Source organism: Quercus lobata, chromosome 10, assembly GCF_001633185.2.
Source record: "Quercus lobata isolate SW786 chromosome 10, ValleyOak3.0 Primary Assembly, whole genome shotgun sequence".
NCBI lineage: Eukaryota > Viridiplantae > Streptophyta > Magnoliopsida > Fagales > Fagaceae > Quercus > Quercus lobata.
In genome coordinates, this window is record NC_044913.1 from 11,645,498 (window position 1) to 11,717,586 (window position 72,089).

Genomic DNA, 72,089 nt, shown 5'->3' on the forward strand with positions numbered 1-72,089 from the left:
GTTTTATATGATTGATTAAAAGTAAGATTAATTTTCATGGGTCTGATCAATAGTGGAGAGGGTACCATACCCTTTTTTTTTTAATCCACAAGTAGTAATATAGAACCTTTTTTTGGTAAATTAAATGAGTTTAAATTTTGATACCATACCACTAGTTTTGCTAGTGAATTTTGGGAGATTAGAGATGAATAGATGATCTATCTCTTATGTGGAAATTGGGCTATCAAAATCTCATTCTTGAGACTGATCTTAAAGAGATATATAGCTTCCTTACATAAAACTCTCTCCCTCTCACTCTCAAAATATCATGTCTTTTTTTCATTAAAAAAAAAAAAAAAAATCTCTCATTGGTCACTATAAATCATTTGTTTTGTTTTGTTTTTTTTATTATTTTTTTTTTTATTAAACTTGCTTATCATCTTTGTATCTTGTATATCTATAGAAAGTCCAAAAAAATCTAAAATGTCTATTTTTAACAGTAGCTTAAAATAAATATATTTTTCAGTTTTTATGGAGACAATACAAAAAAGCAGAAACTGACTAGATGATTTTTATTTTTCACCAAAAAAGACTAGATGATTTTTATTGGAGACCTAACTTTTTTTTTGCTGAAATTTATTTGAGACCTAACTAAGAAAATTTTCTGAGTACCATTCATTGAATTGGTGAGTCACACTAACATGTCACATGATCAAAACTTTCAAACTTAAAAGCTCTCAATCCAAAACCACATCACATACATATCTCCAGAAAAAATATCTTCAGAGTCCCCAAATGTTGTAATTCCCATATTGTCCTTGTAATACTTATCCTCTAGTATTAATTAATTAATTAATTACTGCTCAGAATTTAAAATAAATATAAAAAATATAACAGAAGCCCTAATTCCCATATTATCCTTACAAGACTTATCCTTTAGTATTAATTAATTAATTTAATAATACTCAAAATTTAAATAAAAAATAAAACATAAAATAAAAAAATCTACCCACCCCAGAAGCTGTAATTCCCATATTATCCTTACAAGACTTATCCTCTACTATTTATTAATTAATTAATTAATACTGAGAAATTAAAAAATAAATTTAAAAAAATATATATCTAAAGGGTGTGACAGTAATTTCACTCATTCAAAAAACAAAAATCAGGAAACTACGTCCGCCTGTGGACTCTAGAAATAGTGAAATAGAGTCTAGAGTAGAGGAGTCAATGTTTGACCCAACCCGCGAACACGACACGAACCCAACACGGGTTTTTTCGGGTTAGGGTTGGGCCTTAATGGGTTTGGGTCATAAACGAGTCAACCCGAAAGCGACACGATAAGAAACGTGTCATAAGCGGGTCAACCCGTGTAACCCACAATAGACACGTTTGACACGCCAATTTATTTGTGTCAACCCGAAATGACCCACTTAACACAACTCGTTTAACTTGTATAACAAATAAATATTTATTTTATTTTAGATTTGTCAAATACCTTTTATATCCAACATATATTTTAAATTTAATAAGCAAAGTGAGTAATTACAAAAATTTACAAGAGATATAATTAGAAATTGAAACTTTCAGATCCTAGAACTACTAATACTTTTTTTTTTTTTTTTTTTGGCATAGAACTTGCACAAATAAAATTGGATGAGCTTGTGGAAGATGTTATGAATTTTGACATCAACAAAGAATCTATGGATGATAATCGTGGTCATAGTCAGGATTAGTCTACTGTTTGCTCAAATTCTTTCAATATTGATACTTAGTATCTGTCGAGTTCCAAGGATATTATATTTTTGTTGAACTATGTTATTTATATTTTTGTTAAACTTTGTTATTTTGAATTTGGGTTGAAATGTATGCACTTCTTTTGGAGTGTAAAGAACTTATTTCTAGATAATTGTTATATTTTTGTTGAATTATACTATTTTGAATGTGGGTTGAAGACTTAAGGTGTATGCACTGCTTTTTGGGATGTAAAAAAAAAAAAAAAAAAAAATTAGATGGATGTTATATTTAATATTATGCAGGTTGAAATGGGTTTTATTACATTCGTGTCAACCCAACACAACTCGTTTATTAAATGTGTCAAATGGGTTGGGTTAGGTCAACCTGCCTTATTAACAGGTCGGGTTAGGGTTGAAGGATCATGACACGATTATTAAATGGGTCGGGTTAGGGTTGAGTCATTTAGTCGAATACCCCTACCTCGACACGACACGAACCCGACACGCTAACCCGAATTGACACCCCTGGTCTAGAGTCCTCTCCAAGAATTGAATTCCAAAAACAGATGGCCCTCTCTCTCTCTCTCTCTCTCTCTCTCTCTCTTCAACTTTTGAAAACAAACAAGACAAAAACAATTAGCGCCGCCCTTCACCGCCCATAAATTAACCCACACCGGTTCCAATATTTTGTCTCTCTCTCTCTCTCTCCATAACCGTCCATAGCTTTTGATATCTCTCTCTCTCTCTCTCTCTCTCACTCACCAACTAAACACAAAATAAAAAACCCATTTCATTTCTGTTTCTCATTCAAAAATACCAAACTCACACAACACACACATATTTGAAAGCACAACAGCACGTACATACATACATACTTCTTCGCCAAGTCTCCTATTCCTACAATCCATACTATCTTCCTCAATCTACAAAAAGCCCATCATCCCATTTCATACTTCATTGAATATAGTAACACCCAATTCTCCAATTTTCGATTTGCTTTAATATCAGCCAAACCTTACTTTACATTGTGTTTAATTGGTACAGATTCTTAGTCATTTGGGTTCTTCTTTTTCCTTTGTTTCCAATATATAAGTACATCAATATCTTCATCTTTTTTTTTTTTTTTTTTTGGTTCCAAATTAAAGCATACAATTCTTGGGATTCTCTTTTTCTTAAATCATCTACTGTTTCTTTTTCAACTCTAAGTCCGTACACTCCGTACAAATATACACGTTCCTGCATGGAAAAAAGAGCAACCTCAAATCTTTAACCTCTTTTCTCTTTAAAATTTAGTCTAGTTTGCAAAAATCACTCTTAGCCTTTGATTTTTTTTTCCTTAACAAAGTTACAGTTTCTTTCTTTGTTTTTCTGATATGGAATATAGCAACGTTGTTAATCAAAGTTTGTTACCGTCAACCGAAGAAATTTCAAACACACGTGATTCATCTCCACATGGGTTTTCGGAGATTTCATCCTCGTACACTTCAGCCTCGTCGGAAAAACTAAATTCCGACGACATGGGTGTCGAGGATTCACTCTCCGAGACCCTCTCCGATGAAGAAGAACCGTCGGTTTCCGACAGCGAGAGCGCCGTGTCCTGCGCCAGTTACGAGCAGTTTCGTCTGTTCGACGAAGGTTTGGGATTGGTAAAGCTTGACGAAGGCGAAAAGGTTTACGACATCATCAAGAGAAAATTCATGATGAGTTTTGAGAGGCTTGGAGTGCAAGCAAGCGTGGTGAGCATTCACAAGCATGTTTACTTGGGCGTGAAGGAACAAGCGAGGTTGAATTCGTTTCAGATTTACGCTAAGGCGGTTGAGAACAAATGTGGTGGCAATGCCAGCATCAAATATAGTTGGTTTGGTGGTTCTAAAGAAGACATAACGAAGATTGTTTCGTATGGATTTGGTCTTCATGAAATGTCTCAAAACAATGGATTATATGGCTCTGGTGTTTATCTTACTCCGGATTCTTCTCCTTTAGAAAGGTAACTTACTCTCTAATATAGTTTTATTTTTTTTATTATTTTTTATTTTTTTACACACGCACACAATAGGTAGATAATTTAGTATGTACGTTATATTTTTGTGTTTTTTAATGATAAATTTTTTGTTGATAAATAAATTATATAGTATATTTGTTATTAGATTGTTGTGGTTTTGTTGATGAATTTGTGATTTTGTTGTATATAGTGCGTGCAATTCGCCGGTTGATAAGGATGGTCTAAGACATCTTTTGTTGACTCGAGTTATAATGGGGAAATCAGAGGTTGTACCGATTGGTTCTGAGCAGTGTCAGCCTAGTTCTGAAGAATTTGATTCGGGAATGGACAATCTTCAGACCCCTACAAAGTATATTGTTTGGAGCACCCACATGAACACCCATACCTTGCCTGAGTACATTGTCAGTTTCAGAGCTCCCCCTAGCTTAGCAGGTGAGCAATTTGACTTAATTTTTTGCTGTGGGTTTGTTTCTAATTTGATTCTGTTACTGTCATTGATGCTGGGTTTTTTTTTTTTTTTTTTTTTTTTTTTTTTTTTTTTTTTTTTTTTTTTTTTTTTTTTTTAACTAATTTGTGTGTATGTGTAATTTGTGTAGTATTTGTAAGAACTAAAAGGCAGCCATGTGAACCAACTTCACCTTGGATGCCATTTCCAGTTCTAATTTCAGAACTCTCAAAGTTCTTACCTCCACAATCTGTTTCCTTGATCCGCAAGCATCATGAAGCTCATAAAGTAAGTACTTCGGCACTACATTTATCATGGGTCACAAACACAAACTAGCTTTTTGTTTTAGCATTGTCCCTTGGTTTCATATGTTCTCATCAATTTGTTGGATCGGCAGGAGAGGAAGCTTTCAAGAAATGAACTGATACAACGATTAAGACATCTAGCAGGAGATAGGCTGTTGATTGCAATTATCAAGTCATTCAGAACCAAGGTACTATTTCTGTGATCAAATAGTTGTGCTCATGTTATTATTTAAGTGTAAAATCTGGGATTTTCTCTGGTAGTAATGTCGAGAAAATTGATTAAGTAGTAGTTTTTTTTTTTTTTTTTTGAAATTTTCCAATGAACAATGTTGTTTTAAACCCTCTTTTGAGTATTGACCTCTTAATAGAGTTTACGGATTACGTAAAATTGTTGTTTTTGTTATACAAGTATAAAGTCTTACAAGATTCCAAAGAAAAGAATGGTTGCCTTTTGATTTACGGATTTTATTAGAATCAAGGAATTTGAACAATAATTATGGGTATAAACTGTTTGATATATATTTAAACACGATATCATGATATGATTCTTGGAGATGTTGCTCATATAATGGATTTGAAATGACATCTTACACGTGCTCATAATAAAATTCAGATTCTTCCATATATAAATTCTATTAATAGCAAAATCTATTTCTTAAACAAAGTATTGAAATCCAAAATATTCTCTTCAAAATACATTTATTCCATCAATTGTGCATTCTGATGTATGTCTTTCTAGAATATATGAACTTTATAGCCGCAGGGAATTCACTTATGTATTATATATGTTGATGGTAGAAGATGGCTCTCTAGAACGAACCAGTTGTGAATTGGAATATAAAGTCTTTCTAGAAGAATCTACTTAATGCTGCTGGAATCACTTTGTGTAACAAATGTTGATCTTTGCTGACTCTCTAGGCTGTGACATGTAGAATCTTTACTTTGGTGAAAAGAGTGTTCTAATAGCATTGTATTGTAGAGAATTCGCTGGAATAAAGAGGAGGTGGCGTCTGGATATTAAAATTTGATTCTGATTGGACCACACAGAAGGTGGCGAGGATAAGGATAATCTTTTTCTCCACTTGATTCTTGCATCATCTGTGCTTTATTGTTCCAATATGCCCTTCTTCTAGATGAAGTTATGTAGCTTATGCTTACCTCTTTCTGTAGCAAGAAATGACCTCTCGTGTTACTTCATTAGTAGATGCCCTTCCTGTCATAGTTATTGTTTAGTTATTGTTTATGACTCATCAAAATTCACTTTGTCCTGAAGAGTGCTATCAGTCTCCAATTAAATAGTTAATATAACATAGAGATGCCACAATTTCCCAAAAGATTTAAGCCTATAGTTATGAGCCTAACTACGTTATATTAATAATTCATTCTTTTCATTAATATTCAATATAGAACTTCACTTTTTAACCACTCACACATGAATATCATAACACTTCGATCTAAAACCCCCCCCCCCCCCCCCCCCAAAAAAAAAGGGTTATTTTTCTGACTAGTATATACTATATATATATATATTTTTTTTTTTTTTCTCATTTTTTGACTGCTCTATTTGGTTTACATTCAATTATTTGCCTTTACATGTCCACAAAATTTGTATTAGAAAAAACTCTATTAACGGAATTTGAATTGGATGTTTTGTTTTCCCAGCAACTTAAGGCTCGCACAGGCCTTAAATAGGTAGTTGGCTTGAAGTGAATCGTGGATGGGAGTAATAAATATCATAATCAGAGCACACAGACAGTGCAGAAGAATCAATTTTGCGTGGAGGAAAATAGGGCAGTTGTGAGTTGCTGTCAAGAATCAGAATGATTGAGAATGCAAATTATGTTGACATGTTCAGTTTATGGAAATGGATGGTGAGGAACCTAGCTAGCAGAGATGCCAGAGGGGATAAGTAGAATTTTCTCATTGTTTTTGGTGTATATTGATAGTATAATCTTAGCTATTAGTTTTTACCTAATGGACTCCTTTTTTCTGTTGTAATCACATGGTTGCTTTATCAATGGAAATGATATTGTGAGCTGTTTTTGACCTCAACGAGTTTTTCTGGCTGGACTAATTGGGAAATTAAACATCTTTACAGCTCAAAATCTTCTTCTTTTGTTTTGTTTTTTTGTTTTTTTAATATTTTTTATAAAGGGGTTAGGTTCTGTGAGCATTTGTGCTTATCATTGCCAATTGCTAGTGTCATAAGTAGATCATTAATTCTAAGCTGCAATGGGTTTGTTCTTTTGGCCCACACTACACGGGGGGACAGAGGTTCAAATATCTTTGGCAGCAATCCTGAAATTTCAGTCTTGTTTTTGATAATACAATAGTTATAACATTGGGGGAGGGGATTACTATCATGGGAGAGGGAGGATTCAAACCTTAGTTCTCCTTAGGAAGGAGAGCAAGCTATGCCATTGAGTGAAGCTCAGTCAATGGCGTGGCGCAAGCCTGCAATTTCAGTCACTACCTTTTCTAAGCAAACCTTCCATCCTATTATGCTCTGCCCCTTCTATAAGCAAAAGTGTGCTGATTCAATTGTGTACACTGCACACATCAACCTCTTTCTTGCACAACTGGTGAATCTAGAACCAAGAAATTAAACGGTTCAACAAGAAATTCAAGTTGGCCTTGAAATTCAAAAGATACCACTGACTGAGACTACCCAACAACTTGACTTTGAGATCAAAGAAACACCTTGCCTTTGGCTTAGAAAATTGAACTTAGTAGCGTTGCTAATGGCATAATTGACTACTAATTTATACAAAACTAATATATGCTTCTCAAAAAAGTTTCTTAAATTTGACATTCAACAAGGGTCTTCATGATGAAGAATTAGAATATAGAGCACTGATTGTGTCCTTTGGGTGAAGCTGACGAGCGAATACAGCTTTCATCTGTCAAATGATGCTTTTTTTTTTTTTCCTGATAAGAATCTGTGAAATGATGCTTATTTGTTTCATAAGGTCAAATTGTGTATGTTCAAAGACTATGCAGGTAACCATCATTGGTATGTTAAAATTCTTTGAAAAACCATCCTGGAAATAGTGAATAGTGATTTATTCCTATGAATGGAATAGTGAATAAATCCCAAAACCTGAGGTTGGGAAATCTAAAGAATTGTGTTTGTAGTAAGGTAGTTGTTCTAGATCCAATGGAGTTGCAGAACAAAATTTTCAGTCTTCAGAGGGTAGTGGCTCAAGCAAAAACCTTAAATAAGAACTTTGTTCTTGGTAAAATGGTCTAACCCAAATGGATCAGGTTGAATTTGAGGAAGCAGTGAACCAATTAAAAATAAATAAATAAAATATTTCATCAAGATGAACTATTGTCAGACTAGAACTTTCAGGTTTGTGACCTTTTAAGTTGAGGTTACATGTGTGTTTGGATTGACTTATTTGTTGAAAGTGGATAAAAATAAAAATTTACTAGAAAAAATTTGACTTTAAAAAGGTTAGCATTCTTAAAAGTGTAAGCTAAGAGAAAGTGTAACCTTTTTGAATCTAAAGAGAAAGTGTAACCTCAATTTTCTTAGAATGGCTCATTGGATGCACATGATTATGCGAAGAATTTAATTGTGACATTTTATACCAAGGGGTTGAAAAGTATCTCTAATTTCTATTTGGACTAGGTTACCTATTTGGCTCTTTTTGGTATGTTAAGAAAGTTGACATAATTACTTCTTTTAGGTTTTCTTTATGAGGAATGAAAGTTTATTCATTTTTAAAGAAGTAATTAATCTTTCATGTTCACTAAGTAATAATATTTATAGACATATAAATAGACACTACAATAAAGAGTTCCGTGACCTTGATTCAAGGGTCTTGGTTTTTTTATTTTATTTTATTTATTTTTTTTTAGAGGAGAACCCTTGAAGGAGGAAGAATAATTTGAAAATTCTTTCGGGGCTGAAAAAAATTACCCAATGAAAGCTATGTAAAGTGATTGTTGTAATCCTTAATAAATATAGTGGATTTGATCTCTCTCTCTCTCTATTTAGATAGATTGTTTGATAAACCACGTAAAGTCTTGTGTTCTTTAAGTGTATGCTTGTTAATTTATTTTTCATTTACTGTTATTTGTTCAAATCCTTTACTTCTATTTGTTCAAATGCATTGAATAATTTTTTTTTTTTATAGAAAATTTCAACCTATGACGTCCGTTCCTGATGATAACCCTTTTATCGTCAAACTAAAATACTAATCGGTTTCTAATGCAAGCGAGAAATCCATTGAATACCATTGCAGGCTTTGCAGCACAAGTAGCATCAAAGCATGAGCGGATGAGAATGCTTTTACTTTTAATGGCTCACATGGTTACATTTATTTATGTTAATTCACGTCCGTCGGACCTTTGCAGGCATAGTCAACACTCAACAGTTCTGTGTATAGACAAATAAGCAACGCAATGAGGCATAGCATTACTGCATGTGTATGTGCGTGTGGAATGAACATTTTAGACCCTAAGTATATGTGAAAAATGTTGATCTCTCAGTTAAGCATATGCCCATTAAAAATAAAGCATATGTTCCCAAGAATTAGCTAAAAGAGAATAAAATGTTTCGAGAAGCAAAGGGAGGATGAATGGAAGACTTGGACTCTGCGTGGATAAAAACCGAGGAATATTTCTTGTAGGTGGATATATATGGATTTTGTGGATAATAATACTTTTCTTGTTTCTAGAGCCTTGAAGATGAAAAACCCAACACGACCCAATATGACCAGCACTTGGATAGGTTTGGGCCTCAATTAATACCTTGTGGAATCCAGAATTGGTGTAGTACATACTGTATACTTTAAAATTCAACAAAACTTTGAAGTTTTGCTTTATAATTAAAGTTGTTCTAGATCCAATGGAGCTGCAGAACAAAATTTTCAGTCTTCAGAGGGCAGTGGCTCAAGCAAACCTTAAATAAGAACTTTGTTCTCCGGAAAATGGTCTGTGACCCAAATGGATCATGTTGAATTTGATGAAGCAGTGAACCAATTAAAAATAAAAATAAAAAATATTTCATCAAGATGAACTATTGTCAGACTAGAACTTTCAGGTTTGTGAGCTTTTAAGTTGAGGTTACATGTGTGTTTGGATTGACTTATTTGTTAAAAATGGATAAAAATACAATTTTACTAGAAAAAAATATGAGGCTTGAAAAAGGTTAGCGTTCTTAAAAGTGTAAGTTAAGAGAAAGTGTAACCTCAACAATTTTAGAATTGCTCATTGGATGCACATGATTATGCTAAGAATTTAATTTTGACATTTTATACCAAGGTGTTGAGAATTATCTTAAATTTCTATTTGGACTAGGTTATCTATTTGGCTATTTTTGGTGTGATAAGAAAGTTGATATAATTACTTCTTTTGAGTTTTCTTTACGAGGAAGAAAAGTTTATTCATTGTTAAAGAAGTAATTAATATTTCTTGTCCACCAAGTAATAGCATTTATAGACATATATATATATATATATATATATATATATATATATATATATATAGACACTACAATAAAGAGTTTGGTGACCTTGACCCAAGGGTCTAGTGGTTTTTTTTTTTTTTTTTTTAAATTTATTTTACAAAAAATTTTTGATAGAGGAGAACTCTTGAAGAAGGAAAAATAATTTTGTAATTCTTTTTGGGCTAAAAAAAATCCTATGAAAGTTATGTAAAGTGATTGTTGTAATCTATAATAAATACAGTGAATTTGATCTCTCTCTCTATGTAGGTAATTTTTTTTTTTTTTTTTTTTTGATTTCTTGATAGAGGAGAACTCTTGAAGAAGGAAAAATAATTTTGTAATTCTTTTGGGGCAGAAAAAATATCCTATGAAAGTTATGTAAAGTGATTGTTGTAATCCATAATAAATACAGTGAATTTGATCTCTCTCTATGCAGGTAAATTATTTGATAAATCACATTAAGTCTTGTATTCTTTATACATGTGCTTGTTAGTTTATTTGTCATTTATTGCTATTTGTTCAAATCTTATATACCATTGCACAAGTAGTATCAAAGCACGCATCCAAAAAAAAAATAAAGAGGTAGTATCAAAGCATAAACGAATGGATTATCAAAAAAAAAAAAAAAAAAAAAAAAAGCAGGAACGAATGGGAATGCTCTTACTGCCCTACTTAATGGCTCACATGGTCACATTAATTTAATGTTAATTCTGGTCCATTAGACCTTTGTAGGCATAGTCAACAGTTCTGTGTATACACAAATAAGCAACGCAATGAGGCCCATGCTCTGTCAATGGGCTTGTAGATATTGGCCTCAACCAAACACTTCAAACTGTCCCGCCCCCAAGAAGCCCAAACATGTCCATCCCTTTTTCTTTTTCTTTTTTTTCCTTCGAAACTCAACTCAAGCAAACCTCATATTTCAATTCACAAACTCCCATTTATGGTCTGTTTAGATTGAGGAAGAGACAGGGGCCGAAGTAGAGTAGAGTTGGCCAGAAATTAGTCTATTTCCGACCAACTCTACTCTTCTTCCCTCTCCCCTCAATCCAAATGGACCCTTAGAGATTTAAGGCATGTGTATGTGTGTGTGAAATGAATATTATATGTAGGGAATTTAACCAAAATCTCAACCTATGAGAAACAAAACAGGAAATAGAGAAAATACACGCCAAAGAAAAAAATCACACGTACAAGACAATATTTACATGGTTCGGCAATTACCTACGTCCACGGAGTTGCAGGGATTTCACTATTATCAGGAAAGAATACAGAGTACAACTTGCAGCTACAATATTTTTTCTCTCACCCTCAAGACAAGAAAACACTATTCTTTCTTCTTATGCGGCTGCTAGGTTATTAGGAATTATCTCTCACGGCTATCCTTGATCTCAAACCTAATATATATATATATATATATATATATATATATATATATGTCAAAGTCGGCTGTACTAGGAATTACATTCCTAGTTGAATTCGGTCAACTTGGGCTTGTAGCAATTCAAGCCACATGAGCCCACTTCAACATTATAGACCCTACATGTATGAGAAAAATGTTGCATACACATTACATGGATTCAGTGGCGGAGCCACATTGAGGCTGGGGGGGCCATGGCGCCCCCCCCCCCCCCCCCAAATCTTAGAATTTAGAATTTGGTCCCTGCTCCTCAAATTTTTGAAGTAGTACAATAAAACCCAAAAATTAAAAAAAAAAAAAAAAGTTGATACCAGAAAAGACCTAAGAAAGAATCCACTAGATGGCCCATTCATTAACCCATAGCCACCAAATCCTAAAGCAAAAACCCAAATTTCTCCTTCATTTAGTAATAGCAGTACCAGCGATATATCTCTCTCTCTTCTCTCTTTGTTTAAGTGTTGTGAATGACTCAGTCAAAAGAGTGTATATAGTATATACTGAATGACTCTGTCAAAGGGCTCCTCAAATTTTTGAAGTAGTACAGTAAAACCCAAAAAAAAAAGAAAAAAGTTGATACCAGAAAAGACCTAAGAAAGAATCCACCAGATGGCCCATTCATTAACCCATGGCCACCAAATCCTAAAGCAAAAACCCAAATTTCTCCTTCATTTAGTAATAGCAGTACTAGCGGTATATCTCTCTCTCTTTTCTCTCTTTGTTTAAGTGCTGTGAATGACTCAGTCAAAGAAGTGTATATAGTATATACTGAATGACTCTGTCAAAGGAGTGTAATAGTATATATTGCTAAGTGCTATGAATGACTCAATCAAAGGAGTGTATATAGTATATACTGTTAGTTTTACTGCTTTTGTTTTGAGATACTATGTGTTGTACATTGTATTGTTGTACTTTGATAATTTAAAGGGTAAAATCTAGTAAACTACCCTGATTTTTGACATAATGACCAATTTAATCCTTTAACACAAACGGAGTTAATGTCTTTTGTTATTAACAATATGTTCACAAAACCAAATTAAAACTCAGATCTACTCTCTCTCCCTCTTCTTTTCTTTTTTTTTCCTAATCTCACCAACTATATCTCTCAACTCTCTTTTTCTGTGTTTCAAATCGTGGAGAAAAGCTGTAAAAAATTGTGGCTGTCAAGTTTTTTTTTTGGCTGCCAATTTCTTTACCATTTTGTTTGTAACTTTATATAATAATATATTAGTATTAGTATATTACAGTGTTGTTTTTTTTTTTTTTTTTTTTTTTTTTGGTAAACCAAGGATTTATATAAAACTAAAGAGCAGAAGAGGAAACAGGACAAAGCCTGTCCGAAAATACACCAAGGCAATCAGCCTCAACAAAGGAGATAAGGTCCACAGGCGGACTTGAATACAGGGAAAAATCTAAACTCTGAGAACAACCTAGTCTAGCTAAGCGATCCGCACACCGATTTGCTTCCCGAAAGACATGTTTGATACGAACATGAGGCATTTGGGAAACCATCAGTTTACAGTCATCAATAAGAGGGGAAATCACAGTGTTAGTGAGAGAGGGGTTGTTAAGAGCCTCCACAATGACTTTAGCATCCAATTCTACAACTATTTCAGAATTGTTTAATTGAAGACATAAGAGTAATCCATCTCTAAGGGCCCATAACTCAGCTGCAAGACTATTTGCTTTCCCTAATCTTCTGGAGAAACCCACAACCCAGCTTCCTTTGTCATCTCTTATCAATCCACCACCCCCTGCACTACCCAATAAATCACTTGAAGCTCCATCAGTATTGAGCTTTAGGCAGCCAGCTTGGGGCTTATCCCAACGGATTCTTTGAGGGATCCTGCACTTCAACCCCTTAGGACGAGATGCACAAAGAGCAAACTCCTCTGCCTGCATAATGATATCCTGCACAAGATTAGGATTAGGCCTTTTGTTGTTGAACACCAACATATTTCTTTGTTTCCATATCTTCCAGATGGCATAAAGGAAGATTGTTTGTGAAGTGGATAGTCTGTTTGGGTGAGGCTTCCCCTGTTGGCAGTTTGTAACAAGCCATTCCCTTGTGTTTTGAGTGAAAAAAGCTTGATTAATAGTTTGGAACTCTAGCTGACCCCAAATCGGCTTGATTAGCTCACAATCACGGAGAGCATGCATAATTGATTCACTTTCAGTATGACAGAGAGGACAAATTGGATCCTGAGTGACTCCTCTTCTCATAAGGCACTCTTTAACCCCAACACTGTTGTGCATACATTTCCACACAAAATTCTGGATTGTAGGGAGGGCATTAAGCTTCCATATCCACCTGCCAGCAAAGGTTTCTTCATGTGGGACCTCATTGGCAAGGCAGTAAGCACTCCCCAAATTGAAAGAACCTTTAGGAGAGTGACTCCAAGCAAGCTTGTCCCCGCCTCTCGAAACAATGGGAGTGGGAGTAGCTTGGATTTCAGCTTTCAGTTCCGGGGGAAAAACAAAAGGAATGGCTGACCAGTCCCAACCATAAGGGGCAGCAACATCTCTGATTCTGAGGTTGGAGGTTTCTCGGGTAAGAGGACCTTGGATAGCTTCTCGAAGAGGACCAAGGTTTGTCCAACAGTCAAACCAGAAACTTAAATTACTATCAAAGCCCGGAATCCACTTCACACCCTTCCTGAAAACTTCTTCACCTTTTAAAATCCCTCTCCAAGTGGGGGAGCATGGAGATCTTGACTTAATTCGCTCCTCAGATCTTTGTCTTGTACCATACTTAGCCTTAAGAACCCTTGCCCAAAGCGCATCACCCTCCGTATGAAGCCTCCAGTTAAGCTTTGCTAGAAGGGCTGTATTTCTACCCTTCGCTGTTTGTAACCCCAACCCACCTACATCCTTAGGTCTAGTGACTTTCCTCCAATTCACCCAGTGCATCTTCTTCGAATTATCCGTCGACCCCCAAAGGAAATTTCTATTCATTCTATCCACACCTTCCAAGATCTTGTTGGGCAGATAAACATTCTGCATTACATGAGCTGGGATGGTGGAGGAAGAGGCTTGGATCAACACTGTTCTGCCTGCCATAGACAAGAGATTTGCTTTCCACCCCGCTAGTTTTTTCTTCACCCTATCAAGGACAAATCCAAACTCTTGGTTGTTGGTCCCTGGATGTTTGAGAGGGAAACCTAAGTATTTTCCCAAGTTAGAAGTCTGCTGGAAGCCCAATAAACCCGATAGCATATCTCTTTGGTCCGGATCAATGTTGGGAGAGAAGAAAACTCGGGACTTCTCTTCACTAATAGTTTGCCCTGATTTAGTACAGAAATTTGTAAGGGCGTCTTTTACCGCTGCACAACTACCAGAATCTGCTCTGGCAAATAAGATGAGGTCATCCGCGAAGAATAGATGGGAAAAAGGAGGCCCACTTCTTGAAGCTTTGACTGGATACCAAAGCTTACTCTGGCATTTTTCCTCAATCAGGCGGCCTAGATACTCCATACAAAGGATAAAAAGATACGGTGAGATGGGGTCACCTTGCCGGATTCCTCTAGAAGGCTTGAAGGGTTCAAGACTGCCTCCATTAAAAAGGAGAGAAGTTGAAACTGAAGTTACACAACTTAAGATGAGGTCCGAAAGCCTATTTGGAAAATTGAAGTTTATCAACATCTCCCGGATAAAACCCCACTCGATTTTATCATACGCTTTTTCAAGGTCAATCTTAATGGCCATATAACCTCTTTTACCCTTTGTTCTGCCTATGGTGTGAATTAGCTCCTGAGCAATAATGGTGTTATCCACTCCACGTCTACCAGGAATGAAGGCAGCTTGGTAAGGGGAAATAAGTTTGTCCAGAAGTGGTCTTACCCTTGCCACAATCACCTTGGTAATGAGCTTGTAAGTTGTATTGCACAGGCTGATTGGTCTGTAGTTACCAATAACCTCAGGGCCTTGAATTTTGGGAATCAGCACAATGTGGGTTTTATTCATAAACTCAGGAACCCTTCGCTTGGTAAAAACATCCATGACTTCCTCCAACACTGAATCTCCCACAACCAACCAGAATCTCTGGAAGAAACCAGCGTGCAACCCGTCCGGCCCGGGGGCCTTGTACGCCTTCATAGACCAGAGAGCATCCTTGATTTCTTCCCTTGTGACCACAGAGTCTAGACTACATTTTTCTTCCTCAGATAGCTGGTTCTGCCACTGGTGGTGTTGCAAACCCAACCGGCCAGCCTCTGTGTGCGAAGTGGTGTAAAGGGAAATAAACCCCTTCCTGAAGTAGTCCATAACCTCCCTTTCTCCAGTAATCCAGTCTCCCCTCTCATCCTTAACTGAAGCAATATGATTCCTCCGCCTTCTAGCTAGGGCCGAGACGTGGAAGAAGGAGGTATTTCTATCTCCTTGGATCATCCAGTTTATCCTCGACTTCAAAGCCCACAACTCTCTTTCTTGATCCAGGACCATTTCGAGTTCGCTGTGAATTTGGTTTTCCAGGTAAATGAGATTATCACTAGGTTGATTAGCCAAGGCACGCTGGATGCCATAGAGCCTGGCTATGCATCTCCTCTTTTTTGCATGAATATTACCGAAGTGAATTTTATTCCAAACAGTGGCTTCCTTTGTAAATCTGTCTATCGATTCAGCTAGCTTCCCAGAACCATTCCAGGCATGATTAACCACAGCGGGGAAAGATAAGTCAGTAAGCCAAAAACTTTGGAACCGAAATGGTCTGTTTAGGTGTAACGATCTGTTGGGATTGGACTCTAGAAGGACCGGGCAATGATCCGAGTGGCACCGAGTGAGATGGGTGATCTTAGCATTTGGGTAGAGCAAGCACCAATTCGGATTCCCAAAGAATCTGTCGATCCTTTCAAGAATGAGGTTATTCAAGTCTCTTTTATTAGACCATGTATACCTTGGCCCAGAGAAACCCATGTCTACCATACTACACTTGTCTAGACAATCTTTGAACAAAAGGGACCGGCCAATACTAACACCCCTACCACCAAACTTATCTTCACCAATTAATGGTTCATTGAAGTCCCCAGCCATTATCCAAGGTTTATTATGCAGCTCAGCCGCTTTAGAAAGGTTTTCCCACAACACACAACGTTCTTCACTTCTAGGACTAGCATATATGGCAGAAAATATCCAAGCAAGGTCAGAGGAACGTACCTTAACCTCCACATGGATCTCCTGCTCAGTTTTTGCCAGAGCCTCAATCTCAACTTTATCTGAATTCCAAAGAAGCCAAAGCCCACCGGCGTACCCAATTGTGTCGGTGTGGATAGCACCATCAAAAGGAAGTAAATCTGAAATCTATTACAGTGTTGTTGCGTGAATGAATAACATTGATGTCAGTTCAAAGTGAATGTTTATATATAACAGTACTGTTTATTGTATTTATATTTGGTTTTGAGAATTTTTTAATTGTTTGGTTTTATCTTATTGCATTTAGTAGTTTATACTTAATTATTCATAATTTTTTTTTCTTTTTAAATTAGCTAAAATTTGAGTAATTTGTGAAAAAAAAAAATCCACAATCTATTCCTACTGCTGAAAGAAACTTTAGATATTGAACATCTTAGAAAGGCTCCCAAATGTGAACTTAAAAAATTAGATATTGTTTCTTTAAATATGATCCTGGATTTCAACAATATAAAACATGAGATTTTAATAAGTGATTGTTTAATTGTGAATGTAGAAAAAATCTGGCTAAAAAATTTCATTTAGAATCAATTATAAATTATTTTAGTACCATAAAAGAACATTAGATACAACTTTTTGATCATAAAAGATTTTATTCCTTAAGAATATTTTTATGTTTAGCTTGGCCCTCCTGAAAAATAATCCTGGCTCCGCCATTGTATGTGCTGATTTTACACATGCTAGCAAAGTAGATATGAAGCCCTGATCTTTCATTTATATGCCCATTATTAAAAATAAAGCATATGTTCTCAAGGATTAGCTAAAAGAGAATAAAATGTTTCTAGAAGCAAACGGAGGATGAATGGAAGACTTGGATTCTGTGTGGATAAAAACCAAGGAATATTCTTGTAGGTGGATATATATGGATTCTGTGGATAATAATACTTTTCTTGCCTTGGAGATGAAAAACCCAACGACCCAATGTTACTAGGACTTGGATAGGTTTGGGCCTCAATTAACACCTTGTGGAATCCAGAATTGGTGTAGTATATATACCATATACGTACTTCGAAATCCAACAAATCAATGAAGTTTTGCTTTCTAAAAGTCTCCTCAATTTGAAGCCAGTACTAGCACGTTGCTTGGAATAAGAATTCCTTGTTGAAAAGAAAATTATTGTTCTAGAAAATTGACTGAAGAAGCAAGTAGTCTCACATGGCTAATGTGCCATAAATATGAAAAGACCACGACATGAACCTACGATTGAATCGTTACCAACTAATTAATTGCTTCAATTCCCTTCCTATTGACATTTTATTTTAAAGTCTCACGATTTCACAATTCACACTTCACACCCATTAGGTCTAACCTTAAGAAGCTTACGTTTGTCATGGCCCATGGTTGAAACCTAACCTTAATTAATGGTATATTCTATATTGCGAAACCATTAATTATACCAATTTTTATTTGGTTAAATTAATATTTGGTTCCCCAACTATAAGGTAAGGTTTTATTTCACCCCTCAATTGATTGTATCAATTTAGTCCTTTAACTATTAATTGTGTTAATTTAGTTATTCAATTTTGAAAATTAAGTCGATTTCATCCTTAAATCAACTTTTTTGTTTAAATTTTAATGAATTTAGTTAATTTATTAAATGAAGAAAAAAATTAAAAGGATTGCAAAATTTTTTAATTCAAATCAGTTTCTCAACCATTATCATTGATGGAATTGAGTTGATTTTGAAAATTGAGGGGCTCAATTGAAACAATTAATGGTTGAGAGATCAAATTTCCCTTCATCCAATAGTTGGAGGACCAAATTAATAATTTAACCTTTTTAATTTAGTTTAGCAGTCCAATTTTAAAAATTATTTTTTGGAGAAAATTTTCATACATGGTCCTAAAATTTGGATAAGCCTTTATTTTAGTCTCTAAAATTTTTAAAAAAATTCATTTTTAATCATATAAAAAAAAAAAAAAAAACCCCTAAACATACCAAGTTGGTCATTCTTACTTACATAACAAAATTTGACAGAGGCTCATAGTGCTCCATTTAAATACAAAATTACGGAAAGACTAACATGATAACTTTACAATTACTATAACACTATAAATTTCAAAAACTAAAATAAAACCTATCTCAAATTTTAGAACCAATTATAAATTTTCATCTTTATTTTTTAATTTATTGGAAATTACATTATTAGCTTCATTTTGAAGAGAAGGGTTTGAAATTGAAAGCCCCCATTGCTGATGAGAGGAATTCTATCCCTTTCGTAATAGGAACAAATCATGGGGATCGATTGCGGAGCATGATGAGGTTGAGACTTGAGAGCTCACATGGTTATTAAAAGCTAATACAACTTCACGCAATGGAATTAGGTGATAGGTTAGACTGTTCGACAAAATCACTCTCAATGGCCATTATAGTCCATTGCTAAAAACTTTGTCAAAACTTTCAATTATTAAGTTTACAGACACAGCCTCACTCACACTGCTCTTGATTGCACTTGGATAGCTTATTCTAGAGTTTTACCCCATGCTTGGCAATTAATTCACTAGCAAGAAAAAGAACAATCAATGAGATCTCAACTAAACAATTCCTACATTAAACTAGTTAGTAATAATTCAAAAGTAATCATTCAAAGTGAAAAGTGAATAAAACTTACACATGAGGAATGTGAAAACCAAGTGATAAGGAATGCATGACATTTTTTACTTTGAAGAAAAAGGCACACAATGCATGATAAATTAGAGTGATAAAATTCACACCAGATATGCGCCAATCATGCCACAGCTTGTTGTAATTTGCAGCAATATTCCATTCAAAATTTTTTTTAAAAGCAACAATATGACAAACAAACCTAATGGCAGGTCCATTTCATACATTTTCTTCTAGTGGCCTTGACTTATAACAATAATGAATGTGTTTCTTCTATAAACAAAAAAAAAAGAAGAAGTTCTTTTTCCATGCTTTCCAGCATATTCATTTAATAAAAATCATCTTTCACAAGTTTTAAATACAATTTATATATATATGAATTTTGTCTTGATGGTGCAACAATGACCTAAACAGAAGCCAACAAAAATTTGTCACATCATGATCCCCTTGAGAAGTGGTTGATTTACACCCAATCACTTTCATACAGACCTTCAAATTCTCCATATCTATAATATTTTTGCTCATATTGTCTCATGTATGCTACTGGTACTAATTACTAGTGAGTACGTATCATCCAAAAACAAATTTCAAAAGTACATTCCATTATGATTTAGGCTTAGCCCATTAAATCACCGCCCAACCTAGCTAGGTTATCATGTTTGCTTGGTTTATTAGGTTAATAATATTATATTATTATAAATCATGCTTTGATATGATAATATTATGAATTATACTTTGATTAAAATCTTGTCTTAGTCGTACAGATTTGATATCTTCCTTCCTCCAAAACTTGGTATTCTATCAACATCACCACTTGCAGACTCCAATACTTTTGTTCCACAACTGTAAATTTCCCGCCAGAAAAAAATAAAATAAAATAAAACACTTCTAGAACTACCGACTTAATTGGATATATCAATCGATCAATTTATTTTCTAATTTATGACATTTATCTTTATTTATATCACTATCGTTTATTCGGTTTTCGTAAGAGCTATTATGACATGGGAGTGAAATGGGTAAAATTATCGTAGACTTTAATAATTGTTGGGTTTACATGTGTGGGAGAAGTTTTATATTAAATAATAATGAAAAAAATATTTAGTTAATATAACATGGTTGAGAATATACACATTGGGTTTAAATATTTTGGGTTAAAGTATATCTTTATATGTTATATTAACTATTCAAAGAGTCTCCTTACGGTATTTATCTCTTCAACAATTATAAAGATATAGTCATTTAGAACTTTCTGTTGTAGGTGTTTATCCCCCCAACAGTAGTAAATATATAGTCATTCAGAGCTTTCTCTTATGTACGAAAATTGATAGGCCTCTAACTGATGTTCTTTCCTCACAACAATGCCTATTTTTTCAGAAATTTTATCACTCGCTACATATCTACCCCCATCCAAATATTAATTTTCTTCTCCAAAACACACAATTCAATCTCTTGAAAGACTGCTACATGATGTTGAAAGAATAGTCACAAAATTATCTTTCATGTGCCTGAACAAGCCTTCATGTGTCCTCACACAACAACTCTTTCATGTGCCCTTCATAAGGGTATGTGTGTGTCTCAAACTAACTGTCAATTAACCAGCCACTGATGACGCTATATCTATAGTTGATCTTATCATTCTCACAGTTGGTTCCACCATCATCCATGTATCAACGATGCTTTTGTTTGTCAATGCATTATTCTGGCTATACTACTACAGCCATTATTTTGACATGCATATATAACAATTATCTTTCCGGTAGGCATTCCAAATTAAAGTTTGAGGGTAGGCGTTTGAGATATAACAATTATTTGACATTAAGGTTTAGCATTCCAAATTCAAACTTCTACCTTTAGTTTGAGTGTAGGCGTTTGAGATTTAATGGCCTAACAGACTCAAAACTCACTGTAGGCCGACCTATGCACTTGTAGAGTAATTAAAGTAATTGTAATCTTAGTTGTAATACAAGTACTTTAACTTTAGGATTAGGTTAGCATTAGCCTAAGTTTAGCTACTTTGTTACACATAGCTTAATAATAAAGATGTAACTCTTAGAGTTTTGAATGTTAGATATAAGCCGTTAAGTTAAAATTATAATAATTTTTCTTATGCTTTTTATTTCTCTCTTTTCTCTTTCAAGCCAAATCTCAACATCATTTCAACTACACGTCATCAATTCTATTATCCATAGAGAATTTATCCTCTAATTTCTGATATTTATTTGATGTATGGCCATCGTTTAATCAAAAATAAATTTCTAGTAACCACAAGTGTCATTCCTCAAATTTTTGCTTTCCCTTCTTAAATCCTAAACTTACATTCAAAATCAAATATGATATTATGAAGCATGAACCTCCACCAGAGATTGCAATGCATCCTATTCGAAGAGGTTGCATTCGGCACAAAGGGGTTTACAAAAAATATTTTGAGCTTAAAAATAACATACAAATTTGATAATGACCAACTTTTAGTTTTATCAAAAAAAAAATTCCTTGTGGTCATATTTTTACGTTTATTTTCGAAATTTGACTATAAATTAAAATGAGGGTTCAAAGTTTTGAACACAGAACTCGTATTTTGTTATTGAAAAGTAAAAACGTATATTTTTGATTATTTAGTTATTGATTTAACTTCACTCTAAATGTACATAACATGATAGTAACATAACAAAAAAAATGTACATAACATAACATGATAGTAATCACGTAGTTTAAGTATACATCATTAACTATCTGTCTCTCTCTTTCTATATATATATATATATATATAACACAAAATTTTGCAGGTGGTCGATCTAATTTCTTTCTATTTCTTGCCTAAACGAAAGGATTCCTTCCAATTATGGCTAATGTTCCATTCGTAAAAATGGTGGGTCTGCAGCTAAATACAAGTGTGAGGCCTACTACATGACACGTGTAAATTTGCACAGCTCAGACTCTGTTGTATATCCTCCTCCACGTTAGTTGGTAGAGACACCGTCCTTCTTGTTGTTGGCCATACGAGTCTTGGCACGAAAAAGTTCATAAATAATTATGTAAAAAATAACTAGTGGGCAATGCATTATTGTTGTATAGAATTAATGCTTAATCAAAAGAAACTCCCATCAATCAATCCGAAATATTTGTGTTACCAAAAAAAAAAAAAATCAGAAATATTTGCATTTCCTACTGTTTTGAGAATGGTGTATCTTTTAGAAGCCTTCATAAACATTCATGAATATTGATACTTGCTACTTAGGAGATTATGTTCATATTGAAATTTATAATGCCGTTATATGTAATGAGCATATATGTGATAAGCATCTATATATAAATATATAGTGATAGAGCTTGAAAATCTTTTTAAGGGGTAAGCTAAATGAATTATTGTATTCTGGTATTCTTAATTCTTTCAATAAAAGATGTATATGATTTTATTTTTTGAAAAAAAAAAAATATATATATATATATATATTTTTTTTTTTTTGCTAAAGAGATAGATTTACTTATATATATATATATGTGTGTGTGTGTGTGTGTGTGTGTATTTAAGTGATTATATAAAATAAAAAGTTTTTTTTTTTTAGAATACTAAGTATTTTTAACACACACACACAGAGGGGAAAAGATTTTTTAACACACACTTAAAGTTGATTTTTATACTAAAATAAATAGATAAAATTTACATTAATTGATGTAAATGCTCTAATTTAAAAAATACTTTTATTATGCATCCTAAATTATGAAAAATCTTAATCCAGTTCTAACAAAATTGGTAAATGAAACCTCGTCACTACTATAGGATATACGAAGAAATATGTCATGATCCAAATAATGAATCGTTATTACAGGTAAACATCTAATCTTATACCAAAACATCTAATCGTAAACCAAAGCACACTGCACACTGTCCATTGATTAAGTAAGAATTTCACATCAGCTTATTAGCTTTAAAAAAATAAAAATAAAAATAAAATTCTAAAGTGTGCTAAGATGTACTTGTACTTAAAAAAAAATTAATTATTAAAAAACTATATATAAAATTAAAAAATTAAAAGCTGAGTCAAATGAACACTTAAGTGAGATGATTAATGGCAAAGACTAAAAGAGAACAAAGAGCAACAATTACAGTTTACAAAGGCAATAGCAAAACCTACGTTAACGTATGCCTCTCAAGTATTAGATTTTGAAACGAGTAACATGTATCATTTAATACTAATTTTTTTTTTTTTTAATCTCTATTTGATTTGAGACACCCTACGTAACAAGAAAACGAGGCACCAAATTAAAGCATTTATTCATTCATTCATTCTAGAAATGAAGATAAGTCTACCTCTCAAAAAAAAAAAAAAATGAAGATAAGTCTACCAAACACGTGTGAACCCTTCACAGTTCACACTCTTCCACCTCAATAAAGTGTAAACACAAACAAAACCAACCTGTATTTGTTTCCGTGTGAAAGAAGCAAAGAACTACAAAATGTCAAAAACCCCAAACTGAAAATTCAATTCAATAAAGAAAAAAAAACCTCCTCAGATATTAACGCCGACTATCGATCACACCCTCCCAAACTCTACACCCAGTCTCACCCGATTAAAACCTCCCTCTTCCACTCTCTCTCTCTCACACACACGCAAAATTGAAAAATTCTCTCAACCACTCACACCTATATATCGCAACCCAAATCCCCACACTTTTTGGCCATTTCAACCAACCCCTCCCTCTCTCTCATATCTGAAGCTAAAAAGGAACAAAATTTGCATTTGAGGCAAGTTGGGTTTGCTCCAAAATGCAAGAAAGTTCAGTGCTTTCCGTATCTCCATTATCTCCACCAAGCTTCAACAGCTACTCTTCGGAAAAGCTTTCAGATATCGCCGCCAGAGTCGTGGAGGAGCTTCGAAAAGAATCTGAATCCGACCCAGATTCTGATATCTTCAACTGGGCTCCGAAAACTACACAACCTCAACCTCAACAACAACAAGAAGAAGACAAAGCAAAAGACAACAACAGCGACAAAGAGAAGCGTGAGTACAAGGAAGAAGAAGAAGAAGAAAAAGAAGATGACGATGATGATTTCGAGTTTGCTTTTGTTTGTAGAGAGCTAGACACGACAACAATCTCTGCCGACGAGATCTTCTCCAACGGTCAGATAAGACCCACTTACCCAATCTTCGACCAAAGCTTGCTTCTATCTCTATACGATTCCCACATCGAAAAAACAAACACCACCACCACCGCCACCACCACTACGAGACCAACAGCTATCTCCACCACCAAAGCGCCGCCGTCGTCGTTTCGTCGTCCTCCTCTGAGAAAGCTCATGATCGAGGAGCAAGAACGAGATCGTGACACGTCGTGCTCTTCCTCCGAAGCCGATGACCTTGAAGGTGTCCCAGATGGGAGCTACTGCGTTTGGACCCCACACAGTTCTTCTTCATGCAAGAAGAGCCACTCAACTGGGTCGTCCTCGAAGAGATGGAGATTTCGGGACTTGCTTTACCGGAGCAACAGTGATGGTAAGGACACTTTCGTCTTTTTGACACCGAGCAAGAAGGCTGAGAAGATTCCTGTAAGAAACAACAGCACCAACAGCAACAGCAATAGCAATAGCAATAGCAACAAGAAGAAGACTACTGTAGTTAATAAGGTTGCAGAGGAGAATAAGAGGAAGTCATTCTTGCCTTACAGGAAGGACTTGGTGGGTTTTTTCACTAATGCCAATGGAGTCAGTAAGAGTCTGCAGCCATTCTAAACACAGAATTGAGAGGTGGGTTGGGTTGGTTTTTTGTCAATTTCTCTGAGTGTTTAGTGGAGTAATTTTTGTTAGCTAGCTAGGCCTTCCTAATGATTCATTAGGATTCTAATTTTCAATGGGTTTTTTTTTTTTTTTTTTTTGTGTGTGTGTGTAAATATTTGTTATGTTTCTTTTTAGACTTCAATCTTCCTATAGTGTTTATATGTCTTTTTTCTTTTAAAAGAAAAAATTGAAATGATAGTTTTGTTTTGCTTTGGTTTTTTATATCTAAGATTTCTCTATTAGAAATATGAGGAAGTGTGAGCAATTTAATTACAAGACTATTAGCAGAAGGATGATTGTGTTTTGTATGGTTTAATTAGGTTCATTTTCTTGAACTTCCGAAGCCTGAAGTGGCTCATATGTGTAGGAAATGGATTGCCATTGCGCCTATTGTGATGTTTAAAAAAAAAAAAAACTTTTGTTCTTGTGAAATTATTCTTTCATTTGAGTTTGATTCATTTCGTAATTTAAATTAATTTTAAATTAAAATGGTCTAGTTAACTAATGCTCTTTTAGAAAGTTTGTTAATAAATTATTTTAGGGAAATTTTAATTCCACTGTTATCGGAAATATAAAAATCCATTGGCTACTATTTTAGGAAAGTTTTAATACTACTATTATGAAAACTATAAAAAGCTGTTGATTACTTTTTATTTTTTCATAAAAAATTTCTATAAATATTTTCTAAATTAATGTTCTTAAGATATCTGATTTTTTCCTATTTAAAATAAGGGTCATGTTAACAAATGTTTTTAGGGTAATTATGAATAAATTATAATAAAAAAGTGTTGATACTATTTTATGAGAAATATAAAAAGTTATCAACAAAATTTATTATTTTATCATTTCCTTAATAAAATGTTTCTAAAAATAAGTCCTAAACTAATGCCGTAAAATGAACTATTTTTTAAAAATAAAAATAAAAATAAAAAGAAGATTTCAAACGAAAACGACAAGTTTAAACGAATATATGTGATCAGTCCTAAGGAATATCTTAAAGATCTATAACTAACCACAAAAAATATATTAGATCAAGATTTAGTTGTTGTGGTTGAGGATTATATTTCAAAAAATTAAAAACCAAGCCTACAAAACGGCCTGAACAGCTCAATTTTTGGAGTGGCTTGAAAACAATGGTTAACGTTAATTTGGGCGTATAAATGCGTGTTAAACTTAAAATAATTAAAAGTTAGTTTTGCTTTTATGTTTATGAGTAATCGTGTGGGTCTCACACGCCACAAGTGTGTACCCAAACTAGCCGTATAGGAATTCCCAAAGTTTTTAAAAAAGCGATTGAAAGTGAAAAATTTGAAAGTATTTCTATTTTAGAAGCATAAATGGGTGTCTCTAGCTTGTATTATCTCCCACAAAAGTGGAAATTTGACTTTTAAATTTTTTTTTTCTCACCTAGTTGTTTATGTATTTAGTTAGTATAAGATTTGGGTTTTTTTTTTTTTTTTTTTTTTTTTTGACATAGTAAAAGTGGATGACGTGATTTTCGTGGCTTAGTTATACATCTTGATTCTAGAAAGAGCTTGATAAAATTAATATTTATATATATCACTCACGGAGAGATTATTATATTTTTCTTTTGTAACATGATTATCTACAGAAGATTAAACTCCATGATGGAAAAAGAAATCAAAAAAGTAATCGAGTTTTGGTAGTAATATAAACATAGATCTCATCATTAATGCAAGCCGATTTAAAGCTCATAAGTTAAGGAAAATTATTAGGTACTCCTGGAGTACCATAAATGCGTACTCTCTTCTCTCACATGAATAATAGGTCCCACCATGAATTTAATTAGTGGGACCCACCATTTATGTGAGAGGAAGGAGTATGCATTTATGATACTCCAGGAATACACAATAATTTCTCATAAGTTAAAAATTAAAAAAATAATAATAATTATAAGGGAAGAATACTACTATTTGGCTAAGTATTAATTGTATTAGTAATATATTAAAAGGTGCATGCAACATTTTTATTTATAATGTTGAATAAGAGATTTGAGGTTCAATTTACGTCTACATAAAAAATCGATTGGTATTTTAGTTTGATGATAAATAGTTATCATCAGGAGCGGATTCTATAAATTGAAACTTTCTCCAAAAATAAAGGTTTAATAGTAGATTCTAATTAGTTCAACTAGTAAAGTTTCTTGTCATTGAATAAAAGATTAGGGTTTATCCACTTATACCAAAAATAATACTAGAGATACAAACTATTTTACAAAAAATTCTACAAACTGCTGATGTGGTGAGTAATTATTAGTAAATAAAAAAGTGATATTAATGATAGGCCTAAATAAAAACTAATAAGAGCTAGCCACATCAACATTTTGTAAAATTGTTGTAAAATAATTTATGTCTATAGCATTACTCAAACTAATTTGTGTATTGGTTTGATGATAAAGAACAACCATAAAAAACGGAGGTCATAAATGGAAACTATCTCTAAAAAAAAAGTTTAATAAAGAATGCATAAATAACTCCATATTTTCTCATTCATTATCATTTTTTTTGGGATAGAATTATCATATTATTTTATAATCTTTTAATATTAAAATTGTTTCTCATTTAACAACATTATCACATGGCGATTTTTACATGGATATTGTCCCACGTGATGTTTTTTGTTGATTTTTTCTTACGGCAATTCAGGTATATACGCCGTATGCATTTTGGTTTTGGTCAATATAATAATTTTCTTGTTGATCCCAATATTTCTTAATCATAAAATATAAACCCAATAGGCTGCGTTTGAAGCAAGTGGAAAATAAAATTATAACGTAAAGAATTGGCTATCGAAAAAAAAAATTATACTAAAAATCTCAATAAATTTTCATAAGTTATAAAGTAGATATCAACTATAATAAAATAAAATAAAAAGTATGTTGTAAAATAAACTATCTTGAATTGCACTTGTTAGATGTTACGTTAACATTATTTTATATCCAAAAGCTTAGACACTATGATATGTCGCTATAGTGTTGTACAAAAGAAAGCCACTGTTTAAGCCATTATAGCATTAAAGTTTTTAAAAATCAAAAAAAAAAAAAAAAAAAAATCAAAGTCCTAGCGCGTGTTTATAAGGTATATCCTTTTTGGTTAAACAAATATTAGAGACCAATGAGAATGCAAAAATAATCAAAGAGTTGGTCATATCCATGTATATATTTTATTCCAAACCAATTTTGTATATGGTGGAGTTGTGGTCCAGTGTTCAAACAAAAGTAGATAACTGAACTTTTTAGATATATTTTGTGTCGGTAGTATTGCATCCAGTACATTGAAGCATTGGATTTAGATATGGATTGAGTTATTTTGTATAATTATTTATATATAAATAAATAATTCCATGGTAGATCTTTAGAATTCAATTGTTTGATGCTGCCAATATAAAAAATTATAGTCATTCTAACATATATTAATTTCACTAAAACATTAGGCTGAATTTGATCTCAAAAAATAAAATTAAAAACAAGATTAAAGATGATCACATATAGATAACTTTTTAATCTTGAGCTTTTTACATTTTTTTATTTATTTTATATAATCATCTTATTTCTTCTATAGTCTGACTAAACAGAAAATAAAATAAAATAAAATAAAATAAAATCTTGATACAAAACTTTGCTCCCTAATTATTGGACTGTTAGCGTGCGTTTGCATACAAATAAATGTTCGTGTTTGCATTTTTGGTTGGGTTCCATGGCATTGTTCATAACCCAACCAAAAACTTAGCAAAAACGTAGATAATTGGCACTGTTCACAATCCACGTATAGATAACTTTTTAATCGGGAGCTTTTTACATTTTTTTTATTTTATATAATCATCTTATTTCTTCTATAGTCTGACTAAACAGAAAAAAATAATAATAATAATAATCTTGATACAAAACTTTGCTCCCCAATTATTAGACTATTAGCGTGCGTTTGAATACAAATAAATGTTCGCGTTTGCATTTTTGGTTGGGTTTCATGACATTATTCATAACCCAGCCAAAAACTTAGCAAAAACGTAGATAAATGGCACTAATCACAATCCACGGCAATATTCATCATTAAAAAATATTTTGTTATAGTGTTTTCAGCAATAAATTTTCTGTTTTCTATAAAATAAGTGGTATCCAAACAGACCCTTACTAAAACTTAAAAAAATCTATTTTATTTTCATAAATTTTTTCCTGCAATCCATAGTTTTGATACTTATTTCAATAGTTATTACACTCAAAGAATAATTGAAGAAAAAGAATTATGAAAGAGGAAGTTTATGAAAATGATATTACTGATTAAAGTGAAAAATCAATCTTTTTATCTTTTTGTAGTTTTATAACTAAATAATTTTTCTTATTCTCAAAAGGGAAATTGTCTGAAGATCAATTAAAGCCGCTTTAGTAGGAAGATAGTTCCACAGGTAAAGCTCGAAGTAGTGTGTATCATGTGTTGTGTGACCCATTTGGTGCATTTTTTCTCAGTCTTGGTCTCTCTCTTTGTCAGTTTTCTCGTCTAATCCCACTGCAAAAGGCATAGACCAAAACCTTGGAAAATGTGTAAAGTTGACGGGCACAATACACATTCGAGATTTTTGAAGTGGGAATTGTGGAAAACTGAGCTGAGAGTGAGGAGAAACTGAGAAGCTTGAGAATTTTCGTCAAAGCAGACAGATTTTTAGCCCTTTATTCTGTTCCATTTTCTTTTTTTGACGAATATCTTTTAAAAGATTGGATAATTATTGGAACTATTTTTTTAATTTATGAAAAGATAGAATAATTGGAACTATTAAAAAGACCATGATAGTACATATGATTCTACTGCTCGGAATATAGACAAATCATCTCAGATAAAGGGTCTAGTACTTGGGATTCTATTATTCATGAACCAAGAATAAAACATAAGGACCCTGGACCGTACATATATCGGTGTATGGTTCTTGGGGTAGAAGAATTATTCTCATCCATAATCCAAATCAAACATTTGGGTCTCACTAGTGTGCAAGTCTCACCAATTGTATGACATCTAATCTAGATAAACGAAATGTTTTTTTCTTAGACAGTGACTTTCGTGATTTGGTACGACTTTCAATGAGGAGATATTTAATGGAGCGATTTTATATACTTCTCTCATAATATATAAGATTCATAAAGGTAAGATAGTTGTTTTATGAAGTTGGTCTATAAATATAATTTCCCACTTTCAATTTTTTTTTTTTTAATTATCTTCCTTGAGACAATTTTGCAATCATGGTAAATACAAGAACTAGTCTTATGAAGTGAAAAGTAAAGGGAAAAATAATGATGGATTTATATTGAACTTGTGCTATTACCGATCACTAAACTTCTTGAGGTGCACTGCTAAACTCCAAAATAAAGATTTAGCGACAGCATTATGTGGTAAGTTAAAATTTGACTAAAAAGAAGTGAGAGAAAAGGATTTGAATCCAAACTTTCCACTCAGAGAGATCAAACCATGACAAAAATCTATAGTAGTACTCTTCACTACTTACTAATTTGAAAATGGAATCACAATTGAACCAAGTTCAATGTTGTAGTATTATCAAGCGTAGGTGAGTCATGCCAAAGTTACCATTAGGGAGAGGATAAAAAGCCTACCAAAAAAACTAAAGGAGGGGTTAAAATATGGGGGGAATATATACAATATGTTAATGGAAAATGCTTTTGATATTCCTTTATGATTAAAAGAGAAAAAAGAAAAAGAAAGAACAAAGGTAATACAAAAGGAACAGAAAATAAACAAAAAGATGATTTGTAAATGATTGAAATGAATTACTTTATTCAAGCTTCTTCTACACTTGAATAAAAGAAAGAACAAAGAAGTTGGCAAGAAGGTATCTGGGTCTTGCTGTAGAGTATTCTATTTTCACTATTTTTGTCATCTTATCTTTTATTACTTCTTTTGGGGCATACAATGCCAAAGCCTTTGGCCTGTAGCTCTCATAAGAGTACCCACATCTCTTGGATACCCAACAAAATCAGCACATATAGAAGAGTCACAGATCTAGCTTCCATGAGTTCCACATCAACACCCCACTTTGCTAAGCCTCTTTTTCTATTTTCCAATCAATATGCTACGTACCTTTTATTTTCGTGGATCAAGCTAATTTAACTAATAACCCATCAGCATCAACTTTAAAATTCTTTCAAAATTTTGTATTTATCATTTTTGTCTTTGAAATCTACATCTCTTGTCATTACATAGTTCTATGTCATAGTGTTATTACACTATTACATCAAAAAGCATTTAATAACGCCATGGTTATTTGAGGTTCAAGTGATAATCAAACGGTAATAATATTTTTTGTGATACTTGAAGTTTATGATTTGAACTCTATCCCTCATTTTCCCTCTATCTATCAATAAAAAAAAAATATATATATATATATATATATATATATAAAACCGTGACTATTTGAATATATCATGTTATAATATCTTTTAACCAATTATATTTCACCATGCAACAGACTAATTAACACAGTGTTGGTTGAATGGAAGCAAATGGGAATGGGAAATGAAGGAGAAGGTAACCCCGTGAATGATTAGCCAAAATAAGACAAATATACAAGAAACGATCTTCTCTCTTTCAATTTTTTTTCTTTTCCTATGTAAGTACGTATTTGGATGAGTTTTATTGTTTTGCATATTTATTGAAATTTGGTTAAAATATAGTTGTATTTAGAAAAGGTGAAATGTTAAAAAATTGTGCATAAAAAATTAAGTAAAAAAATACTATATATAAGACAAAGTGGTTGACAAACAAATACTTAATCTGCAGAAAAAATGTTTTAATAATTAATAGGAAAGATTTATTTTACCTTCTTTTCCATCAACTAACAGAAAAATCTTATCATTAATAGTCTTGTAACTTGATCACATTATTTTTAAGTTCTAACTTTTTTGTAAGTTTTCTTTTAACCAAAAAAAAAAAAAAAAAACTTTCTTGTAAATGGGATAAAATCCTTTGTTGTTGAATAAGAGATCTATATCATTTAGTGAGAAATTATTCCGTCTTAATAATTCATTTTAATTCTCAAGGAATGGAAGAGGTTGCTTAGGTGGATCCCAATCAAACTTCTACCTCTTTCCTAATGCAAGTGTGCCATGCACCAATCAAGCCACTTGCAAAATATCACCTAAAAATGAATAGCTTCCAAAATGAAAAATCTTCAAATTTGGGTGTTGGTGCATTGTTTATTCATCTTTTTGATTGGTTGATTTTGTCTGCTACAGTGGGTAAGATTCCTAAAAGAATAGCTGGCCATGTTCACAAAGAACCCCACTTTAAATGCTCTTTCATCTCAAAAAGCCTTCATTGTTTTTCTACAATTAAGTATTAGTCTCAATCATAACCATATCAAAAGGTATTTCTATCTCTCAGAAGCTATATACAATTATACAATTTAAAAAGCTAGAAAAAGATCCTAGCTAGCACTACTTTCCTCATTTTACATCAAAGGTTTTTTTTTTTTTTTTTTTTTTTTTTTTGTTTTCCCACAAAAAGTGTAAAATGTACTAGAGAGTTAGATGCTTGATGGAATGGAGTGGTAGACAATGTGATTACTTACTGAATGACTAACAATACTTTCTTCCATTGGTGGAACACACTACTACAGTGTACCGACCTCCTATTTATGTGAATGATCCAATCTAACCAAATTGGATGTCACCAAAGAGAATGAATATACAATGAAAATACACATAATGCAAAATAGAGATCTATTTTCTTTCTAATTGCACAATAAGCCTTGAAGCCCAAGTTAGTGGCCCATTTACAAACAAGGGCTCTATGTCCACTGAAAACACATTTAATCCTTTCATAAAACCATGGCCCAAGTCCATTGGTCATTCAAATTTTACAACGAGGGGAGAAGTGGTTTGGCAAATAAGAGAGTGATTTTTCTAATTGACTCACTTGTTAGTCATGCCCTTAGTCAACGTGCTAGCTTAATATACATCAACCAAGGGTTTGGCTCTATTTAGCCGTATGGATGTTTAGTCTTCGTGATGTATCACTGAATGCTTCATGGTGTCATCATCAAATAATTCAAACCATTATTTTTTGTTTGTTTTAATGTAACACTACTAAATGTCTTCCTCCACAACAAATACCTTAATCATGTCTGAATGTTTTCTACCACTACTAACGACCCACGCAATTACAAGATAAGTTTTGTATCTTATTATTTCAACTCTCTTTTACATTAGATTCTCAAAAAAAAAAAAAAAAAAATTCTCTATAACATCATTTCTTATCTCATTTCAATTTTCAACTACTCATTAATCATTATGTTCTGTCATTGCCTAGGAAAAATACAATAATAATGACCAACATGCTACCTATTGACAAAATTTCCAAACTCGGTTCCTTAATATATTTAAGTTTAATTGTCGTTGTATTGAAGTGCGACACTTGTACTCTTGTCTTAAAAAAAAACTCCAACAATATGAAATGGGCTTAAATCTCTCTCTCTCAAACGCCTAATCTTAATGTATGGCCAAAAAAAAAAAAAAGAAGAAAAATGCGTTAATTGTACTTTCCCCACCTTAATTATGGGTTACATTGGCAAATTTAAAGTTTATGGCATAGATTAAAGTGGATCCCATAGTTAGGGGGAAAGTGCAATTAACCCCTAGAAAATTATTATCCCTAGTTTACCAACACCACAGCTTGAAATTCTATTTCATGTATTATAATTCTGTTGCCCCCGCTCCCTTTTAAGGGATTTATTGCTTCTTTAAGCCAATGAAACATTGATACTCTCATATACAAATATCAATTTCCTTGACTTAAAATCTCATTCCAAGTTTGAAATTAGCATGCACAATGAATGAAAAGCCATCACATAGAAAAAAAATTATTTAATATTTCGAGAGCAATATTATTTAGGCTCACATAAATAACGGATTCTATTTTAAATTTAACTAATTTTATTCACTATTATACAAGATGAATAAACAACTTCTAGTCTACTGAATACTTATTCTACAATAAATTAATTTAATTTGTGTATACCTAGTCACATGGATTTTCAAATGTGCTAATCATCTTTTTGTCCAACTTATATACCTTCTAAGTTTTGTTTTTTGTTTTTTTTTTTTATATATATATTTATTGAGAGCAATGTCCACTTAAAAAACACATGAGCTTTTCTTCTTGAGAAAGTGAGAGGTTGGAGACAATCAGACAGCTTATACTACATACGACATCCATGTTTAGTGGGAGTGTTTGAATTTTATTGTATTTTGTCTCCCATTATAAGTCAAGCTTTTTTTTTTTTTTTAACCCCATTATAAAAGTCAAGGTGTGCATTGAATCTCTTACTGGTTTTAATTTAATAAAACAGCAGATTCTAGAAATGAACCTGCTATATCAAACAAGAAAAAGCGGCTGTGGTAAAATGCACAATAAGCCTTGAAGCCCAAGTTAGCGGCCCAACCACCATATTTAGCCATGGATGACATGGGCCAAGTCAGATGTCCATTTACAAACACATTAAATCCTTTCATAAAACCATGGCCCAAGCCCATTGGTAATTAGAATTTTGCAGCAATTGGAGAATGGTTTGGCAAATAGGAGAGTGGCTTTTCTAATGGGCTGACTTGTTAGTCATGCCCTTATGATCTATGTTAGCTTGAGATACATTAACCGAGGGTTTGGCTCTATTTAGCCAAGTGTTCATGTTTAGTCCTCATGATGCTTCACCAAATGTTTCATGGTGCAATGATTCATATTATTTTGTGCTGATTACCTCAATGTAACACTACTTAATGTTTTCCACCATGACAAAATGCCTTGTCAAGTCTGAATGCTTTCCACCACTACTGACAACACAAGCAATTACTAGATAAATTTTGTATCTTATTATTTCAACTCTCTCTTACATTAGATTCTCAAAAGAAAAATATCTTTTACATTATGAACATTAATTTTGTTACATATTTATCCCTTATCTTCATAAAGGAAAAGTACCATACCACTAAGTATCTCTTTTACACCATTTCTTATCTTGTTTCACCTACTCATTATGATATGTCATTGCCTATAGAAAATACAATAATAATGACCAATAAGCTACCTATTGACAAAAGTTTTAGACTCCAATTACTTAACATAATTAAGTTTAACTACTGTTGTATTGAAGTGTAACACTTGTTTGAAGAAAAACTCACCACTGCTCACGTTAGACGAGTTGGTACTTCCCCAAGTCTTAAAGGATTGAGGAGTTCATGAACCTAGGTTCGAGTGATCCTGGGATAGGGTTGTACTATCGATTGTCAAAAAAGAAAAGAAAAAAAAGACTCCAACAATATGAAATGGGCTTAAATCTCTCTCTCTCTCTCTCTCTCTCTCTCTCTCTCTCTCTCATGAAAACAGCGTAATCTTAATATATGGTCAAAAGAAAATGAAAAAAATAGGTTAATTGCACTTTCCCCATCTTAATTATGGGGCACATTGAGCAATTTTAAAGTTTATGGTGTAGATTAAAGTGGATCCCATAGTTAGGGGGAAAGTGCAATTAAACCCTAAAAAATTGTTGTCCTTAGTTTACCAGGGCCACAACTTTAAATTCTATTCATGTTCTATAATAAATATGAAAACTTTATTATTCTCCCCTAGAAAGCATGAGTGCATTACAACTCTTAAAACAGAAGACTCAATATTTATTCCTAGTTGAAATAGGACTTTATTTTAAACCCAAACTAAATAACTAAACTCAAATGAGACCAAAATAAGACCCAATGGACTGCACAGCCCATACCATAAATTATGAAATTACAAAATTGCCCCTACCACTTAAAAATAAATAAAACAAAATAAAATAAAACTGAGATTGACCCTATGCCTGCATCAGCATGTCTTAAATTATTCGTTCTTGTACAAATCATCAATGGCTTGTTCAATTTAGCACATTGTCAATTATTTTACCAATCCTATAAACATTAGCAAAACTGACAATGCAACACTAGTCTTCTCTTCCCCACATAAAATAGCCGATGTGAACTTCATGGACATTACAGAGATTGCTTAAACTGTCATCTTGTGTGCATAAGCGTTTTCTTTTGCTCGCTTCATCAGCTCTATGAATTCCTGAAAAGCTGTCGCAAGAATACCTTATGTCAATACTGTGGTGGAAGTTATGTCATACAACCTATATAAACATAATTCACAATATGGGCAAAGAGAATTAAAAAGGAAATCCCCAAAACCAGCTCTTCTCTCATTCTTTTAGCCTCTTCGACTTAGCCGTGACTTACTTTAATACATATCTCAAGGAATGCTCTAATACAAATGATGTGAGCACCTTCCCAATGGGTGAAAATTGATTCTATACGTTAATGAGAAATGTGTGTGCATGGGGGGGAGAGAGAGAGAGAGAGAGAGAGGGGGGGGGGGGTGTCCATTACCATTATCTGAATCATGAGGTCCTGGGGATGCTTCAAGGTTATATTGAAGAGACATGATGTTTTGTGCAGGGTATGCAAGACCAGCACAGCTTCCATCATTAAGATTGACATGAGTTACTTCCACACCCTCTAGAAGTGATGCAGGGTCAACTGCATAGTTGTGATTCTGCCAGTTTATAAATTTAAAGTGAAAAATACTCCAATAGGAAAAAAAAAATTATATAATTTACAAATGAATTACATTACTTTGACGAACTGTGAATTCTTAGTTTTAAATTACTAATATATTACTGAAAAAGAAAACATTCGTCAACGTCATATTTAGCTGTTCCTCAGAAAAAAGTTCAAATGTGATTTAGAGAGAGAAAAATTCAATAGATAGAGTTAAATAAAATTAACACACCTGAGCACTAATTTCAACATGGCCACTCCGAAGGTTACGAACTGGATGATTTCCACTATGGTGACCAAACTTCATTTTAAAGGTTGTACCTCCTAATGCCTGGCCAAGCAACTGAGGACCCATGCATATTCCAAAAACAGGAACCTTACCCAGTATTTCCTTCACTGTTTCAACTGCATAAGGAAACGCAGAAGGGTCTCCGGGGCCATTGCTGAAAAGAACCCCATCTGGCTTTATCTTAAGAGTCTCTGAAGCTGGCCATGTTGATGGGACGACTGTAATCTTACAACCATAGGATGACAAGCGTCGAATTATGTTATGTTTGATCCAAAATCATATGCAACAACCTTCAGTTCATACACAAACACGAAAAAGAGTAAGAACAAATGCCAATTTATTCAGGGATGGTACTTTCAAAAAAAATTAAATAATACTTATAGGTAAAGTGTTTCCATCTCTCCCATTGGTGTTAAAATCCCACTGTGACTTTGTGTTGTCAGTCCATTCATAAGGGGTCTTGGATGAAACACCACTTATCAAATCAACACCTGCAAATTAAAAGCATGAAAACTATGGACTTAAAATTTTGGCAAGAAAAATAGGGACCTAAAATTTTATTATTTGGCCAATGACCTTTAGGTTAACTGGCACCTCTTGGTGTTTCCAATGGAGATATCCAGGATATGAATCCTCCCTCCCCCACTTGAAATGTTTTTAAAAAAAAAAAATTTGCAAACCCCTTTAACTAACAGCATCAAATCCTTACCAACAATGTCCCATGAATGGGACAATTCCAATAGTTCCTCATCTGATTTAGATTCTTCTGTGCTCAAAACACCGATAAGACTTCTATCTTGCCTTAATCTACAGGTTGCATGTGTGTCAACATCATCTGTAGGATAATGACACAGAATCAAAAGATGAAGGGAGGTCACAAGTTTCATGGAGAGCAAAGCTCAATAATTTAAAATTACACATGTCGAAAGTATTGGTCTTTAAGATAACTCATGCTATATTAAATAACATTTACAAATCCCCATGATGTTCCTTTCTGCTAAATAATCACCAAGTGTTTCTGCACATCTCCAATTTGAAGTACTGGAAGAAATTTATAAAATTATAAATGAGCACAGCTCAACAACAAAGTTGCTAGCATGAAAGTTTCCAAAGCAGCATTAACAAACTGTACCTGATACTTAAGCTTCTAATGACTAGACCACCAAGGAAGCATTGCATTGATTCTTCATTATCTGACATTAGAGACATCAAACTTAGATTTCAAATAGTATCCAAGACATAAGAGTTTGCAATGACTTAAAGTTCAAATTTCACCCACCAAAATTTACACCAGTGTTGCCAATATGCGGGTTTGTCATCAGGACAAACTGTCCAGCATAACTAGGGTCTGTAAGAATCTCTTGATACCTGCAGAATACATGTATTACAACCATAAATCAAATCCCAAATATGAGCATCCGTGTTGCACAACTAGTTAACTCATGAACCTTAATAATAAGTTCTCTCTGCTGTTAAAAGTGCACCTAGGCATGGTTAAAGCGCAAAGTACCAAAGGAAAAGCACTTATTGATCTAAAATAGAAGCATGTTACAAGTGTTAAATGTGTAACAGTATGAACTTCTTGTGGAAGCTCCAGATGCAAAAAAGTACACCTTACATTTCCATCATAACATAGAATTCAAACAATCAAAATCAGTCAGCATCATCCAACTAAGAATAACACTTGATTAGTTTTCAGCCATCAAGTATAAATGTTACTGCACATTCAAATGGGCATATAATGTTCAATACTTCGTGTTTTGTGAATCCCAACTTTTCCATGCAACTTGCTGAACATACCCAACAATGGCTTGTTTTCTGATAGATTAACAACATTGTAAAGCTATTTTCAAATCAATCCTAGAAAAGCTAACATTCTGTTATCTTTATGAAAAAAAACAGTTCTCAAATCTCAAATCAGCACTGATATGTTGGACAGAATTTGGTCATAATTGGCAACGCAGGTATCTGTCAGCATATTGATGTGCTAGAAACAAGTAAGATATTTGATATAATGTATGACTTCATATGTTTCACATCACTTTCTTCACTAGCTGATTCTTTTTTCTTTTGATAGGTAAATTTCTTCACTGGCTGATAATATCTATGGTTATCACTTTTCACTACACCACGTCCTTGTGAACAGCGTGCAAATGTGGGAGCATCTACATCACTAACAGCTATGTTACTGTAAATTTAGTGAGAAAATGCAAGTTCCTTGACTTAGTTGTACTGCCAGAAAACATAAATTAGCTTCAAAGGTGTGCAGTTATTTGTGTAAGTTAAACCATAACCACAAGTAAAATTGACGAAACACCATCAATAACAATAGAACAGTTTCTTCTAGCTTATGGAAAAAGGCCACTCTATCTTCATATCAAAAGTCCAAGCCAACGCAAGGGTGCCCAGTGGATAGTTGAGAATACACCATGAAATGTGCTGGGACAAACAATCTCTCACAGAATAATAATAAGGGATTAACCTATGTGGCATGCTTAACAAATCTTAAGAAATGAAAATTTCAAAACAGCTTATCCGGGTATAAAGAATTCATAGACCAACTCACCCTGTCAAAGACGTATTGAATACCACTTCACCAACTTGTGTTCCTGAAGCACCAAATGACTTAGCCCTCCAGATTGAACCCTCTTCAAGCACAAGTCTAGCATCTGAAGTTTTCCAAGGCCTTTCTGCCAAACCTAAAAAAAATCGAAGTTGCACCAACACGGACATGGGTACGGATACGACACGAGTACGGATACAGGAGTACGGCAATTTTTGAAAAATAAGGGTATGACACGGCATGAGTACAGCAATTAAATAATTAATTAAATTTTATATGTAGGCATATTTTTTAATATTTTTAGACATAAAATACATTTATGTCTAGAATTTAAATTATGTAAGAACTATAAATAAGTAAACTAACACCCAAGTAGTACAATAATACACATAAAATGTTTAGAGTACAAACCAAAAGTTTAAATAGGCTACATTCAACATCAAACTAAAAACATAAAAGGAAAACAAGTTTTAAACTTTCAAGATTATCCCAGAACAACATCATCATCATCAGCATAGTCATCATTCTCAACAAGACTTATCTCCATCTCTGGCTCATCTAGTGTGAGATGAGCAATCTCAAGCAACCCAGGTCCTCCAAATGGTTCATCCCAAGTATCTCCACCAATGTCCCACTTCTTAGAGTTTCCTTTAGTGTACTCTTCCCTCCTCCTTGAAAGAAGTCGAAGATTAGAATGAACAAACACTAAATCTTCAGCACATTTAGGAGCAATTCTATTTCTCCTCATACAATGGATGAAGCCATATGTACTCCAATTCCTCTCAGCACATGATGATGAGCAAGGCTGTCCAAGAAGCTTTAGAGCTAAAGTTTGAAGTTTTGGTAACTTGGACCCATAATTTGACCACCAAACCATTGGATCGAAGGTCCACCTATCATCCATGTTATCATTATCATAAGCCATAATTCTTGAAAACAAGCCAAACTCCATAGCAACATTTCTCCTATCATCAGGATCAGGAAAGAATCTTTTGAGGCACTTGTTCCTCTCCCCAGAAATTTCAGCATCCTTATGTGGCACAACACGGCCTCTGACTTCCTCAATCCATTGATTAGTATAATACCTAGTTAAAAACAAATAAATAAGTATAACTAATAAGTTTAGTTTATTTGTTTAGAAATGCCTAAAAGAATATAAAAGAAAAGATTAAAGAGATAGAAAAATTACTTCGGATTCAAGGAGTGTGCTAGGCAATAAAGTGGTGTGCAATTTTTAGTCCACCGTTCAATGAGTATACTATGTACCACCTCATAGAATGGAGACTCCTCATAGTCTTCCTTGCCTTCATGCCGGTATATTTCTTTCTTCACATTTTCTATCATGGAATCCCACATTTCATACACCTTATGAAGAATAGGTGCATCCATGTTAGCCACTCGAAGCATCTCATAAATAGGTCCTGTGAATCTCAGAATATATGCAACCTTGTCCCACCACAAATCATTCAAAACATAATCCCTCACAGTTTGAGCTTTTCCTACATCATCTTCTCTATATGACATCCATTCCTCACCAATGACCATATTTTGAAGATGCTGTTTTACTTGAAACAATCTTTTAAGCATGATGATTATTGAAGCAAATCGTGTTTCAGCAACAGCAAGTAGCTTCAAAGGGGAATATGAATTAAAAATTGCTAATCTCATAGAATGATTTGTGATGAAAATACGAATGAAAGTTGCCTCATCTGCAACTTGTGCAATCCATTTACATTCATTATATGGAACCTCATTCTGCAAAGTGTTCTTAGGTGCACATATATTCCTCAAGGCCAAATTGAGGGTATGCACAACACAAGGTGACCAAAATATATGAGGATATTCAGTTTCAACAATAGATCCTGCAGTCTTCATAACAGATGCATTATCAGTAATAATTTGGACAACATGTTGATGCCCAACTTCACCAATGACCCTTAGAAACAAGTCAGAAATGAAGTGCTTGTCTTTGTACTCTTTGGTACCATCAATGGATTTGATAAAAAGTGACCCTTTCTCTGATGTAGCCATAAAATTAATAAGTGGCCTTTTTTGAATATCTGTCCACCCATCACTTACTATGCTTAAACCCTTTTCTTTCCAAGTTTCTTTAATTGACTTCAACAACTTCTCAATATGTGCCCTCTCTTTATGCAACAAAGTTGTTCTTAATTTATTATAACCCGGAGGAACATAGCCCACTAAATTATTATTAGCTGCAAATTTGATCATTTCAATCCAATACGGGTTCTTAGCAAAGTGAAAGGGTAAACCAGCAGAATAAAATGTCCTAGCAATAAGAGAATCTAATTGCTCTCGACATTGATTGTTAAAAGCCTTCTCCAAAGGAGAATTCCCAACCCCTTTTTTTTTCTGAAAAAATGGATGACTTGTAGCTGTACCACTCTCACTAGGACCCAAATTAGGACTACTAGCAAAATCAGTTGGTAAAGACACTAGCTTAGGCTTCTTCGGTCTACACAAAGATTCCTCATACGCATCTTCTAATTTCTGCATTTCATTCTGATACTCATCTCCAACCTTAACACAAGCTTGTATTCCAAAATTAGGCAGTTTAGTAACAAATTTCCATAGAGGAGCAGCTGACTCATTTGATTCTTCAGTACTCATTTTAGTAAAATCACCTACAATATTTAACTTTAATAGATAAATAAAACTATAGCAGGACACACAAAAACAAAAATCACTAAATTCATAATAAACATTATAATTTATAAGGCAAAAGGCTGAGTAAAGAGACAAAAAAAATTTAATATATATATACACAGTATAACACAGTGAGAGTGGGATTAAAAAAAAAACGTGTGAAAAAGAAAGATTATAAGTAACACAGTAACAGTACACCCAAAGCAGATAAAAGAAAAAAAAAAAATCACAAAACACAGAGAGAGAGAGAGAGAGAGAGAAGAGAAGGTTGGAGGGGTCAGACTTGTCCATGCCAAGAGAGAGAGAGAGATCGGAAGGGACAGAGGGCATAGCAACTGTCTATGGAGCTCACCGACTCACCAATTAGCCCGATCTAGCCCCGACGAGGGACAGAGGGCAACGGGTGGAGGGAGGGTTGGGCTGTGGGTTTCACGGTAATGATTTCTCACTTCTAACTTCTCAAACTCAAGCTTTTTTTGTTTTAGGGTATATCACAAAATCAACAGTAATGATTTGTCCATTTGTCAAAATTTGTGATTTTTTTTTTTTTTTTTCACTGCTGGTGTGTCCACTGTGTTGGTGCCGCGTCAGCGCCATGTCGAAGAAGCGAGAAAAAAAAAGAAAAAAAAAAAGACACTGCTCGGACACCAAAGTCTGGCGAGTCTTACCAGTATCGATGTCCAACATGTGTTGGACACCAGTACTTTGCCAAAATTGACGTGTCGGTGCAACCTAGAAAAAAATATAAGATTGCATTGACTTTTAAGTACCATAAGTACATAGACAACAACATGAGTAATGATGGATACAGTGATATGAGCATTCACATCAGTTCGACTAAAATAGCATAAGCCCTAAATTTGGCCAATGAACCCAAAAATAAAAACACCCCATCAGCTCATATATCCATTATACAAATAAGATTTTGCTATAGTGCTTGTTCAAATTTAGGAGGCACTGTAGCTTATGCAAAACAATTTTTTATTACTTTTCTTTTGCTTTACCAGAGGGTGAATGAAGAGAGTGAATGTTGGTTATTCTGTGTGAAGAAAATTTGATATTTTAATAAAATAAGAATATAGAATAGATAATCAGTGTGGGTGTTTTGAAAAGCAGTTTAGCTAAAATAGAAAAAAGCAGGTTCTTATTCTAAAATAAACACAGTAATTTTTACATAAGCTTTCTGTCTAAACTACCATTTTGGGTCTCTCAATTATGTTTTAGTGTTCAATTTAGTCTTAAAAAATGGGTTCAATTTTACACCTTGCCTTCACTTGCCACCAAAATTAAAATAGAAAAAGCAGGTTCTTATTCTAAAATTGATTTTTACATAAACTTTCTGTCTAAACTACCATTTTGGGCCTATCAATTATGTGTTAGTGTTCAATTTAGTCTTATAAAAAGGGGTTCGATTTTACACCTTGCCTTCACTTGCCACCAAAAATTTAACTGCCAAAATCAAACAAATCATGCTTTCCTTTGAACCCTTTGGTCTTTTTATCAATAACAGTCGAATTTGAATCACTCAATCAGTCAATTTGTAAATCAAATTTCACCATAGACAGAATTGACACAATCAATAGTTGAGAAACAACATCAAATATATGATACATATATGCAAAAGTAGTAAACTTTATTAGAACACAGGAATGACAGAGCTTAAGGAATCACCACAGTATGATACATATATGCAAAAGTAGTGAACTTTACTAGAACACAGGAATGACAGAGCTTAAGGAATCACCACAGTATGATACATATATGAAAAAGTAGTGAACTTTACTAGAACACAGGAATGACAGAGCTTAAGGAATCACCACAATATGATACATATATGCAAAAGTAGTGAACTTTATTAGAACACAGGAATGACAGAGCTTAAGGAATCGCCACAATATGATACACACAAAAAAATCTAAGTATTTACAGTCTTTTTTTTTTTGGGGGGGGTTTTAAATGTTGAAAATAAAGAAATGTAGAGAGGGTTACCTAAGGAGGCACGGTGGTGGTTGGAGGAGGAGAAAGAGACAGAGCATCTGACAGTGAAAGGCGGAGACTTGATCAAGCAAAGCAGCTGAGTGGGTTTGTCACTGTCACACCCAATTCCATTGCTTTGCTTCCCATTCTCCAAGTCTCACACAGAACGAAGCGGCACTTTTGAGTTATAGAAAAAAATATCTTTTTTCATGTGCTTATTTATAATAGTATTGCAAAAAAAAAAAAAAACGTATATTTGCTTATTTATAATTGTACCTTAAAATATAGGAGTAATACATTAGATTTATTTTTCTTATTTTATTGTACAAAATTATAGGATTTGTTTAGTTAGGTGTTTTGGAAACTCAAAACTCCGTTCATAACAGCAACTTCCTATATCTTTTTCACAAATGCTCATTTTAAAGCCAAAACATCGATTTGTATCAACTTATCTAAATGCATCCCTAGTAAACAATTGGTTTACTTTGGTCCAATTGGTCAACTTTGGTCAATTTGGTCCAATCGGTATACTTCGATCCACTTCCATTCAGTTTGGTTCATTTGGTTCATTTCAATTTAATTTGTCCAGTTCAATCTACTTTGGTCTAATTGGTCTACTTTGGTTCATTTAGATCTATTTAGGTTTAATTAGTCTACTTCGGTCCATTCAATCCAATTCAATTTACTTTAGTCCATTTTGATCCACTTCAATCTATTTTGATCAATTTCCGTCCAATTGGTCCACTTCTGTCCAGCTTCAATCTTTATATGAAAATTGATTTAGTTCTCACAGGTGTCAAGACTTCGATTTTTTTTTTTTCTCTTAAAGTGAAAAAAAATAAATAAATAAAAATCAGCTTTAGAATCTATATTTTTTCATTCTTTAGCAAAATGTCAGGTCATATTATGTTCAAAAAGTTACATGAGTACACATTTGAAATGGAAATTACCAGCATTCATATCAGGCTCAATACACTTTCAATCAAATTTAGTATAAAAAACCTCACTTTTGTTATTTTAATTAATCTATTATTCATAGACAACTACATCAATCTCAATATTCTACCATTATTTTATTTAAAATAGTATGATAAAGAGAGACGTGAGAATACGAATAAAAAAAACCTTTTCTTTTTTTTTTTGGTATCGAGTGTATAGCGCTCTATTAAGCCAATGTTCACTTTTACTTTATTTTTTAAACAATTTATTGAACATGATGCATGAGTCTTTTGGCTGAGTGTAGTTAAATTTTTGGGGAACGGCTCACCTCCAGTTTTTATTTCCCCTGTTTCCTCCCGTTTTTAGATAGATGAATGACACCTGGAAGCAAGTTGATCCAACGATTAAAAAAAAGAAGCCAACTTGGAAAATTACAACAGTGACTTACCTGCCTCTTCCTTTTCTCTCTAGCTCTCCTCTCACTATGCAATTGTGCAGCATCACCACACCACTCTGCAACTATGCAGCATCACAACGCCAAACTGAAAATGTAGAGCATAAATGGAAAGCCCAAATCCGACCATATTATTCAAACTAAAGTCCCAAACCATCTGTGAAGAGTTAAATCTCACCATTGATGACCCTATCGTGTGCTTGCAAGAAAATCAATTGTTTTCCATTTTCGATTTTCAAATCAAGTTCGAAATCGGTGAGCTTTTACGTCATTGAGGTTTCAAATCTCAGATGCTTTTCATTAAAAGCTTACCCACAAAATTTTTCAGATTTCGTATTCCCCTCTCTGTCGGTATCTATCATCGTTGAAAATTTTCAGATGTGCATGTGTTTTTTCTTTTCTTTTTTTGCTTTTCAGATGGTGAAAATCGAATGATTTTCACTCTTCTTGTTGTGTTTATTTTTCTAGTTTTAAAATGATGTTCAACTTGAGGAATTGAGAGATTTGTGAATTTTGAAAACCCCTTCAATCTTTAAATCTTCAACGGAGCATAAATAAAAAATCTGAACAAAGATTTTTGAGAGAGAGAGCGAAACAAGAGAAAGAGAAAGGGAAAATGAGAGAAGGAAGATTGAGGTGTGTGATAGCCCAGAAGGCTCCATTAGAAGGATGGGTAGCTGTAGAAAGAGATAGAAAACGAAAAGGGAAAGCAACGCACAAATTGAGAGAGACGTGGGCATTTTTTTACCTTTGGATGGTTGGTATGCCAGATGTCATTCATCTGTTTAAAAACGGGAGGAAACAGGAGAAATAAAAACCGGAGGTGAGCCGCTCCCAAATTTTTGGCTAAATGTGGTTTTGAAGTGTCTGATACTAATGCTGACGGCCTAGGACTAACCATTTTGGCCCAGATTGTCCACAGCAGTTAAAGCTACAACCTAGTCCACAAAATGTAGCCACATAGACAATCAACATGTCCAAGCTTAATAAAAGCTTGCTATAGGATGTAATCTTCACCTCTGGCTGGTTTCTTGCAGAAATTTCCACAACATGAAACATCCTGACTCTAGTTTGATTTTGTGAACTTTGCTAGTGTAATATAGCTGGTTTTGACTCTGGCACTGGTGGTTCTTATCCTAGTAGGTGCATCAACCGGTTTTCTCTTTTGCCTCCAAGTAGCTAGCTCTTCTCTTATTGCAATGACAAGGGAAAGAAAAATCAAAATGCAAACAGCAACAAGAGCTAATATTTCATAGGCAGCGTAAGAGCTGCTTCATAATCACTATTGTGGAAGTATAATCAACAACTGCATACATTTAGAGTTGTAAACACAGAATTGCCCAAGTCTTATTTTAGGGATAAAATGGGAGAATACAACAGTAATGAGGATTAATACAAAACCTATTCTACATCACAGGATACAGATGCCTCTCATAAAGGAAATACAAGGAGACAAAACATGATGATAATTGGAGGCTTCAATTGCCACAAAATCAAACAGATCTATTCAGTTCCAGCAATCTTCTTCTTCAATGATTCAATATCTGTAGCTAGTTCCTTTCTGCTTGACTGAAGTAAAAGAATAACATCATTTGTTAGAATAAGTGATCTATATGCTAATGAAAAATACATGAGGTCTATCAGTATCATGATAATAACTAGCTTATCTTGGATACAGTAGATATTCTGAGATTAAGGTCCAACCACATCGAACCCTCTCTCAGGTTTGGCTCCTTTTTTTTCTTTTCTTTTTTTTTTTTTTTTGATAATCAAGATACCTTTATTGAAGCAAGCTGGGATGGCAGAAACTACAACAAAACACACGGCCAAGCCAATAGGCCAGACCCAAAACAGCAAGAGCCCACGAATAGGATAAAAGCAACACCTCCTAGGCCTAAAAACCAGAATTACACCCCAACTAAATAAACAGGAACAAGAGCAGGGACACCAGCCACAACATTCTGACAAAACAACTAACACCACCCCCATAAAAGCAACAAACCACTCTAGATCACTACGGCAGCCTTCAACTGGACCATAGATCACTTAGAACTAAGCAAGGCCTTCCCATCTTTAGAACAGAATCTGCAAAAACCCATCTGTAACAGAAGTCTTGATTAATTATGGAGCAAGCATAGGGCATGCCACCCTCAATTTGAGATTTGACTTGCTTCCTAATGAGTTCCCCAATCTGGTCCTCCGTTTTGACCAAGCCTAGGAAAATGATAGCATTCCTCTTAGCCCATATTTGATAAACAGCAGCACTGAATGCTAGCCTACTACAGACAGCCTTCAAAGAATTCCCTATTCAATTCTTCTCAGTCCAATCAATTAACTTATCCCATTCATCCCCAGTGAAGAAAAGACGCTCTCTATTTTCCACAGCAGATATGGTTTGGTTTGGCATTCTCTGGATTCTTTTTTTGGTTACAGTAAGTTGAGGGGACCTTGCCCCAGGGGACGAACCTAAGTCCTCCGCCTAGTGCTGCTAAGCCAAGAGGCTCTTGGCCCTTTTTGACTAGTTAAAAGCTAAGGCTTAATAATGTGATTTTATTCACGCTGATTTGGGGTCAAGGGGTGAAATTTCTACTTTCTAATGTGATTTTATTCACATCGATTTGGGACTGCAGGATGAAAATTCAAAGCTTTCCAAATTGAAAATGAAACAATTCAAGCTCTAGTGATTCAAAGGAACAATAAATCATGAGCTACAGAAAATGGGAAACCGAATCAATTGGAGTATTGCATGTGGAATGAAAACATAAATGCAACAAAACCAATCTAATTGCCCCTAAAACCACAAATTCTATAAATAAAGTACTTATGATTTTAAAGCAAAAAAAAAAAAAAAAAAATTGTAGTCTCTTGGATTTACCTTGAAGAGAAGGTAACGGTATACAAACCATCCAGTATATCCTAGCCCTACCAACTCCATAATCTTTGGAAGCTGGCAAAAGAAGACAACCATGTCAGAGTGCTTGAATAATCCGCTCTTATGAGAGAGAGAGAGAGAGAGAGAGAGAGAGCAATTTTTATTTGCTGAAAATTTATCAGCCTACTAAGGACTTAAACAACATAAATTTCTTTGATATAATCCAGTTTAAGAAAATAGAAGCATGTGCTATTTAAAGAAATCACCTACCAATGGGACTGAGTTGATGGCACTAACAAGAATCGAAGAAAGCCAAACAGCAACTACTGCCCCACCCCCATAGAGAATTACTGTGGACTTGTTCTCAAGTGCATCCCACTAATTATTACAAAAGAAGGAAATGACTTAAAACCCATAGAATTTTTCCTCAAAACAAAATAAGTACTATTAGTAAACTGAAAAGAGTCAGAAAACAAAATCAGTTAATTCAAAAGACACAATGCACGAGAAAATTGCTAAAATTTCTTCAGTAGTACTATGCCAGCTTTCCTTCTTACCTTCTCCTTCAAGTCTGTAAAAAGTTCACTAGCATCAAGGGAAGTGGATGTGTCTTCTGAGGAAGAGGCTCTGATCTGAGACAGAGAGGACCTACGGCACTCTGTTCAAAAGAGAAACAAGAATCTTAGTTATACAATTTAAACAGTTTCAATAAACAGTTTTACTTCTTCTCTTCAAAAAAAAAAAAAAAAATTATTTCTTCCTTTTTATGATAAGGCAACGTTCAAGCAACTTTAACAAATAGAAACAAATTAAAAATGGAAAACTCAGCTCAATCACAAACCAATAAATAGTTAGAGCCAATGATATTGAAAAAAAAAATACTCAATACATAATACACAGACTCATGCATTCTCCAAAAAGCCCATCAACATTGTCTTCCCCTGCATGTCTTGCACATAATTTTTTAAGCACCCTCCAAAGGTGTAGTAAGTCTTAGAATACTTATATTAAGCATTTAGATGCTCTCAGTCAATTCCCACATTTAATTACAATTCACAATATGGGAACTTAAGTTCCACTTGGTCGCTCATCACCTACTATCAATCATACAAGAAATTGAGTAGGCCGGCCTCAATCCAACAACAAAGTTTGTACATTAGGTTCAGTTATCCTCTGCCTCAATTTGAAGTATGTTAAAATTGGATTACTGTTTTATATCTATTTTCATATTTTAACTACCTGATGCCTATTCCATCAATTAAATGATCGCAAGTCAGCAAATCCCAACCACATTCCTTCAAATCACCATTTTCAACAAGCATTTAGGCTATGACTCACTCAACTGAAAACACACATTCGTGTACATGATCTCAACCACCTTACGTAGCAAATAATGAAGTTAAAAAATTTGTGGGGCTTTATGAACCAATATGTAATGTAATTTCCAGAAATTTTACTATATTATTTGGTTTCCAAAAGTTAAGAAGAACCCAGTTGAGTGACACACAAATGAAACCCACATATTACTAAAAAATCCTCATTCCCAATCTACCATAAGTCCATAAGCTGGGACCACATGCTCCATAGCAACTCAAACTCAAAAAATAAAATAAAATGATGACCCATTTAAATACATTTTTAAAAGATTACTTTAGTTTAGTCATTAAGCTCTAAATTTTTTCATATATTATTTGGTTTCCAAAAGCTAAGAAGAACCCAGTTGAGTAATACACAAATGAAACTCATATCACTAAAGGAAAAATAAATAAATAAATAAAAAATCCTCATTACCAATTTACCATAAGCTGGACCAAAATATACACATAGCAAGTCAAACTCAAAACTCAAACAGGAAAACAAAACAAACAAGAAAAAATGACCCATTTAAATACATTATAATAAGATTAGTTTAGTTTAGTCATTAAGCTCTAACTAAGTGCTTCACCAAATGCCACAAAGAAAAAAAAGACAAATATACCTGCAAAGTGCTTAGTAGAAGCTGGGAAAGAAGCAGAGGACAGGCGAGGAGGTGGGAGGTAAGGCAAGGCAGAGCAGCGAGCGGTGGTGGTGGAGAGTCTAGGGACTAAGACGGCGGTGTTAGTGTAGGCCGTCGCATACGGCGTCGCTGCTGCCATGGACATTGATGATAGATAGATTGAAATGTGGACAACCAAACAATGTGTTGCTCTCTTTCTCTCTCTCTCTCTCTGTTTTTTTTTTGGTCACTTCGAGTTTGTGTTCTGAGTTCTGACTTTGATAATGTTTTTTTTTTTTTTTAATGTTTTTTATTATCCTTTCCTCGATGGTTGATAAATTCGGTCACACGTTTCAGAGTGTGACACGTGGAAACTCTAACGTTTTGGATTGGCTACTTCCCTATCCGATATCCACGTTTGTGGTTCCATACACTCTCTCTTCTCTTGGTCTTCAGCTTCTCTTTTGTACGTCTAGATGCACACCAATATTTCACTAAGAAAAACGATAAATAAATAAATCCATAAATTAATTAATTAAAATTACGAAACGATGTCATGAGAATGTAATTGTTTCTGTGACTTAAATAATATAATAAGGGTTTTATTAATGAAAGCCCTTAGGGCATGCATTAAAATTACGAAATGATGCCATGAGAATGTAATTGTTACTGTGAGGGGTAAAAGACTAATATACCCATTTCAATATCTATACTGGGTCAGGGGCCCGGTCCATGGAGAAACCCCTCCTCAGCTATGGAAAATCCTCCTCGAATGGATATGGTCGAGGGCAAAAGAGGTAACAGATCATCGGTAGCAAGACTCCAGATCGTCCCACAGGGCAGGGAAAGCACAAAAGTAGAAGAAGACAACAGATAAAACGGAAGCGTCTAAGGGAAGGCTGTCTTTATTGCATTCAGTGCCTTGTGCCTGACACAACCATACTTCTTTGTCCTTATAACCACTCCCAACAACTAGAGGTAGGGGTTGATGGGACAAGTACCTACCCTAGGGACCCAAGTCAGGATGAAGAAAACGGCTATAAAAGGGGAGTAAAGAGAAACAAAAGGGGAGAGACCACCAACACACCAGAAGCACCAAAAAAAGCTCCTCGGATACATGCCGAGAATTAATTCTCTCTGTTAAATCTGGTCCACGGGGAACACCGTGATGGTCGTTGTTCATATGCTAAAGCCCAGCTTTTTGGCCCATTCTCTACAAATTCACTGTATCGGGCTCGCTAGCCAAAGGTTCCATTCATCTTGGGTCTGGCTTGAAAAACATGACCTACAATTGGCGCCGTCTGTGGGAAGAGCTTGTGCGTTAGCAAGTGCAACGACCAATTACGGTGGGGTCAAGCTCCTGCCACCATGAGTCCATCAAGCCAAGAGTCCATCACAAAGACCGTTGTGGCTGTGGTACCAGCTCCACGAAAGCCTCCCTCTTATTTCCTAAAACGCATCGTCGTTGTCGTCACTCAACCTCTATTCAGGCCCATACTTCGAAGCCTTGATTACGTGGAAAGGGTTAATAAGTGAAATGTGGCCCTAGAGGCTTCTGACGTCAAATATTTGCCCAGGACACCTGACAAGAGGCTAACTCTCGCGGGCCTAGTAGTCCAGTCCATTGGATCCCCCACGGAGAGAGAAGTTAAAAACAAAGGCTAAGTGCTAGATATAACCAAGGCCTTGCATGGTCCTCGGACTCAAGCCTATGGGGAAACTAGACATAACTGAAAACAAAGCCTAAGTGCTAGACAGAACCAAGGTCTTGCATGGTCCTCGAACTCAAGCCTATGGGGAAACTAGACACACTGAAAGCAAAGCCTAAGTGCTAGACAGAACCAAGGCCTTGCATGATCCTCGAACTCAAGCCTATGGGGAAACTAGACACAACTAGACACACTGAAAGCAAAGCCTAAGTGTTAGACAGAACTAAGACCTTGCATGGTCCTCGGACTCAAGCCTATGGGGAAACTAGACACAATTGAAAGTAAAGCCTAAGTGCTAGACAGAACCAAGGCCTTGCATGGTCCTCGGACTCAAGTCTGTGGGGAAACTAGACACAACTGAAACCAAAGCCTAAGTGCTAGACAGAACCAAGGCCTTGCATGGTCCTCGGACTCAAGCCTATGGGGAAACTAGACACACTGAAAGCAAAGCCTAAGTGCTAGACAGAACCAAGGCCTTGCATGGTCCTCGGACTCAAGCCTATGAGGAAACTAGACACAACTGAAAACAAAACCTAAGTGCTAGACAGAACCAAGGCCTTGCATGGTCCTCGGACTCAAGCCTATTGGAAAACTAGACACACTAAAAGCAAAGCCTAAGTGCTAGACAGAACCAAGGCCTTGCATAGTCCTCGGACTCAAGCCTATGGGGAAACTAGACATAACTGAAAGCAAAGCCTAAGTGCTAGACAGAACCAAGGCCTTGCATGGTCCTCGGACTCAAGCCTATGAGAAAACTAGACACAACTGAAAGCAAAACCTAAGTGCTAGACAGAACTAAGGCCTTGCATGGTCCTCGGACTCAAGCCTATGGGGAAATTAGACACAACTGAAAACAAATCCTAAGTGCTAGACAGAACCAAGGCACGGTCCTCGGACCATATACAACAAGTTAAAGCTACGAATATCATCGGGAATTAGAGAAAGGACCTTAATGTCGGGCGACCCTCTCGGACAGTTTATTTTAGATTACATACCCCTAGGCGGTTACTCTATTCGCAATACGAAACAAGCGACTGTTATCTTGATTAGTCCTGTATGGTTAACTTATTTAAAATCAACACTGCTGTGCTCGTCAATTTTGGTCAATAACCATATCATTGAAGTCATCGATTCTAAATGTGATTCAAGAGAGAAACACCAGTACATCCATTCACATGGTAATTATTGCAAAAAGAAAGGATATGTAAAATGCGATAAGATCATATTTTATTAGATAAAGAGATAGTACAATACACATAAAGGAGCTTAGACAAGCCTGAAATCAGAAGCTAATCGAAAATAAAAAAAATTAAACTATAAACATAGGAATACATGGGGATGATAGACCCTTTAATTTTGCTCTAAACAACGACCAGGGAAGCCCGGATGACGCTAGTGATGGAAGAGAAGAAGAAGTAGAGGCACCCGGGTGGCGCCAGTGATGGAAGAGAGGAAGAAGCGGGAATGCTAAGTCCCTGTACCAGCTGTAACGGCAGTCGAGCAAGTATCATATTAGCTACAATCGCGCAGAAGCGGATGGTACCGGCGATGGGAAATCTTAGTGTAGTCGCACCAAAAATCTGATGCGACATCCACCTGCTTCGGATTTTGGCTGAAGGAAAAAGAGGCTCCTTCTTTGCATTGTCTAGGAGAAGGGGGGGCCTTGAGCCTTTGTCTCCCTTGTCCTGATCGGGCCATTCTGAGCCTCGGAGATACCCAAGGCTTCTTAAGAGGGAGTTGTTCCTTCATCCTCATCCAAACCATGATCATTTCACTCCCAAAATCTCAGTCACTCTCACAGTAGGGACTTTGGGAACGTTTGAGGAGTTAGAAATCTAGAAAACTCTAGGCTCTGCAAACAAAGATGGACTATCTCCCATCGTGCGTCTTATATAAGGGACGAATCTGGAAGCAATCAATTCACTCCGAAACCCCAAGAAGGAATTACAAATGAGATTAATCTCGCTCGAATTCCAAAGTAATCTTCAGCCGTTGAATTTATGTCACCTCGTGAAAGAACCCTAATTAAAACGCGCCTCGTGTACCGAAACGGCAGGGATGTGGCTGGGATAGATTAAAAGAATGTCTCATAGTCGGGAGCGCACCTCGAGCAAACGAAGAGACTCTGGCATTAATGGAAGGCAAGACTTGGGAAACCGTGACAGAGGCCTGATGTCACCAAAACCCTCCTGTCCATCCGAGAAGCCGAACATCAGGATTTTGAGGGGCTATTGTGGGGGGTAAAAGACTAATATGCCCATTTCAATATCTGTACTGGGCCAGGGGCCCAGCCCATGGAGAAACCCCTCCTCAGCCATGGAAAATCCTCCTCGGATGGATATGGCTGAGGGCAAAAGAGGTAACAGATCCCCGGTAGCGAGACTCCAGATCGTCCCACAGGGCAGGGAAAGCACGAAAGTAGAAGAAGACAACAGATAGAACGGAAGCGTCTAAGGGAAGGCTGTCTTTATTGCATTCAGTGCCTTGTACCTGACACAGCCATACTTCTCTGTCCTTACAACCACTCCCAACAACTAGAGGTAGGGGCTAATGGGACAAGTACCTACCCTAGGGACCCAAGTCAAGAGGAAGAAAACGGCTATAAAAGGGGAGTAAAGAGAAACAAAAGGGGAGAGACCACCAACACATCAGAAGCACCAGAAAAAGCTCCTCGGATACATGCCGAGAACTAATTCTCTCTGTTAAATCTGGCCCATGGGGAACACCGTGATGGTCGTTTGTTCATACGCTAAAATCCAGCTCTTTGGCCCACTCTCTACAAATTCACTATATCGGGCTCGCTAGCCAAAGGTTCCATTCATCTTGGACCTGGCTTGAAAAACGTGACCCTACAGTTACTATTACTTAAATAATATAAGGTGTAAGGACTTGGTTTGAGTTCCTAGCCCAAAGTATGAATGGACTTAGGCCCAAAAAGTTCAAAACAATGAATTTGTAAAGAATAAGTTAGAAAAACTGGGTTTTAGCTAACCAAACAACAAGTTAAGTAGGCTTGATGATAAAAAAGTGAAAATATACAAGTTTACACTGAAGAAAAAATTCCTCGGCAAAGTCCTAGGAAACTGATTCTTATATAATGTTCTTAAGTAAGGTTACAAGTCTGGTTCTAGATTGCTACAGTGTTTTTTTTTTTTATTGATTTCCCCAATCCCTTCTCTATAGAAGGTTTCTTACATTATATAGTTCCATTTCGATGATCTTGGCCCTCCATTTGTTGATCATCCACGCCACCACTTCAGTGCTTATCGCATCAGACATCTTTACTGGCCCCTTGTGAGTTAGGGTAACCAATGCAGCACTGTTCAGGAGTCTTCTCCACATAAATGCGACCAGAAAATTAACTGCAGAACATTCACTGCGGTGGCAGCAGTTTTCTCTTAGATACCTTTGGGCCTCCACCCCTCTTGTACGTTTGTAATGCACATTCCTACCAGTAGATCTTCCTATAAGGCCACTTTAATCGATATGATATACCTTTGATCTGTGCTCTGTTTATCCGAGGATATACTTCTCCTCGGATCGCCTTCCACATCCTTTCTGTTTGCATCTTACATATGAGATTCTGAGCTGGACACCCTCACTATTGTTTACTCATCCTCGAACCAACTAACGTCCTCAGCCAAGGCCTAAGGCCCAATATACAAATTCGGGCCCTTATCCCTACATAAGGGTTTTACTAATGTATGTTCTTAGGGCATGCATTAATAAACAATTTTAAAAAACTTTTTATGAAAAATATACTCCCTCCATCTCACTTTGTTTGTCCTCTATTCCATTTTGAGATGTCTTAAAATATTGTCCTGTTTCTAAAAATAAAAGTCATTAATTTACTAATGTTTCTATTATACCCCTATTTTATTAATAATTCAATTTTTTGATAAATTTATTTAAGGGTAGTTTTGGAAACTTATACATTTTTAAAAGGTAAACAAAACAATAAATGATGTTCCCTTAAAAAGTTTGACTTTTCAAACAAGACAAACAAAGTAGGACGGAGGGAGTAAAAGTTACCAATTTTTTTTGACAACTTTTTCAATTCTCCATAAAATGACAAATGTTTCCAAAAATAAATGACTAATATGTGCTTTTAAGGCACACATTAACTGGACCCAAAATATAATAACTAAATGTTTAATATTTTTTGGATAAGATAGAATTTTAATTTATAGTAAAAATAAGAAACTGAACCCTTTTTTTTTTTTTTTTTTGGGATAAGATAGAATTTTAATCTATGATGATTGTTCTTAACATGCATGATTTTAAAAATCGAAATAGTCAAATAATTGAAAATATGCCCGATTTTCAATTTTTACTAGTTGAACTAGTAGTTTTTATAGTTGAACAAATACTGATCGATTTTTTATGTAGGCGAGATTTGAACCTCATATTTTTATTTTATAATTGGTAATATTTTCCAAACTAGTGTAATAAAATTTGTAATATCATTCTTGTTATAAAATATTTCAAATCTATTAAAGTCGAAAGTTATGAATGGTAAAAATGATAAAATAACATCAATGATACACTAGTTAAAAACCATAAAAACTTGTTAAAATTTAAAATAAATTATGATATATATATTTTTTTTAGTGTTTCTATGTTTGGTTGAATAAATCAAGTGATTCATTAAAAATAAAATAACATGAAATTATTTAGTGCACATGGCACATAACCCTACCTGTGAGTCTTACACATGTAGAGACAAAGTACCCCATGTGCACAAAAATTAACAGAATGGATTGAGGCTTGTCAAGTTTCAAGTCCAGTCTAACTCTGGGCCTAAAAGAAGCCCAAATGTACCTATGCAATGCAAGGGCCTAATCATTGTGCAGATTGAGCTTGGTTCAAATCCGGGTTGCAGCCTAATGTGTCAATTTGTCCCCAATCCAATCCAAAGTCCGACGAAAATACAAAATTGTTTCAGACCAAAATCTGTCACTCTCACTCATTTAAGTCAAAAAGATCTAACTGGTCTATAATACAATCCACATTTAATGTGCCAAACTTCCACTTAGATTTTTAGGTCCTGGTCAAATTTTGCTACCTCTAAACTCCACTGAAGATACAAAGAGAAGTATCCTACCACATGCTACAGGATCTAGAACATCAAAAACAATAGGCACTACAAGCTTATCAGAATCCAGAATCCAAGGGGTAGAGAGTTCCCATTACTTTTGTATCATTTTCAGTATCTGTTTCTTGCTATGAAATAAATAAGATAGTGACATTGTTTTAACTCTGCAGAAATATCTTTCTCAAACTACATCCCTGTTGGGAGTGGAACACACGCAAGGAAATTAATTTAGTTAGTTAGGAGATTTGAGTCTTACCCATCATTAAATGCAAGAAAAAGCTAATGCTTTCTAGAAACAAAATTTGTTTAGAACAAGGCCAAGGCATTAGAAATGATTGTCATAGTGAAGAACTTTCTGATCCTATTTGCACAAGGTACTGGAAAAGAAGTGGTCAAGACAATCAAAGAAGTTGCATCCTCGCGGCGAAGCGAGATTATCATCAATTTTTTTGGTCTCTCTGTTAACATTCCCATTGATTTCTTCCGAATTAAGCACTTAAATTAAATGGCCAAGATACACATTCAAACATTCGAAAACCTATCATTGGGAACACATTTCAGATACCTATTTTCATTTTTATACATGTTCGATACAATTGCTCAATTTTCCCCAAACCCATTTATGATACAGTCACTGAACACCACCCCCCTTTCCTTTTTCTCTCCTCTTTTTGCCAAAACCGGCAAAACCATCCTTAGCAAAAATGCTAATTTTTGGCAGGAATTCAACATTCCATTCCAAGTTGGACCAACTTTATACAGTCCAACAAGGGCTAGCTTCACTCATGCAAGAACAGGACTTGCACGGGAAGACTCTTGCAAACTGGCAGCATATTTCCGTGCCCACAAGTCATAATGTATAATTTCCTCAAGGGAAGGTGAAGTCACCAACTCCTTCTGATGCTGATCACATGTTAGCTCCACAACCTTGAAAATATCTAGATATTTAATCCTGAAAACAAAGCAAACTATTCAATGGTGAAGAAATCACATCGGGAAGCAGTATTTATATAAGAACAGGATTGCATTATAAATGACTAAGTAGGCAAACAGCTGAGGTAATTTAATAATTGGATTCCAAATAATATATGTTAGGCAAACCAGGATAGTGAATGCAAATGCAAAGGGCAAGAAAGCCAGTCCAGTTTGAAAGTATTAGTTTCATGACAAATGCAGTTTCTACAGATGTAAATAAGTAGTCATGCAGGTTACTTGAGGTGGAAGAGGATGACAGAGGCTCAGGGCCCATGGAAAATTTCCCAGGGAATTTCGAAATAGAAATAGACCAGAAAATTTTTGGAGAAAAATACCAATAAACTGATCTTCAATCTCTGAAAAAATTACAACCTTTACAAAAGGAAAACATATAATATTTTGCATATTACTGAAAAATAAGCAACAAAAGTTACGTTATTTGGAAAAAGAGTCCCAAGGAAAGCAGAAATAGAAAACACACTTATCAAGAAGATATGCACCAATGTTCGAAAGGAAACATTTGGACTGAGTGAAAATCAAGAAATGGAACACATACTTTTCATCAATAAACATCTCTACAGCTTTCTCATTAGCAGCACTAAGAACACCTGTCATTGTGCCACCAGCCCGTCCAGCAGCATATGCAAGATCCATCGAGGGGTATTTTACATTGTCAGGAGCTTTAAATGTTAGTGAACCAAGCCTGCATAACCCCATTTTAACTTGAGTCATATTAAACAAGCACGCTGACATGAAGTTATAAGCATGTTCACCATTTTCAGCTTGATCATCATATCTTAAAGACTCTTGGCAAGAAGAGGAGTTGCTTATCTTCTAAGATGAGAGTTCTCACTATAATTTTTGGAAAGGTATCCAGAAAAGGGTTGTTTGAGAAAAGCAGTTTGTGTGACCAATTTAGCGAGCATCTACTACTAAGGAAATTAACCCTGGAAATGCAGGTAAGTGATACCCGCCTAGAATTTAAAAAGGAAATGACAGGGAGTTTAAAACCATAACATGATTGGGGAAAGACTATGTACTTGCAAAGGTCAAGGCGAGGCCAAGTCACTTCAGAGCAATAGATTCTGTCTGGCCACGACATTGTGTAGAGAATGGGCAAGCGCATATCAGGCCACCCCAACTGTGCCAGAACAGATGAATCCTGGGAAGAAAGAAATAAATAGAGATAGATATAAAATGAGAAATTTCACATAATTATTCAGAAGCATTATTGTATCAATTTCCCTGCCTCTACAAAAATAAAAGCATTTGCAAATATCAGACACTTTAAACATAATTAGAGTAACACTAAAAAATGTATAAAACCAAACCTGTGTTTCAACCATCGAATGGATGATAGATTGCGGATGAATCACAATTTCAATATCATCATATCCAGCTCCATACAGGTAGTGGGCTTCAATGACTTCTAGACCCTATCCAAAAAAAGAGGAATTTATTTTCTTATTCCTGGCACCTCATACCATTATAGCACATCAGTCGGATGGAGCACAGTATTTCAATCTGAAACACAGACAGAATAAGAACAAACCTTATTGAAAAGGGTAGCAGAGTCAACAGTGATCTTTTTCCCCATATTCCAGTTAGGATGCTTCAAGGCATCAGCAACTTTAACATCTTTCAGTTTATCAACAGGCCAATCCCTGTTGGTAACCAAGTAACCTAATTGTAAAATTCAGGTCCTTTTTTCATTGATAAGTAAAGATATCTTTATTAATATGAGAAAATTAAATACACAAGAAGTTCATCAAGCCACTCCTAAATAATTATAACCTGAAATCTAAAACTCTTAAATGTATTAATTATCAGTGGTAGGAGATGAGTCATGTGACACTCCAAAATTGGCCATGAAAGAAATTATATGAGTCAGATATACTACACATGAGAGGCCAGGAGTTTTCAATGGCTTTGCAGGAAGCTATCATTAAACTGAATATAAGAAAAATGTCTGGGGCCTGAGATGTTTTCTTGATGCTTGTATACTAGAGTTCATTAAAACTGTACTAAGAAGATTTTCAAATCACTAAAAAACATTGATCAATAAATACATGTCTTATCAAGCAAACTAACATAGAAGAGCCAAATTAAGCCACATTGGTAATAATTGCATATTGACTCCAGCTCTGCAGATTAGAAGTGATTACTGCCCCCTGTACATTTAAAGTTACAAGCTTAAGTATTATAGCTTAAATTTTGATTTCACACCTGAAAGCCCCACCAGACGCGGTTAAAATAATGCGTCGAAGTGCACCTTCCGGCAAGCCTTGAATACACTGAAGAAGAGAGATTTCTTTAAGCTTTTCTTCTTATAAGCGTATTGTGGAGTAAAATGATATAGTGATCGTTCAAGTGCCACAGATAACATGAACCAAGTAATATTCAAGAATTATTCATATCACTACCAAAAACAAAAAACTAAATGTAATGGAAGTATCTGAAATTTTGTTGGATAAGCTTAGCAATCAATACACGTCTTTTCATACCTGAAATATGGCAGAATGTTCTGAATCAGCAGGAAGAATTTTTATGTTATGCTTGTGAGCTAGAGGAAGGACAAAGGGACCTCCAGCTATCAGGGTCTCTTTATTGGCCAAAGCTATGTCTTTCCCTGCTTCGATTGCAGCGACTGTAGGCTAAGGAAAAAAAAAAAGAAAAAACAGGAACACTTCAGTTAGCCAAATATGTGTTTGTTCCTAATAAGTGATATCTTGCTTTTGGTTTCGCCCTTTCAATAAAAAAAAAAAAACACTTAAAATTGAAGGATTTACCTTTAGTCCTGCACAACCTACTATTCCTGTAACTACAGTAACTGCATCTGGGTGGCGGGCAACCTGAAAAAATATGCAGAAAATATCTATTGAATAACAAGAATGGCTTTCATTATCCAGACAAAGACCAAATAAATAGATTGTATGCCACCTCTATAACTCCTTGCTCCCCAGGAATAATCTCAGGTTTTGGTTCAACATCAGCCAAAGCTTCCTTGAGTTCATCAACTAAGGACTCATTTCTAACGGCGACTAGTTGAGGTTTGAATGTTTTCACCTATCCAGAAAGAACAAATAAGTACATAAAATGAAATCATCAATAATACTGGATCATAATCAAGTGACAGCTCAGACTATCATCTAAAAATTTAATTTAAGGCTTGCTGTAAATCGGAAAAACTAAACCAGTTCTATTATATGTTATGTATCTAACCGTTACCTGATCTGCAAGAAGAGTTACATTTGAACCAGCTGCAAGTGCCACAACTCTGAATTTATCAGGATTCTCTGCCACAATGTCCAATGTCTGTAGAACACCAAAGCTAATTCTAAGCAACTAATTATGGGTCAAGACATTCTTCACATGCCAAGCATTAGTTTGAATTCAGAACAAAAACATTCTACCGTCAAACAAAAAATTAGACAGAAAAAAACAACAACAACAATAATAATAATAAGAAGTCAGAGACATAAAAAAAAAAAAAAAAAAAAAAAAAAAAAAAAAATTCACTACAGATTCCACAATTACAAAAGGAAATACCAAATAGACGAGTTTCTTACAAAACAAAATGAAAAAATTTTAGTGCCAACTTGACAATACATCATGTCATCAGTATTTATTGATCTCAAAACCTGCTAATCCTATTTGGTTTCCAATTCCCCTTTATAATACATCACAATTTACAATATCTAGCTAGTACCAACAACACATTTTATAAAGGTGCATCTAAATGTTCTCCTTAAGTATAATTTTATTGTGGTCACAAAACAAATTACTTTTGTTTTACCTGAGTTCCAATTGACCCAGTTGATCCAACAATGGAGATAGGCTTTGGACCATCCCAAGTCTTACGACCAGACTCAGGAATGGCTCGTCCTGGCCAGGCCGGTGGAGGTCCCTGTGCCAAACAACGAATATTTTTCCCAAATACCACTCTATGATCCTTCCTCTTCAAATTATATCCAACTACAAATCAAAAAGAACAAAAGATTAAACCCCCAACAATAGGGTTTTAAAGTCAAACTACTTAACACAACAGTATCTAATACACTAATAAAAAATATTGAAAATTTCACCAAAAAACCATTGAAGCATAGTTTCTGAAATTCATATACTGTGAATAATCAATGACAACAACAACAACAAAATCATGACCAAATTACTCTACAAATCCGAATAGCATTTTCGAGAATATACAACACCAAATTATACTCAAATAAAAGTTTAATATATCAAATTTCAATTTTCACAGACCCAGATACTCAAAAGTTCTAAAATCCATACACACACACTAAAAATTCAACCAAAAGCAATAAAGCTAAACACCAAAAACTACCCACTTCTAAAAAAGAAAAAAAAAAGTTTATTTATTTATTCAGTTAAACCTCTTTGTAATTAAAGCTATATTCTTTGTTCATAATTTCAAACAGCAACCAACGCAGAGAATCAAATGTTAAGAGCTGGAAGTACATACAAACATAACTGTTCTGTCCTTAAGCTAAAGAAAGCAAGTGCTTGGCAACAAGTTTGAGTTTTTCTCTCATATGAACAAAACTGAAGTACCCAAAGGAAAGGAAGTATCAGAAAGCAACTTTTCCAGGATTTTTTTTTTTTTTTTTTTTTTGCAGAGAAGGAAAATAAAGTTGTGAACTTTAGAAAGTTAAAAAAGGCAGTGAGTGAGTGAACCTGAGACTGAGAGCTTGTGGGAGTGGTTGGACTTTGTGGAGTCCAAGAACGATAAGGCTTTGATTTCAGCTGGAGAAACCAAATTCAAAGCCATCACAAATAAGATTTCAGAGAACAAAAAATGTTGATGTGGAAATGAAAAACTGGGTTTTTAAGAATATAATTTGTGGTCACAGAAATGCAAAAAGTTTAAAATATATATAGGCCCTGGGTTGGGTTGTTTAGTTTTATGTGGCACGGGATTGATAGAGGGTTTTTTTTTTTTTTTTTTTTTAAATGAAAAATGGCTAGAGGGCGATTTGAGTTGGTCTTTTTTTCAACTGGGTGTGATCATCAAAACAATCTACTGATTAACTTGGTTCTTAATTATTACGAGAGTCTAAGTTGGATTTAGGAACCATATCGATCAGTTTTAAAAAATTATGGACATGCTCGCATTAACCCAAGTCTCAAAAGTATTAATAATCGAACACTTCATTTGGGTGTTGTACTCGTTCATATCAATATTGTACCTATGTCAAACATGGGTCATTACGGCCATTTCATATTATAATTTTTTAGAAATAACACTTGTACTTGTGTATGTGTCCATTCTTCCTAGATTAGCAGTATTTTAGCCTTAATTTTATATAGAAAATGGTTATAAATAATAAGTTAATAAGTAGGAGTGGAGGGACGAATGGATCGGGGTGAGAGAGGGAATCAAGGAAAGGGTGGCCCCTGAGTGGATTATTCGGATTTCAGTTGGGTCCAAAATCTCCAACCCAACTTTCTTTGTACCAAAATATGTAAATTGTAAAGAGTGATGTGAATCATGTGATGTTGCCAGGTCTATTATTATTGCCTGCCACGTACAAACCTTTTTTTATCGTTTTCCTTTTATTAGAACTTTACCATTTTGTGGTTCAAGTTGGTCAATTATAGTAAAATCTTCTCCTCCAATTATATTATATATTACTCAAGTTTCGCTTATATAAAAAATTAATTAATATTTTATATTGATGATAAAATTAATTATTCTATACTTATAGATTAAAATTTGATCATATTTATAGAAATAAAAAAATAAAAAATTTATGACTTCCTGTGATGGTCAGTAATTTTTTTTGGCTGACAGGCTGAGAGTAATGTATTTGAAAGTACTGGATGCTAAAATTAAAATAATAATAATAATAATACTAGATACTCTGCTTGGGTTGCTAATTGATTCTTTGTTATAATAAGTCCAAATATTTATTTTTTCTGAGTAATTAATTATATATTAGATGCTTTGGCATAAGGAGAAACCTGGAAAATATAATTTTTTTTAGGACTTTAAGTGGGTGATTTTGTTTTTCTAGTTGTTATTATTCGTTCGCATGCTAATAAATCAGTGCTTTTTTTTGTTTTTTTTTTGTTTTGTTTTTTAAGTGGATTTGAGTCAACTGACCTTTTGTGCAAATCTTCTTTGCAATTTGATCACGGTTCTCTATGATGAGTTCTTTCAGGTTTGGTCAACTCGATAGTCAATACAGTAATACAGTCCCTACTTTACTACTTACTTTTTTTAAATAATAATAATAATAAAAATAATATTAAAAAAAAACAAATACAGTCCCTTGTTTAATAACTTTTAAGTTGAGTATTTTTATTTTTATTTTCCCAATTATTAGTGTAAGAGCGTGTTTTGGATCCTTAGTCCAATGTATGGTTTGATCAAAACCTAATAAGTTCAATACAATGAATTTGTAGAAAGTAGGTTGGAAAACTAGGCTCTAATGAATGGGATAACGATTATAGTAGATTTTAAAAGATAATCAAGCAGAAATGAACTGGAGTTATCTAAGTAAATTTGTCCTCGGCACAGTCTGAAGAGGTCTGTTCTAGTATATATTGATTGAAAATGGTTACAGATATAGTTCAAACTGCTATAGTGTTTTCTCTTACAAATTTTTGATCCCTCCTCCATGGAGGATCTCTCATGTTATATAGTTCCTTGTGAACAATCTTGGTCCTATACTTGTTAATCATCTAAGCCACTACTTGAGTGTTTGTCCTATTAGACACCCTATTGGGCCTTCTGTGAATTGAGGTAGTCAAGGCAGTACTATTCAGGAGTCTTCTCCACATTAATGCAACTAGAAAGTTAGCTGCAGAGCATTTAATGCGGTGGCAGCATCATTTCCTTAGATATTTCCAGACTCTCATCCCTCTTGTACGTTCATAATGCACGTTCTTATTAGTGGAACTTCTTGGAAGGTTACTTTGAACGATAGAATATACATTTGGTCTGTGCTTTGCTAATTCGAGGAGTTACTCCTCTTCGGACAACCTCCCCCAATCCTTCCATTTGCCACATATTCATGGGACTCTAAACTTAACACCCCCATTACTGTTTCTTCGTCATCGGACCAATCAATGTCCTTGGCTAAGGCCCAATACCCAATATATAATTTTGGGCCTTATCCCTACAATTAATTTTCCATAGCTCTCTATGTGTTTTTTTTTTTTTAATTTAAATTATACACACACACACACACACACACACACACACATATATATATATATATATATATCTTTTTGTAGAATAATGGTTTTATAAGTGTTTTAGAGATGAGGATCATCTTCATTATAAATAAAAAGAGTATTAGATAATTTGTAAAATTGAACATATCTAATTTAATCAATATTTGTTTCAAGAAAAACAAACCCAGTTGGGTTTCTTTATCCAAAAATATGATAAATTAGCATTATTTATAATTTAAAAAATCAAATTAAAAAACACTTATTATAGTGACAACATGAAAAAAATATACGCATTCAAAAGCTTGCGTGATAAGATTAGAAACGTTTAACAAAATGTTAAATATTTTTAAGTTTTATTATATATAATTTTTTGTGAAAAGGGAATTTAATAATATACGGATAAAATGCATTATATAATGAATATTTTTAATATACGGATAAAATGCATTAGATTAAATTCATGAAAAATTAAATCATTATTATAGAAATATTTTTGTAAGGACAGTATTTGGATTAGACCCAGTATGGGATTGGGTTTAAGCCCAATAAGCTCAAACAATAAATTTATAGAGTGTGGGTGAAAGAACTAGTTCTACTCTAAAAGATGGACCATAAAAGTTGCTGAATTAAGGTTGTTAAGCACAAGTAAAAAAATTTGTCCTTAGCACAGCCTGAGAAACTTATCTTATAATATCTTGTTGATGAACATAGTTACAAGAATCCACAATGTTATTGCCTAGATTTTATGATTTTTCTCGATCCCCCTTTTAGGTCACCTTCCCGTGCTATATATTACAATCTTGATGCTATTCCTACCATACACGTGTAGGTTGGATTCTAGGAGCTCATTCTTGTCCTATCCAACACCTCCCAGAACCATCAAATAGTAGTTGTAAGGCTGCTTGGTCACTGTTCAGATATCACCTTCACATTAATGCGGCCAGAGAGTTAGTTGAGAGACATTTAATGTGGAAGTAGCAGCTTTTGAAAATATTTGTTACCTCCCTTTACTTACCCCTTATCCAATGTCCAACTCCTAATTGTGATGTAACTTTGAAGAAGGTCTAGGGTGATATGACACTCTTACTGATCTCGGATCCTTGTTCTCGAGATGGTTTTTCTCCTCGGACATGTGTTGGACTTATCTTGTACTATCTTTATTTTTCTTTTTATACCATTCCCATTATAATCTCATTTGGCCATTTTCGGATTAGTTAATGTCCTCGGATTGGGCCATAAGCCCAATTTGTATAGCCTTAATAATACTTTTTGACTAACTGGCCCCCACAATTTTTAATAGAAATTATCCTTACGGTGCTACCAATGCTTTCCACTTGTATAATACAAATGTTCTTTTTTCTTTTTTTTCTTTTTTCTTTTTTTAAATTTGATTCATAATCTATCTATACTATCTATAACAGAATTCCCATCTTTGAATTATATTTTTATGTAATTCATAAATACCTCTAGACTCTACACTTAACATGGACAAAACTTGGGGACTACCCCGTAAAAATATATCTCTAACTCTACATAAAATGCTTACAAAATAAGATGCTCTCTTACTAATCCATATCTCCAAAAAAATCTTATCCAAAAAAAAAAAAAAAAAAAAAATTCTCAGTCCACTTTGTATATTTCCTTCAAGACCACGCTCCAAACTAAAAAAAAAAAATATATATATTATATATAATCAAGACTAAAAAAAATATATATATATATATATATATAATATATATCAAGACTCATGGCTCTCTCTCTCTCTCTCTCTCTCTTCTCTCTCTCTCTCTCTCTCTCTCTCTCTCTCTCTCTCTCTCTCTCTCTCTCTTCAAAAATTGGTGCCTCCCACAAAGAAGATAAGGGTTCCATGGTTGGTTCATAATGATTTTTGATAGGTACATTTTTTTGTTACTTTCTTTTCTTTTTTTGTTTTTTGTTTTTTGTTTTTTTGCTTTTTTAATACTTATATTAGATTTTGCTGAAACACCATTCCAAGCCAAGAGTTTCAAACATCTTGCTCATTTTGCACTAATAAGCAACAACAAAAATGGGAAAAAAAATAATTTTGAGATGACATCGTTAAATGACAGCTTAAGAATTTTTATTTTTATTTATTTTAAAACCATAATCTAAAAATTGAGATAAATAGAAAATTATGACACTAGACCAAAAAAAAGCCTCATTAGCCGCATGCAAAGCGCACATGACGAGACTAGTTTCATATAATCATTTTCTTGGCAATGAGATATACTTAAAATGAAATCTTAACAAGAGAAGTACAGATTTTGGTATTAGGAGTAGGTTTGAGTGGTTTGACCAAGCATCCGTTTGTTTAGGTTTAATTAGTTTTATTTGGTTGAGTACAGCCAATTTTTTAAAGCAAAATTCATTTTTCTCTCTAAACATATCTTATTTGACAATATTCTTATAACTCAAATAGTTAGCATCTCTTAGTATGTTCTAGATATCTAGGGTCTAAATTCTCTCACCTCTATTGTAACTATTTAATTAACAAACGAAAAGTGGGTTCCAATTAGCTTAATTGGTAAAATTTTCATGGTTGAATAAGAGATCTAGGGTTCAATCACCTCTTAAACCAAAAACCGATTAATGTCTTGGTCTGATGATTAAGAGCACAATCATCATAAGCGGAAGCCATAGGTTAAAATTCTATTATAAAAAAATAAAAATAAATAACAAATGAAAAAAATGAAAATTTTTATTTCTCACGCCATACACACCACTCACAAAGTGAGTATCAATTAAAAGATATGGATACTAGATGTCCACACTTTGTAAGTGATATGTATGAAATGTGAATATTAAGAGAGTGAGACACTCGTTAAGAGTCTTGTATCTCAATTGCTTAACACCTCTTACAATGTTCATAATATCTAGGGTTCCAATCATCGAAAGTAGAAGGCGTATGTTGAAATTCTATCCCAAAAAATTAATAATAATAACAAACGAAAAAAAATGAAAATATTTATTTCACACACCACTCACAAAATGTGAGTACCAATTAAAAGATATGGATACTTGATATCCACACTTTGTAAGTAATATGTTATATGTATGAAATGTGTATATTAAGAATGTGAGGCACTCATTAAAAGTCTTGTACCTTAATTGATTGACACTTCTTAAAATGTTTATAACATCTAAGATTTCAATCATCCTTGAGTTGTGACAATCAAATTATAAAACAAAATAAAATAAAAAGTCTATTTTTCAATACTATAGTATAATTATTACCAAACAAGACTAAAAATGAGAAAATTAATTGATTATATTCTCTCTTTCTAAAAGGTGAGGAGTACTAGATGATGAAGATTTTAAGATATAAGAAGGTCTCCAACGAGGAATCATGAACCAATCATATCTTTATGAAAACACACACACACACTGAATTCTTCGAATTTTTTAAACGTAATAGGGATGGCCCTTCTATTCTCACTATATTACAGATTGTTTTTATTCTTGACTATCCGCAACAAACAAAAATGAAGTACTGAAGAAGAAAGGTACTGAACTTATGCAAAACGTTAGAGACCAGTACACAATCAGTGAGACAAATCACGTGCACGTACTATTGGCAAACGTTTTTCACATTTAATGAGTTCTTTTATATATTCTCCCTAACTACACAAAATGAATAAATGCAAGTTTTGTGAAAAATTAATGTAGTTTTCAAAGTCAGTATTTGCACACTTCTCTTTTGTATATAATTTAGCATTTCTCAGGTTTTAGATGGCTTAACTGATCAAGAGTTTTGTTATCGAATAAGAGATATGAGGTTTAATCTTCTGTCTATAATAAAAATTGATTAATATCTTGATTTGGTAATAAAAAATTATTATTATGGAGCAGATGCCATTAGTTTAAAATACTATCACATCTATTAAAAAAAAAATAACACGCTAAATTAACATATTATTAGTGTAAATCGTCAAAGTAAAAAAAAGTGGGACCAATCTAGGGCCGAATAATCTTGTTTTGAAATATAAAAAGGCAAAAAAGAAAGAAGAAAAAACAAATAATGGGGCATCTTAATTAAAAAAGAATTATAAAAGCTAGTTGAGTATAAATTAAATAAACTAAACACATGTGATTTACATGGGAATAGGTCTCGTACCGAAAGTTGTAGCTAGTTTTGGTGATGGGGCTCACCATGCTCCACTAATTAAGACATGGTATATCTTTGAACATTAAAAAAACCTCCACTAGGATCACCAAGTCAAGTTAATTGTTGAGACCATAATATATATACAGCATATTAGTGCGAGAAACTATTTCCTGATAAGATAAGTACTGTCACAATATTTTTACAAAAGTCTTATAAAAAATTTTATGTGATAGATTGTTACTTTCTATTATTGGTAAGAAAAAAAATAATTTTAGTAGTGAACTCAAATTAAAACCAATAACAATTTATCATTTAAAATTTACTGTAAATATTATAAAAATATTGTGGATGTTTATTAACAATTTATTATTTAAAATTTGTAAATATTGTAAAAATATTATTACACTTTCCATTGCGATAATCTTCCTACAATGAAAAGACTTGCTCCTGCTATTACAAAAGATATGATTGATTGAATAATATATTATGGGGAGCAATAAGATGAGCAAAGTGGCAATAAAACTAGTGGGAAAGTGGACTTGACGTGTTGAGCTCTCTTGGGAGGACAGAAACTCTGGTCGGCAGAAAGTGGCCACCTCTGTCTAGCCAATTCATACCATAAAGTCCCCAATACGAAACTTCTTCCTTCCTTCTAGATTTTCAACAGGTTCAACAATCTCTCTCTCTCTCCTGTTGAAAAAAGGCAAGCAATATCAATGAACTATAAGGTTCTTTAGCTTTGATTTTACTATCAAACCCAACAGTCACAAAACAAAATTCAAAACACAGTCAAGGTTTGGCAGAGTGGTACAAATTTATACTACATTTAATTTTTTTTATATCTTTTTTAATTCAATAATTACGATAAGAATTTGAACTCGCTTCCCTTCTCCACTTCTACTAATAAGAATCTTGGCATAATTAAGGTTTTTTAAAATTATTTTTTTGGGATAAGTGACATTTATAGTCATACTCTAATCTAAGTTAAGCGTCTTTGAAAATATAACCGAATTAAAAAAAAAAAAAATTGAGAGAATTTCAATCCATTACGTCCCCTTTTGATGATAACTCTTTATCATTAGATCAAGACATTAATCGACTTTTTGTGTAAGCAGAAATTGAACTCCCGATTTCTTATTCAACCATTAAAAACTTTACCAGTTGAACTAATTGAAACCTACAATTTTTTAAAAAATTTTAAGTGAATTTTTAACTAGAGATGATCTTAATAATCTCTTCTCTGAATACATACACTTTACACAAAATAAAATTTTCTTTCATCCACACTCTTTATCATCAGATCAAGACACTAATCGACTTTTTGTGTAAGCAGGAATTGAACTCCTGATTTCTTATTCAACCATTAAAAACTTTACCAGTTGAGCTAACTGGAACCTACAATTTAAAAAAAAATTTAAGTGAATTTTTAACTAGAGATGATCTTAATAATCTCTTCTCTGAATACATACACTTTACACAAAATAAAATTTTCTTTCATCCACACACACCAAAAAAAAACCCTTTAACAATTGGATCTTTATCTTTAAAGAAAAAAAAAAATATATATATATATATATATATATCTTGGTGGATATGTTGGTAGATTGTCATTTAGAAAAAAAACTAATAAGATGAATTAGTGGGCATGGCATGCACAAAGCCCATAGATACAAAAAATAGCCTAAGGGAAAGACAGAAATTCAAATGGTAGGAAGCAAAATAACAAACAGGAATTGAGAACATATCATCACTGAAGTTGGTGAACCCAAAAAAAAAAACAGGGCTAGCGTGCAATGCGATGCACACGAATCAAAGAAGGCTGTTGATTTGGCTGACCTGAATTAGGCCATGCTAGGTAGGATTCTTTAATTATGGCCACACACACACACACACAAAAAGAAAAAAAAGAAAAGAAAAGAAAGAAGGTAGGATTATGATTCTATAACAAGTCAAGCGTGCAATATGTCATTACGCACTCGCAAGTTTTGGAAAGATAACTAACATAAAATATGAAGCAGACCCCATTAATCAAATGAAGACTTGACCAATCACTGCTGCTTGGAGGTTATCTCATCATCATCCCTAACATAATGGAAATCAGGACTCCAGATGGTGTAAGATTCATACTCAAAACTGATTCCAAGGTAAAAAGGCTAGTGCTCGCGATGCGAGGTGGAATTGTTCGGGAAGAAAAAGCATAAACTCTAGATTTCCGCTCACAATAAGTCTAAGGATACAAAAATTTTCAAAATTTGTTTTCTCAACTGTTGATGCGGTATATTGTGATTGAATGCATAATAAATGTGGTACTAGTGATGGGCTATGTGAAAGTGATGTTCCAATTGCAACTTTCGACCTAAGCAAGTTGTAAAAAACAGTTATCCCTAGCATTATTCTTTAGCTAAACTTTAACCATTTGTAAAGCAGATAAAGAGAAGAAGCGATAGTAAGATCTGCATTTCGTAGTAGCTTGGCAGTAAACATTGCCAATTTTAGAAGGCCATAACAAACCCGTACAAAAGGAGCTAGAAATGCTTGCATACGCTGAAGGCAAACAATACATGCTTGCACTTATGTTTCACAAGGGCTTTCTCTCATTATTGATTATAACTCTCATTTTCTCATGAAAATAAGTCCACGTATCTTGCGTTCAAATTCTGTTATAACTACACAATAGCATGGGATCATTATTCGATTCAAGTTGATCCAAAACATTCCATGGGCCACTACTACTAACTGAAAA

General features: G+C 34.1%; 6 protein-coding genes across 7 annotated transcripts in view; 2 read left to right on the forward strand and 4 right to left on the reverse strand.

The window, feature by feature from the left end:
* The first annotated feature begins 2,282 nt into the window (after positions 1-2,282).
* Positions 2,283-6,519, forward strand: LOC115965657 (probable inactive poly [ADP-ribose] polymerase SRO5). 2 transcript variants are annotated; one of them, XM_031084929.1, is made up of 6 exons: positions 2,283-3,702; positions 3,908-4,149; positions 4,314-4,450; positions 4,560-4,655; positions 5,447-5,517; positions 6,130-6,519. In XM_031084929.1, exons 1-5 carry the CDS (start codon positions 3,089-3,091, stop codon positions 5,486-5,488), a joined length of 1,131 nt encoding a protein of 376 aa, XP_030940789.1. In that variant the 5' UTR covers positions 2,283-3,088; the 3' UTR covers positions 5,489-5,517; positions 6,130-6,519. The 2 variants fall into 2 exon arrangements, with proteins under 2 accessions (XP_030940789.1, XP_030940790.1); XM_031084930.1 differs by lacking the exon at positions 5,447-5,517.
* Positions 6,520-23,626: 17,107 nt separating this feature from the next.
* On the forward strand, positions 23,627-25,004 carry LOC115963988 (putative uncharacterized protein DDB_G0272516). The gene has a single exon (XM_031083266.1). It carries the CDS (start codon positions 23,896-23,898, stop codon positions 24,856-24,858), a length of 963 nt encoding a protein of 320 aa, XP_030939126.1. The 5' UTR covers positions 23,627-23,895; the 3' UTR covers positions 24,859-25,004.
* Positions 25,005-39,779: 14,775 nt separating this feature from the next.
* On the reverse strand, positions 39,780-44,108 carry LOC115963862. The gene is made up of 3 exons (XM_031083077.1): positions 44,014-44,108; positions 40,547-42,002; positions 39,780-40,442 (listed from the first exon to the last, which is right to left on the reverse strand). The coding sequence occupies exons 2-3, from the start codon at positions 41,986-41,988 to the stop codon at positions 39,842-39,844; spliced, it is 2,043 nt and encodes a 680-aa protein (XP_030938937.1). The 5' UTR covers positions 41,989-42,002; positions 44,014-44,108; the 3' UTR covers positions 39,780-39,841.
* A 2,524-nt stretch (positions 44,109-46,632) lies between these two features.
* LOC115963986 (protein CURVATURE THYLAKOID 1A, chloroplastic) lies at positions 46,633-50,516 on the reverse strand. Its single transcript, XM_031083264.1, has 5 exons — positions 50,245-50,516; positions 48,824-48,924; positions 48,537-48,644; positions 48,270-48,341; positions 46,633-46,963 (listed from the first exon to the last, which is right to left on the reverse strand). Exons 1-5 carry the CDS (start codon positions 50,405-50,407, stop codon positions 46,898-46,900), a joined length of 510 nt encoding a protein of 169 aa, XP_030939124.1. The 5' UTR covers positions 50,408-50,516; the 3' UTR covers positions 46,633-46,897.
* Positions 50,517-57,546: 7,030 nt separating this feature from the next.
* On the reverse strand, positions 57,547-62,893 carry LOC115963689 (1-deoxy-D-xylulose 5-phosphate reductoisomerase, chloroplastic). The gene is made up of 12 exons (XM_031082788.1): positions 62,716-62,893; positions 61,817-61,995; positions 61,249-61,335; positions 60,961-61,086; positions 60,810-60,872; positions 60,525-60,674; positions 60,247-60,314; positions 59,573-59,684; positions 59,352-59,456; positions 59,061-59,182; positions 58,577-58,723; positions 57,547-57,997 (listed from the first exon to the last, which is right to left on the reverse strand). Exons 1-12 carry the CDS (start codon positions 62,807-62,809, stop codon positions 57,829-57,831), a joined length of 1,422 nt encoding a protein of 473 aa, XP_030938648.1. The 5' UTR covers positions 62,810-62,893; the 3' UTR covers positions 57,547-57,828.
* An 8,961-nt stretch (positions 62,894-71,854) lies between these two features.
* Positions 71,855-72,089, reverse strand: part of LOC115963728 (peroxisomal membrane protein PEX14) — an 8,617-nt gene continuing 8,382 nt past the window's right edge. Inside the window, exon 12 of the mRNA XM_031082862.1 lies at positions 71,855-72,089. This exon is cut by the window's right edge and continues 556 nt beyond it. The gene's annotated coding sequence lies outside the window, so the exon portion shown is untranslated.

What these genes read in the sequence shown, in the direction of transcription:
- LOC115963988 (XM_031083266.1), top strand. Translation starts at nt 23,896, where the DNA reads ATGCAAGAAAGTTCAGTGCTTTCCGTATCTCCATTATCTCCACCAAGC.
- LOC115963986 (XM_031083264.1), bottom strand. Translation starts at nt 50,407, where the DNA reads ATGTCCATGGCAGCAGCGACGCCGTATGCGACGGCCTACACTAACACC. An exon ending in CCATCAACTCAGTCCCATTG is followed by an intron (nt 48,342 to 48,536) that starts GTAGGTGATTTC and finishes TTCTTTTGCCAG; the next exon opens with CTTCCAAAGATTATGGAGTT. An exon ending in ACCGTTACCTTCTCTTCAAG is followed by an intron (nt 46,964 to 48,269) that starts GTAAATCCAAGA and finishes CTTTTACTTCAG; the next exon opens with TCAAGCAGAAAGGAACTAGC.
- LOC115965657 (XM_031084929.1), top strand. Translation starts at nt 3,089, where the DNA reads ATGGAATATAGCAACGTTGTTAATCAAAGTTTGTTACCGTCAACCGAA. An exon ending in AGCATCATGAAGCTCATAAA is followed by an intron (nt 4,451 to 4,559) that starts GTAAGTACTTCG and finishes TTGGATCGGCAG; the next exon opens with GAGAGGAAGCTTTCAAGAAA. An exon ending in TCAAGTCATTCAGAACCAAG is followed by an intron (nt 4,656 to 5,446) that starts GTACTATTTCTG and finishes ATTGTATTGTAG; the next exon opens with AGAATTCGCTGGAATAAAGA.
- LOC115963689 (XM_031082788.1), bottom strand. Translation starts at nt 62,809, where the DNA reads ATGGCTTTGAATTTGGTTTCTCCAGCTGAAATCAAAGCCTTATCGTTC. An exon ending in TAACTCTTCTTGCAGATCAG is followed by an intron (nt 61,087 to 61,248) that starts GTAACGGTTAGA and finishes CTTTCTGGATAG; the next exon opens with GTGAAAACATTCAAACCTCA. An exon ending in CCTCGCCTTGACCTTTGCAA is followed by an intron (nt 58,724 to 59,060) that starts GTACATAGTCTT and finishes GGGGTTATGCAG; the next exon opens with GCTTGGTTCACTAACATTTA.
- LOC115963862 (XM_031083077.1), bottom strand. Translation starts at nt 41,988, where the DNA reads ATGAGTACTGAAGAATCAAATGAGTCAGCTGCTCCTCTATGGAAATTT. An exon ending in GCACACTCCTTGAATCCGAA is followed by an intron (nt 40,443 to 40,546) that starts GTAATTTTTCTA and finishes GTTTTTAACTAG; the next exon opens with GTATTATACTAATCAATGGA.